This window comes from Carya illinoinensis, chromosome 5 (assembly GCF_018687715.1).
Source record: "Carya illinoinensis cultivar Pawnee chromosome 5, C.illinoinensisPawnee_v1, whole genome shotgun sequence".
NCBI lineage: Eukaryota > Viridiplantae > Streptophyta > Magnoliopsida > Fagales > Juglandaceae > Carya > Carya illinoinensis.
In genome coordinates, this window is record NC_056756.1 from 18,408,273 (window position 1) to 18,460,202 (window position 51,930).

General features: G+C 32.8%; 3 protein-coding genes across 3 annotated transcripts in view; 2 read left to right on the forward strand and 1 right to left on the reverse strand.

Moving 5' to 3' along the window:
* The window catches only part of LOC122309350, a 2,779-nt gene extending 698 nt beyond the window's left edge, over positions 1 to 2,081 (forward strand). Inside the window, exons 1-2 of the mRNA XM_043122826.1 lie at positions 1 to 24; positions 1,777 to 2,081. The exon at positions 1 to 24 is cut by the window's left edge and continues 698 nt beyond it. Coding sequence (XP_042978760.1) covers positions 1 to 24; positions 1,777 to 1,816 — 64 coding nt within the window. The 3' untranslated portion in view covers positions 1,817 to 2,081. The remainder of the gene's footprint in view (positions 25 to 1,776) is intronic.
* A 28,560-nt stretch (positions 2,082 to 30,641) lies between these two features.
* LOC122310616 (serine/threonine-protein phosphatase PP2A catalytic subunit-like) lies at positions 30,642 to 36,103 on the forward strand. The gene is made up of 6 exons (XM_043124679.1): positions 30,642 to 31,344; positions 33,425 to 33,539; positions 34,369 to 34,477; positions 34,553 to 34,630; positions 35,089 to 35,280; positions 35,665 to 36,103. Exons 1-6 carry the CDS (start codon positions 31,092 to 31,094, stop codon positions 35,836 to 35,838), a joined length of 921 nt encoding a protein of 306 aa, XP_042980613.1. The 5' UTR covers positions 30,642 to 31,091; the 3' UTR covers positions 35,839 to 36,103.
* Positions 36,104 to 37,599: 1,496 nt separating this feature from the next.
* On the reverse strand, positions 37,600 to 41,443 carry LOC122308889. The gene is made up of 5 exons (XM_043122165.1): positions 41,283 to 41,443; positions 41,019 to 41,157; positions 39,094 to 39,402; positions 38,280 to 38,410; positions 37,600 to 37,889 (listed from the first exon to the last, which is right to left on the reverse strand). Exons 1-4 carry the CDS (start codon positions 41,351 to 41,353, stop codon positions 38,294 to 38,296), a joined length of 636 nt encoding a protein of 211 aa, XP_042978099.1. The 5' UTR covers positions 41,354 to 41,443; the 3' UTR covers positions 37,600 to 37,889; positions 38,280 to 38,293.
* Positions 41,444 to 51,930: the final 10,487 nt, after the last annotated feature.

The following is a 51,930-nucleotide window of genomic DNA, read 5'->3' on the forward strand; positions in this document are numbered from 1 at the left end:
CGGACCAGATCCTATACATAACAGGTATGTTTTACTCAATACAAACATCGAGTATATGTCTCATGTATAAATATGGGTTTGTATAGTACTATTTCTCTCTGTGCCAATATATGTGTTAACTAGGTGTTCTCTGAGGTTAGCAAGTAGTAGTTTGTCTTTTTTATTTTTCATTTTTTTATTTTTTATAGAATGTATTTATGGTAAACATATGCCAAGATTATTATGAACATGTCCTTATCTTATTTTTGCAAAGAAAGAATCAGATAAGGCATCAACACGTTTTATTACATGGCTAAATAGATATGATAGTGAGAACTTTCGTCTGATCCTTTTATTACATGGCTAAATATATGAGACATTTGAGAACTTTCATCCCTATCAATATCATGTTGATTTCTTACAAATTCATATATATAGGTGATCCTCTGATCATGTGAATATTGGTCAAAGAAACATTTTTCAATTGCATGAACTGTTTCAAAATTGTCCTTGATGATTGCATTTATTTTATATTTTGTGATATACTTTTATAAGCTTTTGAACTTAAAAGTAGAGGCGTGATAGTGGAATTTCAATAGACAAGATGCAAGTACAAATTAAGAATGTATTTACAACATAATATCTTTAAATCTGTTTCTTTTTTTAAAGTGGTCATGAATTTTTAGGAACAGGAGTCTTAAAGTGCCTGCAATTATTCCCTCAATTGGGTCTTTTTCCTTCTCATGTTTTTCTTTTTCTAATACGTATAATATGGATTTTTCCACTTATGAGAGGCTTTTTTGGTAATCCATGTGAGGATTTTCATCCTTTTAACTGTTACATTGAGGTGCTGTTTTAAGATCTCAATGTAACTTACCATATGTTACAGTATACTAACCCCCACTTAACCGTACAAAGAAAAAGGGGAAAAAGCCTGTCTACTACTCACTTTATTCCATATCATAATCATGGTCATTCAAAGCTAATTAAAATTTCTCTTGATTCTCCATGTATGAGCTTTAAACCTTAAAGCTTTTCACGGATCCTTTCTTATCACTTTCTTTGTTGTCTTTATCCCTACTCGTAAGCTCTAGTACTGTTTCAAAGTTTGTCGTGATTAAACATAGCAACTGTTACCTTGCTACTAGCAAATTTGCTTTCTGAAATGGATTCAAAAGTAACTGAAGGCATGCATTGTAGTAATTCCTTTGCCTATAACTTTGAATACTTTTGCAGCATCTGAATTAAAATAGGTTGTTTGAAGCAAGGAACATCATGTAAAGTACTTTTCATATTACCAAGGATTATTTGCCCGAGAGAAAAGTTTGGTTTATACACAGTTTTACGCTCTGAAGTAATTTAATGTACGTGATCTATTAAATTGTAAAGCTCGATCAATTTATTATAAAATATATCTGACAGTAAGTAGTTTATTATATTAAGTCATGTCAGTGCATAAATTTTCTTAAGATTTGTCTATAGATAGCTAATACTTTTCTTTGCCCTAATTTAGCTAGATAGCCAAATTCGGAAGGGAAAAGAGATAAATATATAGAATCTTTTGACAGCATGAGCCCTATATGCACCTAAAATATATGTTCTCTTTCTCTCTCCACATTTGACCATTTAATTGGGACAAATAATTAGAATTATTAAACTAGCTTGTAATTAATTAATTTCACTAAAATTTTCTCTAGCTGGCCGTATCAATTACCATGCACCTAGTCAAATTGAACTTCAAAAATTATATATGGTCTACTAATTATAAGGTAATTCTGCTTGTTTTCTTTTCTCAAGGAGAACTGGAAACTCTGGACGACCCCCTGGTCGAGCATAGCCGTCGATCGATCACAGGTCAACAAGCTTCAGAAACTTAAGTTGCAAAGCGAAGATGTCACAAGCATGTTTGTACTTATTACAAAAGTGGCTCATGTAGAAATTACTCGAGAATCCGAGCATGCATGCAGTCTTATTTTATTACACATGTTTGTTATGGAAAGGTGTATGTTGGGGGAGTAAACAGACGGAAGCTTGTCGCACACATAACACTTGGGCTAGCTAGCTCTGAAAATCCAAGGAAGATTGATGAGCCTTTGCAGAAACTCCCCCTTACTTTTTTAAATCTTCTTTAATTGTTTATTTTTAGCGACAGAGACAGCAGTTTTAACATCGATCGATATTTGCATGTAAAAGACCAAATAAGCAATATTACACATGCACAGAGAGAGAGAGAGAGAGAGAGAGAGAGAGGATTTTTTTTTTTTTTTTAAAAAAAAAAAAAAGGCTAAAAAGCTGGAAGATGAAGCACGAAAGAAAAGATGTAGCAGCCACATGTATGCATGGGAGGGTACATGTACCAATCTCTATCCATCAAAGTAGTCATCTCTGGCTTTAGCTTGTTCAGAGTTTAAAACATATATTTTTATTCCCAATATCATTTTACTTTAACGAAGTGGCATGAGTTCCAAAACTAAAGTGAATCCCATGCTCCTATTAAAGGTGCTTGCACCTGTAAAAAAAAGTTGCTCTTATCTGCGTTGGTGTAGGTCTTTTTCTCTGGATATATTCTTTTGGTGGAGATGCTGAACTGTTTGGGTCATTGGTCCATTCAAACTTGTTTCAACTGCGCACTTGAGAGATTCTTCTAGTCTCGTGGCAAAAATAACAAAAAATGAGAAAAATTAAACTAAATAAAATAAAAGGAAAAAATATAATAATTAAGTAACAACCACATGATATATATATATACAATCATTCTGTCCAAGGTGGAGCTTAAAAGGAACTAGCTAGCTAGCTAGCTTTTACCTTTCTTGTTCTGTTTTCATTGGTTTGAGAAGTAGGGGCTAGGGTTTAAAGTAAATGATCAGATTCAAATTAGTGTTGCATTTATTTACCAAAAAGGGAAAAGGGAAGAAGCTGAGATTCAAACTGGTCCTTTACGTGCAAGCTGTGAGCTAGAGAGACGGCCAATATGCACGGGATTGTTAGATTGTGGATCGATTTGGTGAGAATTCTGTTACGATGTTTGTCTCAAGGGTTGGTGTTGGTCAGAGGGTTCAAAGTGATTCAATTATTACACATTTGGTTTTTATTTACAGACCTCTAAGTAGAAGTTGGCAAGAGACACAACTGTTGGATTAAACCGAATAGTTGAATGATCTCTTGACACTCCATCAACCGAAAAGTAAAAACTCTTACGGAAAACTGTTACCATGAGGAGGATGCACATGTATTGAGGTGTACACTGTTTTGTGTGGTCACTCTTGTGCATCTCCCACTTGAACACACTATTGTAAATAATAGAAATCATATATGCTAGGAACAAGAATCACAGTCATTCAATCATAGTTTAGAAAAATACCTGTGGAAGACATCTTAAAAACAAATTTTGAAATTTCACAAATATTAGTAGCCAAATCTTCATCTCCTTGCTCCTTACAAAAGTATTAGCATTCATTGGAGCAAGCCAATAAACACACATGGAAAGGATTGGGGACCTAGCCATATATATAAAAAACTTCTCGAGTCCTCCTCCCATTAAAGACTCAAATTCCATTACGGTTTAGGAAATTTTCAGAATAAAAACTTTAATCTTACAAGCCTACATACGTAATTTACCACATTAAATATAATATAATCCTATATTATTAAGGTACAAAAATCCCAAATGATCACTCAACATAATGGATTTAACCAAAATACTATTATGAGCTATATATCTAACTCGTTTTTATAAAATACAAAATATGCAATCAAATGAAGCCCATATTTTGAAATTATTCAAACATTCTTCCACTTGGGCGAACATTGATTGTAATTAAATAATAAAATAAAAATTTGTTTTGAAAATGACTCTCAAGCTAGACTACATAGGTGGCCACACACGCACACACATACACACATATACATATATATATATATAGCGCTAATGATAGCACTTTAGAAAACACGATCCGGCCCAACAAGAATATCAACATCGAATATAGAAGTCATTATACCACTTAAACGATGTAAGGCCACTCCACAGCTACAAATGCTAATATTCTCATCGACATGGATCCTCATCCTTCGACCAATGTGGTAGCATGTAGTATGAACTTAGCACCAATGTGATCAAAAGCTATGCCAATTCATATCAGTCCTTATAATGCTTCAAAATGAAGCCATATGCCTCTAAAAGAGACTCATCTTATGTCTTTTATCCCTAATATCTCGAGATCATAATGATACCATAATAAAAGGCATAAACCAAATGCATACTTAAGTAAAACATAGTTTATGAATAGAGGAGATATATATATATATTATTATTATTCAAAGAAGTTGTACCCAAAAACATACGGGTTGCCTACATACCCTATAAAGGGATCAAGCCAAAACGTAGTTCTTTTTACATAAGTAACTCCCACTAGCCAAAAAATCAAAAGTTTCCACAATACCCATATTATTAACATGTGTTTTAAAAACTTTAAGAGCGAGTCCCTTAATCAAAGCATCTGCAATCATCTCCTTTGTATTTATATATGTTTTATCTTTGTCTATCCTTCCTTAACTCTACCTCTAACCACCAAATACTTTATGTCAATGTGCTTGGACCCACCAGAACTCTTATTATTCTTTGAAAAGAACTTTGTGGCGCTATTATCACAAGAAATAGTATTTGTTCTCGAGATGGAATCAACAACTTTCAATTCAGAAATAAAATTCCTTAACCAAATAGTTTGAATCGTAGCTCCATAGCACTCTGCAAATTCAGTTTGCATAGTCGAAGATGCCACTAGAGTTTGCTTAGCACTTTTCCAAGAAACAGCACCCCCAGCCAGCATAAAAACATAACCTGAGATTAATTTCAAATCATCTTGACATCCAGTAAAATTAGAATCTAAGTAGCCTACCACCTCAAGGTAATTTGAACTCTAGAAAGTGAGCATGTAATCTTCGGTCTTCTTCAAGTATCTCATAACTTTCTTAGCTACTTTCCAATGCTCTTGCGCTGAATTTGACTAAAACCTACTAAGAACACTGACTGCATAGGCTATATCTGGTCTAGTGCAAACTTAAGCATACATCAAACTCCCCACAAGACTAGCATATAGTATGTTCTTCATAACCTTTCTAGCTCATTTCTAGGACATTAAGTTTTTTGTTGAACTTACCTCCTTTTATGATGGGTATATCACCATGTGCATAGTTTTACATTTCAAATCTTTGTAATACACGTCGTATATAAACTTTCTGAGAGAGTCCCAACAAACCACGAGCACCATCACGACATATTTTAATACCAAGCATAAAAGAAACTTTTCCAAAATCTTTCATCTCAAAATTAGCAGATAACATTTTCTTTGTCTCATGAAGTAATCCCAAGTCATTGCTAGCAAGCAAAATGTCATTAACCTGCAAAATAAGAAAAATAAAGTTTCTCCCACTGGTCTTGCAATACATGCACTGGTTAACTTTATTTTCAACAAAACCAAGAGAAGTTACAACCTCATCAAATTTCAAATACCATTGTCGAGATACTTGCTTCAGGCCATATAAGGATTTATTTAACTTACACTCTAAGTTTTCTTTTTCCTTCACAATAAAACTTTCAGGTTGTCTCATGTAAATCTCTTTATAAAGATCTGATTACGCCCAAAGAATAATGCGGTAGTTGTAACACAGCTTTGGGGTGTCGATTCCACAGGGAGACAAATTAAAAGAATAGCAAGAGGAACAAAGAAACTAAAGAAAAAATATTAAATAAGTAATAGAGAACAAAGATTAATTTTAAATGTAAATTTAAGTGAAGCAAAGTGATTAACAGAAAAAGTACTCAAATTTAACAAACAGTAGAGCGTCGGGAATCCCTTGCACAAATCTGGTATTTTAATTATTCTTAATTCATTGGATAACTCAATTAGGAACTCAATTCCCTCAATTCCCAATCGGAAGGTATAGATTTATAAATCAGACTTAAATCAAATGTAACCCTTTGAAAAAAAACATTCACCACTTTTAAAAAACGTGAATTACTACCCCTATTGATAGAATCCAATGACGACAATATACTCAGGAAGCGATATTGCAGCAAAAAACTAAATCAATATAGATAAATAATTGATCCAAACATAATCAAAGAACTAATCCATTCAATACAAAAAGCATGACTGAATCCATAAACACAATAAATTCTATGATTATTCGGAGAAGAAAACATCAACGATGAATAAAGAATGATAAAACAAAAGAGTTTTAGCAATTAAAAATCAAATACATGAATTAAGAATAAATTAGAAATACCATCTAATGTGCAAGTTCATCCCTAACCCTACTTGAGAATTTAGTTATCCATAAATATAATGGACAACAAAAATCTCCAGAGAAAACTGAAGCGAACGGTGGCCATGGAAGTGATTTTCTCCTCTCTTCAGATCTGCCTCTTGTGCCTCTTCCTCCCCTCCATTTCGTGCTAATGATATGCTTATATAGGGTAAGAAAGAAACCCTAATGTCTTCTTGATTTCCGCATAAAAAAATCGCCTAAATTTTAAGACTTATCTTGGCAGCCACGTACAGCCTTCAGGAGTTCGAATTTGGAAATCCTTATTAGAGACAAAGTTATAGCCCTTTAAGATAGCTTTCCAATGCATCAAGAATTGCATCAATCAGATATATGAGTAAAAAGATACAGTCAAAAGACTAAAGTATGTCCAGACTGTCTCCTAGCGAATTTCGGACTTGGACTTCTTGTGGTTTCATTTTGTGATTTTTTTTCTTTTTCTTTTCTTCCAAATTGCTCTCAAACCCCATGAATGTCCTCCTTTGAATTTGACTGGGCTTGACTTGCTCTTTTATAAACTCTGAAATTAGACATAAAAAAACTGCTTAGGAGTATCCCAACGTAAATAAAAATTCAATTTAAGAATACACATTAATTCCTATAATTTCTATTCACATTTTAGCATTTTAGTCTAATAATAGGGTATATAGAGTGCACTTTCACACACTCATCAAGATCTTCATTCAAAAAAGTTATCTTTACATCCATTTGATGAAGGTCCAAATCATAGTGTGCCACAAGTGCCATGATAATTTTAAAAGTGTTCTTTGATGAAACTGGTGAAAATGTTTCATTATGGTCAATGCTCTCTTGATGAGTGAACTATTTTGCAACTAATCTTGTCTTCTTTCATTCAACATTCCCTTTTGAATCCAATTTATTTTTGAAAATCCATTTGTTGCCTATGGCCTTAGCATCTGGAGAAATTTCAACAAGTTCCAAAACTCTATTATTTTCCCTAGAATTCATTTCATCTTCTATAGCACTTAACCATTTATCAGACTCAAGACTTGTCAAGGCTTGCTTAAAAGTAACAGGATCAACAATATGCCCAATATTAAAATCACTCTCTAACAAATGTGTAATCATTAAGCAATGCAAACCTTTTTTCCCTTTGAGATCTTCTGACTTGTGGCTTAGAAACTGACTCAATTATTGTTGGAAGTTCTTCTTGTTGCCTAGGTTCATTATTATCATTTTCAATTAGCTGAGAAACAACTTTTTCTTGTATAATAGGAATTGTAACAACAACTTGATTAGGTTCAACAAAAGAATTCCTTCAATACAGAACTCCAGCCACTATCACCAACATCATTCTTAAAAAATTTTGCAGTAATGGACTCAACAATTTCGGTGCCACAATTTGAACAATAAAACTTATATCCCTTTAATCTGTATGGGCACCTAATAAAATAATCAGGAGTGGATTTTGGATCTAATTTCTTTTTGAGAGGATTATAAATCCTAACCTCAGCTGGACATCCCCAAATTTTGAAATGAGCCAAACTTGGCTTATGGCCTATCCACAATTTAAAAGGAGTTTTTGAAACAACTTTACTAGGAACCCTATTCAAAATGTATATAGCAGTTTTCAAAACTTCACCCCATAGATACTCTGGCAAATTTGTTCTACTCATCATACTCCTAACCATATCCTTTAGCATTGGATTTCATTTTCATAAATACCATTTTACTCGAGTGTCCTTAGTATGGTATATTGAGGCACTATCCTACACCCTTATAAAAACTTTTCAAAATCAACCATGTTTTGACCAGACTCATTGTACTTTCCATAATACTTACAACCACTGTCAGACCTTACAACTTTAATATTTTTCTCACATTATTTCTCTACTTCCATTTTAAATATCTTAAATTTCTCAAGAGTAAGGGATTTATCATTAATCAATTAAACATATCCATAACGAGAGAAATCATCAATAAAAGTTATAAAGTATTTATTTTCACATATGATAGAAGGTAAAGGTCCACTAATGTCGGTAATTATCAAGTCTAAAAGTCCATCACTCCTAGTAGAATCATTCCTTGTGGATTTAGTCAACTTTCCTAATATATAGTCTACATATATAGGTGTTAAAATATGAAAGATCTAGTGAATGAAGTATCTCAACTTTTATCAATCTCTCCATTCTTTCTTTTGAAATGTGCCCTAACCTCTTGTGCCACAACATCGAAGATGATTCATAGATTAAAGACATTTTCTTTGCTACGTTAGTAATACAAGAAACTTCACCAAAAGAAGTCAGAGACATTCTATATAAACCATCACATAAAATACCATTTCCAACCAAACAAGAATCATAAAACAACTCAACTTTTCCATTACTAAACTTAAAAAAAAAAAAAAAATCAGAATCATCAAGTTTTGGTATACAAACTAAATCTTGTCTCATTGAATGTACAAAAAACTGTGTTCTCCAAAATAAGAGAAAAATTAGACTCTAAAGATAACTTTACTATTCCTATAAATTCAACCTTAACTTGAAATCCATTTCCAACGCACAAGTTTACTTCATTCTCACTTAACCTCCATTTGCTCATGAATCCCTGCAAGAAATTCGCAATATGAATACTTGCACCTGAGTCTATCCACCAAGAATTTAAAGGCACATCTAGTAAAGAAGACTCAAAACAAACTAAAGCCAAGGAGGTACCTGCCAAGTTCTTCTCTAACCAAGCCTTAAACTTAAAACAATCATTTTGCCAATAACCCTTCGTTTTACAAAACTTATATTGATCATTTTTTTTTTATAGTTTCTTTATAACCATCATAAGTCTAACCTCCTAACTTTTTATTGTGCTGATTGCGATGTGACTTATCACTTTTATGAAACTTAGACTTATGATTATGAGAACACTTCTTGTTATGTTATGGCTGAAAAGCCAATTGCACAGTTTCAACTATCTCATGACACATCCTATACTCCTCTTGCCACACACTTCTATTAAATCATTCAAATCAAATTTATCTCGCTGAGCATTATAGTAAACTCTTAGCTAATTAAACTGACTAGGAAGGCTATTGAGAACATGATAAATGACAAAAGACCTACAATGGGAACTTTAAAGGCTTCTAGCTTAGAGGATATATGTATCATTTTCATAATGTACTCCCTTACTCCACTTGTACCATCATATTTCATATTCATTAGTTTATCCATTAGATCTCCAATTTCAGTTTTATCAAACTCAAGAAACCTTTAAGCATGGCATCCACAAAATTTTTAGCATTGTCATTGTCGAGAATAGTTCCCATAATAGAATCAGATATTGAACATTTGATGATCTTTAAACAAAGCCTGTTAGTCCTTTTCTACTTTTGATACTCAGCCACATATTCAGCAGTGCTCTTATCATTAGGTTTTGAAGGTTGCTCCTCCAGGGCAAAATCCAAATCCAAAAAATCAAGTGTTATTTTTACGTCTAGTTTGCATCTCACATAATTATTTCCAATCAAAGTTTCAATAGTAGATAATTCACTTGGAATAGATGAGGCACTCAAAACTGTGGAAACGTGAAACAATACATTTTATTTAATTATAATCCAAACATAATGCATGTAGTTAATAGATGATAACAAATTTACCTAATTAACATGGACTATTAATTAGACAATCTATAGTTAAGCTCGAAACCATATAAGTCTCATCACGGTAAAAGCCTAGGTGCATCATTGTAAAGTCACATTTGAGCCGACTAAACAACATACTATAAGACTCTTTTAAAATATATTCTTTTAAAATATATCATGAAGCTAATCAATAAAATCATATCAATTTTCAAAATACCATCACCTTCAGGCAGAATGAAATTTCTAGACTAATACAATCTCATTACCTACTTGTCGCTATTTTCTAAAATATCACACACAATAACACCTTTGGGAAAGTTATTATGTGCAATAATTTAAAAAAGATATGATATCCTTTTAAAAATGAATAAATATTAATGAATGTGACACTTTGGCAGCTACCACCCACTAATATTTCAAAAGATTTTTCTTAGTGGAAAAATAAGGATAGTCATAATGCCCATGAAAAATCAATCACAAATCAGTAATTATTCAATAAAACTATAATCATCAACTGTCATAATCCAAGTTAGAGTTAAAATGTGATTGAGAAACAAAAATCAATAAGCATATATGATATCAGTAATATCCAAAACAAATATACAAACCAATGTTTTGAATACCGTACCGAATGTCGTACTGGTCAAGACAATGGAACGAAATATTTCAGTACCAATACCGTTTCAGGATAGTCAATATATGAATAAATTTTATATATATATATATAAATTATATTCCAAAATATATAATAGTCTATATATAAATAAATTATACATAAATACATATATATATATATATATATAAATTATAAATAGTCTGGTCTGAATTGGGGGTAAAAAATGAGCTTGTAATTTAAAAACTGAAAAAAAAGTACAGGCCAAAATACTGGTACGAAACAGGTAAAATACCTATACTGGACTAGTGGCCGATACGGTATTCACAACAATGATACAAACACAAATCCACTAATATCTAAACTAAGGAAGATATAAATATATATCTTGTAAACACAAATTTATACAGTTATCATGATATTAGCAAATAAGCAAAATAGTCATCAAAGTTCCACCTATGATCTCATGACACTTAACAAAAAAAAAAAATGAATAAATAAATAAAAGATATTCTAATAAAAAAAATTATCTGAAGACCCATTAAGTGCCAGGAACATGCGGTAATTAGAGAAACCATTTAAATTTGAAAACTTCCATTTGGGGTCAAGTGCAAGGACAAAAATATTTATAAAGCAAAAATATTCATAAGACTGAGTTTGACAAATTGGAGATTGATTGTCCAAGAGATGCAGATGTCGCTATTCCCGCAAGTAAAATTTCACTGTATAATCATGTAGTTAAAAAAAGGCCAATCAAAAAGAAATTGCTAGTCATCAATTCCCATTACAAATTTCTACTCCATGTTGTTTGACTTAACCATTTATTTTTTTTAGATTCTCATATTCATGTGACATGTAGAAATATGAAGAAATCAATAGATGCGCTTATGCTGTGAAATTTAAGTGTACGTGTGAAAAGCATACGAACCCTATTTTATGAATGATTATGATCCTAGCATGTAGGCTCTGATATCGATTATTGTAAATAATAGAAATCATGCTAGGAACAAAAATCACAATCATCCAATCATGGTTTAGAAAAATACCTATGGAAGATATCTTGAAAGCAAATCTTGAAACTCCACAAACATTAATAGCCAAATCTTCCCCTCCTTACTCCTCACAAAAGTATTAGCTTTCAATGGGACAAACCAATAGACACACATGGAGAAGAGAGAGGACGTATCCTTATATATAGAAAACCTCTTAAAGACTCAAATCCCAATAGGGTTTAGGAAATTTCCAGAATAAACCTCTTAAACTTTGAAGCCTACATAAGTAATTTACCACATTAAATAGGATATAATCCTATGTTAATAAGGTGCAAAAATCCCAAATCATCACTCAACATATTGGGTTTAACCAAAGTATCATTATGAGCTATATATCTAACCCATTTTTATAAAATACAAAATATACAATCAAATGAAACCTATATCTTAAAATTATTCTAACACACACAACAACAGTGACGAATACATGGTTAAGCAAGTTTACCTTGATACCAATATTAAATTCTCCAAAACTTAACTCTCATATGCAACTCCTACAAATTAGCGTTAGATCATGACTAGGCCTTATGTGCACACGCTTTTGTCATTATCTTATCCGATCGCACCATTTACCATATATTCTCCTATTGATTACATATTAGGGATGATTTCATTTCACAATATCTTTAGTTAATGTTATTAATTACCTATGACTGAGTAAACATCCTCATTAAAATTGCTGAATTAAGTCAAATACACAAAACATGTATTAACATTTACTGAACTTTCATTAAATAATTCCTCTAAGTCCATTCTCGAGGTTTTCCTTAATTACCTTATTAATGACTTCACAATGACTAACCTTTCATTTAGGCAATCTCTCAAAATTCCATTTATCGAGGCATCCCATGAATTTCTTAAGTTATATGTGCTAACCATATGGTTATTCTACTTAGGTATATTTCAATCCTATTCTAGCTATATGTTCTCTAAATTTTTTCAGAAATAATCTTTTGGTCATTGAATTTCCCATCATTTTACTCGAGAAAACAAAATTAACTTTGGCTTCATCTCTTTCCATACTCTTTAAAATATAGTGATAATGCATAACATTGTGTTTTTCTCTAAAACTATGTGCTCTACTTTTGATTAATGAGATGGTAGACTAATTATCACAAAGCACATTGACTGGTTCAGTGAATGTATTCAAACTTAAACTTTCAATAAAGTGTTTCATGATCCAAACCGCATTACTGACTGTAATGCTACAAGCAATATACATGACTTCCATTGCTGACTTAGTAACACATCCTTTTTTCTTACTTACAAATAAATTGTTCTACCACCAAATAGAAATATATATCCACTTGTAGATTTTCTATCATTTACATCACTTCTAAAATCAGTATTACTATAGTCAATGAATTCTTTTTTTTTCTTTTTTATATAGGGGTGGGGGGTTCGAACCTGGTATTCCCATTTGGAAACCATGCCTTATGCTCTAATCCAAAAGATCTTGGCTATAACCAATCAATTTTAGATCACTTATTCCAAAGCACAACTTCATATTTTTTGTACATTGTAAATATCGTAATATACGTTTTACAGCTTGCCAATGTTCCTTGCTCAAATTAGATTGATATTTACTTATCAAACTTACTGCATGACAAATATCAGGTATTGTACTTGTCATTGCATATATGAGGCTCCCACAACTTGAGAATAGGGAATCTTGAGCATTTTGCTTGTTTCCTCTTCATCTTTTGGATACATACATTTACTCAAAGTATTTTCTTTGCAAACAATTGCACTTAAGGATTTATAATTTTTCATACAAAATTGTTTAAGTACTTTGTCTAGATATTTTTCTTAATTTAAATATAATTTTTTTTTTAATTTCTATCTCTTGAAATTGTTATGCCAAGAGCATAGGTGGCTTCACCCATATCTTTTATTATAGATTTAGATCTCAATAATTCTTTTGTTTTATTTATCATATCTAGACAGTTACTTTCTAACAATATATCATCAACTTATAATGATAATATTGTAATTTTATTGTCACGTTTCCATATGTATACACAGTTATCTTATTGACTCATCTCATAACCAATTTTTAAATAGCTTGTTGAAACTTCAAGTACCATTATCTTGAAGATTGTTTAAGTCCATATAATGATTTCAACTTCCATTGACATTAAATTTCTATATGAGAACCCACTTGCAACCAATAGTCTTTCTGTCATTTGGAAGTTCTATTAACTCCCAAATATTATTTTTATTAATTAATTCTAATATATCTTTCGTGGCTTCCAGCCATTTATCTAAATCGATATTATTCATTACCTAGGAAAAATTGTCATGATCATTTGCTAAACTCTCAATACTAGTATTAAAAATATCATGATCTTGAAATAATATTGATGGTCGTTTGGTTCTTTTGCTTCCACTTTCTACAGCATCAATTATTAAAGATTGATTTTGATCAGACTTTTTTTTACTTTCATTACTTTGTATCTAAGTAACGTTAGTGTTTTCATTGTCCAATTTTGTAGAAATTTGTTGATTTTCAATATCATTCAATAATTTATATGATCAGCTGAAGTAATTAGATATATATTTTCTAGAAAATTGCATCTCTACTTTTTATCAATCCTCTATCAGAGTGATAAGACCAGTAATCACTCTCATTTTCCACATACCCAATAAACATGCATTATGAGGTTTTCCTTTTCAATTTATCTCAAGATAGTCTTGGGCTAAGCACTTGTGCCCACACTTTGACTTTGCTTTAATCTGGTTTATGGTCTATCCATATTTCATAAGGTATATAGGGATGCCATTTTGTTGAGGTTTTTATAGCATAATATAAATATGTTTTATGCCATTTAATTTGCATAAATTATTAAAAAATTCAAATTCACCTCTCCTATCAGTATTCAAATTTTTAATGGGTTTACCCAACAAAGCAATTACACTGCTTGTTTCTCTTCTAGTTTCACAAAAAAATTCTTTATTTCTAGAAATATGTCTTGTTACTATTGAGCCAATCCACCGAAAATCTGATGTTAGTTCCACGAGCATTACTTTTGGAACTATTATCATAACTTCCTTACTCTCTTATGTTTTTCCCTTATTATGAAATTGTGATTTGTAATGATCATTTTTTTCACATTTAAAATATTTTTCAGATGATTTACTTTACCTCATTTTCAACTAGTTATGGGTAATGTGTCTTGAGCCATCATAAGATTGGATGATCCATTCTCTCTCTTCCTCATTTTCATATTTTCTTTATCAAGTACCAAAAGTACTGGGAATGAAGTCATGGTTATGTGTCACAGTAACTTGTATTTTATTAGTAAAGGGATGATCAACATCAAATAAAATTCATTTGCAATCAATTCCGTTTGAAATATATGATCACTCACACTTTCATTCTCTTACAAAAAAGTACTATTATACTCATCCAATAATAATTGTCTATAAGTATAAGATCTTAATATATAGTTGCCTTCAACTACATCCATAATTTCCTTAGTAGTTTTATAGTTTTTGAAAAGATGAATGAATTTATCATTCTTGCAATGTCAAATCAAATATCTTGCTCAAGCATTGTGTTTTTACCATTTGTCTTTGGTGCTTACGTCACTTCCGCTTCCACTTCCACTTTGGCCTTTTTTTCTATTTTCAAATGGCTTAGGTGTTGTTAATGTGCATAAAGTTTTTTCATGAGTCATTAGAAAAGTTATTCCAGACTGAGAAATTTCTTTCATTTAATTTTTTAGTTTCCAATGGATCAATACTTTTTTCAGTGCCATAAATAATAAAACCTTAATATTAACAATAAAATGTAGAGAAAATCATAGATGTGTACTATTACCATATTGTAATGTAGTGTTCAAGCGGTAAAAAATAAATAATTACAACTTAACTAATAAAATTAATAATAATAACCCTTGCACATGATCCAAGGTGGTTGTCAAGAAATTTTTCTATGATACTTTAAATAAGGAAAATATTAGAAATGATGCCTTGATTGAATATTGTTGTGAACTTCCCTTGAACTGTCTGCTCTTTCAAGATATTTCTAACTATTATTGCAAGCAACATGTGTTATATTAAAATTTGGCACAGAACTAGGAAAGCAACGAATTCTGAGTGATCTAAATTAGGCTTGAAACAACTTACAATGGTCAAAACACCAAAACCTATTAGAAAATCGAGTTAAGTAGTTCAAACTGGAGTTAGGCACAATAAACCAATTTCTGGCACAATCAATGGCTTGGTCAACAACTCGATCAATGGCTTAGTATCTAGCTCGCTTCTTGGTTTGGCTTGCAGGTTGAAAGTCCAAGTCAAATATTGATCAAATAGATATCTTCGGATCAGAAGCTTGGTCCTTTCCCTTTTGGGCTTGGACTTGGCTCCAGTCCTTTATAATCGCATTGGCCTTAGTAAAGTAGGAATAAAGATTCTTTTGCAGGCTGTTTGGTGCCACTTGGGTTCAAAAGGAACGACGTCGTTTGATGATGTATGGATTTTATTCAAAACTTTTTTGTGTTGCTTCTTACACATAGCCTCTAATGTCCTTGGAATGACGTCGTCTTCAACCTTGCATGAAACAACATCATATGGAACTGAAGTAGAAATGATCGATGAAGGCAAAAATGATATTGTCATTTTGATCGAGATTCTTTTCGACTAGCTAAATGACAATGTTGTTTAGTACAAGAATAATTAAATTCTTGTCACCATTGGTTGAAACAACACTGTTTCAACCAATAATATTGTCTCAAGTTCTCTCCCTATTCCCATGTTCTGGACAATAATGATGGAGCTGATGATGTGTCCTCGACACTCTCAAACCCCGGTGGTGGTGAAATACTACGGTGACTAACTGGAAACTTTTCAAGAAAATCTTTGTTCACCTCCATCTTAGACATTGCTTGTTTCCATTTTAAGTGAAAATCTTTCGATAATTTTCTTCATAGTACTGGATAACACAAGACTTTTCAAGTTACCAATGTATTCGAACCCTTCCATAATAATTTGAAAATTTTTTTGTTTTAGGTTTGAAGTCCTCCTTAAATGGTTGTAATATGCAAGTGTGATTGCCAAACCAAACACTTGCTAGTGCGAGAAAACAACCCATTTATCATTGGCATTACTCTTGCTACCATTGTTTGATTGTGAATTAATTTGGTGAGAATCTTCTTACAGTGTTTGTGTAACAAATTGGTGTTGGACAAAGGGTTCAAACTGATTCAATTACTGCACATTTTATCTCTATTTATAAACCTTCAAGTAGCGAATGGCAAGAGACACAACTATTGGATTAAAGTAAATAGTTGTATCTCTTGATACTCCCTCAACCAACACCCCTCATGGAAAACTATCACCATTGGAAGGGTGTATAAGACAAAAATACACTACAGAGGTTTGAAATAATTGATTTCCTTCACACTATCATTAATATGAAAACCGAATTATATACACTGTATCTAGAGTTCTATTTTAGGAATGATATACACAATTCAGCCTAAAAGATGCAATGATTACAATAGACAGATATGAGAATATTATGCAGCTGTTACAGGAAATGTACACCATGATTTCAGCCTAGATATGCTATGTTTTGATATGAACTTGATTCATGCAATCTTCCTTTATAGGATGCATGTGTATTAGGGTGCACATTGTTTTGTGTTGTCACCCCCATGTGTCTACAAGGATGTGTTGAAAACAAATCCAATTAGAGCCCAACCTTATAAATGGCCAAACTCGAGCTACTTGCAGCTAGAGATTCATCATCCATTTCAAATTGGAATTATCTCATATTAGCGTTGGAAAGTATTGGGCAACAATAATGAGGTGTCGGACCTATTCATGGCTACCATGAGAAGTATTAGCAAAACCTCAGAGATAGAGTGATCTAATCTTCTCTTTGACAAAACTTTTACACAACTTAATTCTCTCTTTGATCTTTTTCAATGTTATATTTCAGAATTACTATTAGAGGTGTAAAAAAATAGGTGAACCGGTAAACCAAATCGGACCAGACAGAACCGGTGGGTTTGGTCAAGTACGGAGTTTGGTTCGATCCGGTATCGATTTTATTTTTATTAAAACCGGTCAAAATCGGCCTGATTCCAGTTTTTCTTTTCTTAAAATCGGACCGAACCGGTTCATATATATGTATTTTAATTTTTATATTGTATTTAATTTTTATATATAATATATAACTACATATAAAATACTTTTGTATTATATGATAAATTACTAATTAATATAACATTAAATTTTAAAATATTCTATCATTATAGTTTATTGTATTAATAGTTATACTAATATTATATAGTGCATATTAATAATTATACTAATACTATATCACTATATATTATAATATACTATAATAAATCACTATATTATATATTATAATATATCACTATATTTTATAATACAATTATAACATATATTATAATATACTATAATATATTATCACCATAGTATTATATACTATAATATACTATATATTATATATATATATATATATATTTTATAATATATAATCTAGTATATTAAAACTGAAAAATTAGACCAAACTGGACCAGAACCGATAAAACTAGAAGAACCGGTTTAGGAGGTAGTTGTAAGGAATCGATTCTTAAAAATGTAAAACTGGTTCATACTAGATCAATTCCAAATTTTATCCAAAACCGAACTAGTTACACCCCTAATTACTATTATGTAAGGGTTAGCATCCAAACTAGATTTTTTTTTTTTTTAACTGATCTGAAACCCAAAATCTAGGTGTATCCGAGAGGTTATCCTCTCAGATCTGATTACAAATACCAAGTAAATTCCTAGGTATCCATACCAGGTTTGTTTTAAAAAACTATTTCAATTACAAAATGACGTCCCTTTGTTTATGGAAAATGATGTTGGTTTGTATTCTTGATTACAATTTATTTTTCCAACCCGACACTTTACCTCTCTTTCTCCCCCCATTTTGCCCTATTTCTCTCTCTCAAGTCCACGAAACCCTAACAAATAGCATCCCTATCAATCCCTCGCCACCAGTGATAGGTCTTCGTCTGTTAATGTCATAGAAGCCCTAGCTTTTTCTTATTAGTATCAATATATGCCCCTCTCTCTCTCTCTCTCTCTCTCTCTCTGAGTTTTGAATGTGAAGTATGTTTGTAGAGGAACTTTTATGTTTATGTGTTTAAAGTTTGATTATAAGTGTTAGGTTTTGTCTGTAAATGATGGGTGTATAGGGATTTATGTGTTTCAGAGTTTAGTTCTGACTATGTGCATGCTTATGGGCACACACTTTTTGGATTGGCCTTCTAATATTTTATAATGGAACCAGATTATTAAATATTGTATCGGAAGAGGACATAGATTTGATTTTTCTTATTCTGTTCGATGACTACAAATATGACCATGTGATTCAAGTTCTCGCAAATGCATGGATGAGTGCATTATATATATCTTAACCTTGTTTGAATGGTATTTGTTTTAAGTAATTAATATGTGTTTGCATCAAGTATTTCAAATGTTGTTATTACAAATTTTGAATTCTTAATAAATTTATAGGGTATGAATGCTTGCTTTGACAATTAGCAATTCGAGTTTAGGAGCACAACTTACATGCCATATAATTGTTTAAGCATTTGTTAGCTATAATGTTTTTCTTTATGATATCATATTTGTGTTCCATAAATAAATTACTCTTTTGGACTTCTTTTATTTTTTCCAAAAAGAATGGATTTTTTTCTTTGAGGGATATCCATTATATATATCATGACCTTGTTTAGATGGTATTCATTTTGTAAAATGATTAATATGTGTTTGCATCAAGTATTTCAAATGTTGTCATTACAAATTTTGAATGTTTAATAGATTAATAGGGTATGAATGCTTGCTTTGGCAATTAGCAATTCAAGTTTAGGAGCATAACTTACATGCCATATAATTGTTTAGGCATTTGTTAGCTATGATGTTTTTCTTCGTAATATTAGCTATTTGTGTTTCCTAAATAAATTACTCTTCTAGACTTCCTTTATTTTTTTTTAAAGGAATGGATTTTCTTCTCTAAGGAATATCCATTGAATGAAATTCTATAACTAAAACAAACACTTAACCCAATTTTCTTCTCTATGAATGTCAATTTATATAGGGATTTTGTGTTTCTATGTTTAAAATTTGATTAGAAGCGCTTAGGTTTGTATGTAAATGATAGATGTATAGGGATTTTTGTGTTTCTGGGTTTAGTTGTGACTATGTGCATACCTATGGGTGCACGCTTCTTGGATTGGCCTTCTAATCTTTCATTATGGAGCCATATTATTAGAATATCGTATAGAAAGAGGACATAAATTTGATCATTGCTTACTTTGTCTGATGATTATAAATATAACTATGTGATTCAAATTCTCGTAGATGCATGGATGAATCCATTATATATATATATTATAAACTTGTTTGGATGTTCATATTTGTTTTGCAAAGTGATTTTTATGCATCTGCATCAAGTATTTCAATTGTTGCCATTACAAATTCTAAATGCTTAATAGATTAATATGGTATGAATGCTTGCTTTAGCAATTATCAATCCAAGTTTAGGATGACAACTTACATATCATATAATTGTTCAATCAGTTTTTAGGTATAATACTTTTCTTTGTGATATTAGATTTGTGTTTCATAAATAGATTACTTTTTTGGACTTCCTTTATTTTTATTTTTTCAAAAAGAATTAATTTTCTTCTCTAAGACATATCCATTAAATGAAATTTTATAACTGAAATAAACACATAACCCAATATTTAGTATATCAAAGGGATATATTGAACTGGAAACTAAACTTAATAAGTCATTGGTTCTAATAGAAAAAATATATTTGCAAGCTTTTTCATTAACATATCAAACACATGTAGTTTAAGAGTCTGTCACATCAACTAACATAAAAATGTATTTTTAGTATTTTTTATAACAATAATAGATATTATAGTAAGTGATATGTATGCACGACAACTTATAAATAGAAAAACTTGTTACAGTAAGAAACAAAACTTATATGATTAAAAAAAACAAAATATTTTATCTCCAAAAGGTATCTATTTGTTCACTCAACATTAATAAAAACAAACAATAAGCCTTATTCGAAGATTTTTAATGGCAAAACTTAAAACAATGTTCATGTAATATATGCAGACTAGTTTAGATATTTAGATGCATTACCTTAAAGAAACTTCTTGAGACAAACTATAGAAGATCCAAACATTGTAGATACTTTCACTCCTTAGTTGGTATTTTTAGTGATTGAAAAATGTGTTGAATCGTGACTTCTTTCAATTAGAGAATCATATTATAACAATAAGTAATCAGCAAAATTAATTGTACAGTATAGGTGTGTGAAACATACCATATTGAGTAACATATCTATGCCTAAGTTATAGAGAGGGAGAATGAGCAAAACAAGTATTCAATCTAATTGATTAAAGATAATAAAATTCAAATGAAGAATATAATTGTTCAAATATATTGATTTCTAGTGTTTATTAGCTTATTTGGGTTTTTTTTTTTTTTTTTTTTTTTGTGCTGAGTAATAAAACAGGATATATCAAAAACTTTTATTTGGGGTTATTGACCTCATTTCATACTATAAATGAACATGGATCTCCACTTGATATTTCCTCCTTATTTACATATATCTCATTGAAAGTTTTGATCACATCAAGAGTATCTCCCTCTATTTAAACTTTTTTATCCATTTACATTATTGGTCTGTTTTCTAGAAGAATAGTGACTATAACTATACAAACCACCATACTATTGATTTGATTTGATTTTCATAATTCTCTTTTATTATTAATTTGTTTTTTATTATATTTCTCTTTATTTTTTTATTTTTAAAATAGATGAAAAATAGTTTTGGTGGTTCGGCTCATATATCATTAGATGTGGAGGAAAACACTAATCATTTAATACCTTCCTCCGTAAATACCGCAAACCTTACACCATTCCTCCATCTAAAGGCAAAAATAGTCAAAAGGACTAGAAACTAATTTCTAATATGTGATCATTTTATAAAAGTTGAATCTATTGATCTGATTAACCCTAAAGCCCGATGCAATTATTAGTTAAGGCTACATAGATGTCATTATAAGAATGACACTTCATCAATGTCATACGACTTTCGACATTCTTGTCAAGCCTCTCCTATTAAAGAGAAAAATTTTGGGAATGGTAAATCACCATGACAATTAAGAGTTAGGATTGATAGTAAAAGATCTAGTCTTTAAGGCTTAGGAAAATATGGCACTGAAAAAATAATAGTGATACTTTCCAATTCTTTTATCCAATGTGAATTGCAATTTAGGCTTGTCAAGCATTTGACATTTGTTGAACTCCTAAGTACTTTAAAATCTAGATACACCTTCTCAACCCAAACCACCTTGCAAAAAAAATTGTATAAGTTTATACAATGAAGATAAGCAAAAGTTGAAGACTTTGTTGAGTTGTTAAAGAATTTGTTTGAACATTGATATATAGACATTGGTGCAAAACAAAAATTATGTGTGTTACATATCATTTCATTGATTGAAGTTAGGTCTTAAGTAAGAAAATCATTATATTTTTCCATATTCCTAATCATATGGGTGAGACCATTACTTGGATGTTAGAGTCCAGCAAGATAGATTGGAAAACTGATCACTCTTTTACAATCACTATTGATAATGCATCCTCTAATAATGTTTCTATTAATCATGTGAGGAAGAGTATAAGAGATAAAGAGTTTATAATTTTGGAGGGGCTAGTTTCTACACATACGATTTGCTACATATATTTTAAACTACATTGTATGTAATTGTTTAAAAGATAAACATGATACAGTAAATAATAGTAGAAATGAAATAAGATATATGAAGTCTTTACTAGCAAAGTTTGATACGTTTAAAAAATGTACAAAAAAATTGAACATTGAGTGTGGAAAATAGTGTGTTTAGATATTCCCACTAGATGGAACTCAACATACATAATGTTGAGTGTTATTGAAAAGTATGAAAAAGCTTTTGTACTTATGAATATTGAGGAGCCTTCGCTTTTGACACCTGTGTTTGAGGATTGATAAAGGGCTCGGATATTTATTAAGTTTCTAAAAGTTTTTTATGATGTCATCTTGAAAATCTCTAGTTTATTGTATGCAATCTCAAATAATATACTATTAAGCAACTTTGTACAATTGAGCACACTTTGAACAAAATGTGTTAGAGTGATGATGATGTGTTGATAAGCATGATTTATAATATGAAGCTTAAGTTTAATATATGTTGGGGGAGCACAGATAGAATGAACATGATTTTTTATAGAGTTTTTTATCCTTAATCCTCAATATAAGATTAAGTCCATGGCATATTAGTTGAAAATGTGTAAATGGACTAAATGTAGAGAAAGAATTGAAACCAAAGTGAGATTACTCTTAAATCATTTGATTGAGTAATACGACAAGTTTCGTGAGATAAGTAGTGGAAGATCATATGTGGCCCAAAGAAGCTCCTAAGTATTATTCGTGATGATCTAAACTATGAAGAATTTGATACAACTCTAGAGTAATATATTGAGGTGCAAAACAGTTTGGTATTTGGCTCAAAGGTGGATAGATATTTATTGGATGGGATTAAACAAAAAACACACAAGTTTGAGATCCTAACTTGGTGGAAAAAATATTTGAGATATTAATTTGGTAGAAAGCTAATTCCAACAAGTATTCAATCATTTCCCATATTGTCCAATATGTGCTAGTCATTCCTATTACTACGAGTATTGGATGCTTTTTAGAGTTCATTGTCACTGTCAATCGTGGAGAACCTCGTTTGCACATAGAATTGGATCAGTGATACACTCCTTGGACTATATAGCATTGGTATTGATGATGAGAGCTATAGGCTTAAAGAGAGTAACCTTATTTTACTTTTTTTTCATTATTAATTATTTAATTCTTTTTATGATTTCATAAATCTATTAAACTTATATTTTTATATCATTTCACAGATGGAGTATGGATAAGGATAAGTTGATATCATAACTAACTTAATCTTTATTGGTATTAATAGTAATTAAATTATACTTTTACGATGTTCAATTTTCTGAATCAATTTTAGTTACATTTATTGATTGAAGATTTTTTTTATCTTAATTTCAGGTACTCCAAATGACCAAGTACAGTGCTGCAGATAATTTTTTCCTTTTTGTTGAATCAATATGTTTATTCTTATGGATTGTTTAATCAAACTTTGAAATGGACTATTATTTCTATTATCAATTGTTTATGACTTTTTGAATTATGTATAATAATTAATTATATTTATTATTATTGATTATTATGTATTTAGGGTTCAGAATGGGCCCAAATGAACCCATTTAGAATTCGGAGTTCCAATCGAAAGTCAAAATTCCAACTTCTGATCGAAGTCAAACTCCGATTCCTTTCGATTCCCTTTCGGAATCGGAGTCGGAGAATGATTTGGACTCCGACAGAAGTCAGAGTCAGAAGTCAGAAGGCACTGTTCCGACTCCGTCAGAATTGGAGCACAAGCCTAGTAATTTGTAGTATGCAGTTTATTATATGTGTTGATATATATTATTATTTATTTTGTTTTATAAACATTTGAATGGGTAATAAAAAATTTTTTAAAAATGCCTATAAAAAATAATAAACATAAATGCCTATTAAAAAGTGTTAAAAATGTTTTTTTAAGTAAAAAAAACATAAAAATCCCGGTATTAAACTCGGATACTTGAATTTAAATGCTCCAAATTTGGATATCTGCCTGCTTTTCAAAACTTGAATACAGATACAGGTATTATTGAGTACCTGAATGCATATCCTGATCTACAATACTACTGTTACGTACTATAATGAGTGCTTTGGACAATAGTTGGAAATTGTCCCCCCCCCCTTTCGGCAAGGAAACAAGTTTTTCTTTTTCTTTTTTTTATTTATAAATGAAAGTTTTAGGTAGAGGTCAGATGGTTTTAATACCATCTAATACCAGTAAAAAAAAAAGGCTATACAGCAATGTACAATGAAGAAAAAACTCATATTTTTAATACCAAGGAAAAAAATTCTTCCTACTCACTATTTTCTTTAGGATTGTTTCCGTAAAAAATGCCAACTCTTGCTTACTATTGTATCATAATTGTTGTTATAATCTGATAAGATGGAGAAGATGCAAAGTGATAGAAATTAGCTAGGCATGAGATCCACATATAGAATGATTTCATATTCAAAACTCTAAGAAGAGTGGTTCTATAGCCACCTACGTTTGTTATCTAGATATTCTCCTGACTGATATGACACATGCCACGTGATTATATAAAAAAGGAAAGAAAAAAAAAACCTTGTGTGTCTGTGACAGTGCAGCGAAAAGGATGTGATCATTCAGCAAAGTTTATGATCCTCATACCGATGCAACCCAAAATCCTCCCCACACACGATTGCACGAACAGTATCCTTCGTCTCCCTCCACCCGACAGCAAAATTTCTTTACTTGCATCTCTGTGCAGAATTTCTTTGTTTTACTTGTGTCTCTTTGTAAAATTTCTTTGCTTGTGTATGCATTTCTTTTTCTTTTTTTTTTTTGTAAACCACCATAAGCAATTTTTAATGTTTGTGCATGACTATTGCCCAGTCCCTCTCGCTGTCCATCCCGTTCACTCTAATTTTATTTCTCTCCTTCTCCTTCCCTTTTTCTTTTTTGTTTAAATACTTTCTGCTGCATCTAAACTTTTTGTTGGAAATCGATGTGGAAGAGGAGGTCAAAGAGGAAATCAATCTAGAAGAGAATAGGGATGGAGGTGACCTTTAGGCTAATTTTTTGAAACGGATAATGATCTAAAGCCTTGTAACTTTTTTCTTCCTCTCCAAACCACCACTTGCTTGTAGTAAATAGGTCTTGTGAAGATGATCATAACTCGAAAGTTTTCCAGACAGTCTAGAGAGTAAAATCAACTTCTATCTAGCCACTTAATTCATTGTGGGTACTAATTTATTAGGGTTTTCTTATAGGGTTTCAAAATTTGTGAAAGGAAATGTCTAATTCTTTTTCTTTTTTAATTTATAATTTTTTAATATTAAAAAAAGTCACATGGCCACAGTCACATTAGTCGGTGTCCATCTTCAAGACGTTCCCTTGGTGGCAGTAGCTTTTTCCATATGTGTGTGTGTGTGTGTAGTGTGCCAATTAATCAAGAAGAAGTCAAGATTCGATGATAGATTTAGTTGAATAATTACTTGAGACAACGGAAGACTATAAATATATGTACAAAGACTAGACTAATATAGTATATAAATTATATATGCGGGCCACAATGTTCTCTCTGCTTGAAGATAGAGTGATGACGATGTGTTGATAAGCATGATTTCTAATATGAAGTTTAAGTTTCATAAATGTTGAAGGGGCACAGATAGGATGAATATGATTATTTATATAGTTTTTGTCCTTAACCCTTGATATAAGATTAAGTCTGTGGCATATTAGTTGAAAATGTGCAAAGGAATTAAATGCGGAGATAAAATTGAGACTAAAGTGAGATTACTCTTAAATCATTTGATTGAGTAATATGACAAGTTTTATGGGATAAGTAGTAGAAGATTATATGTGGCCCAAGAAAGTTCCTAAGTATTATTCATGACGATCTAAACTATGAAGAATTTGATGCAGCTCTAGAGCAATATTTTGAGGAGCAAAATGGTTTGGTATTTGGATCAGATGTGGATAGATATTTGTTAGATGAGATTAAACAAAAAACACACAAGTTTGAGATTCTAACTTAGTGCAAAAAGAACTCGTTTAGATATCTCATCCTTGTGAATATTGCTCATGATGTGTTAGCCGTTCTTTTTTCAATTGTTGCATCTAAATCCGCATTCAACATCAGTGGACCTACATTGGACCCATATCAAAGCTCATTGGCTCCGGAAACTGTACAAGCATTAATCTACACTCAAAATTAATTGGATCATAAATCAATTAATATTCGGGAGGCTGAAGAGTTTGTAGAAGGCATTAGCATCGAAGGTAAATATTTTTATATGTTAATTTTTATTTTTTATTACTAATTTATACATTTAACTTAATCTCTTCATTTTTTTTCTTCTTAAGATAACCATTCTCCTTCAACTTCAGCAACTTAAGTAGGAAAATTGATTCTGGTGATTTATCCCATATGACATACAACTTGTTCTCAAAGGTATATAGTTTTATACTTAAGCATTTATATTTATTAATTGCCTTAATTTCACTTTGAAGTAGCTATTTGATGATATTTTTTGGGGTTATCTATCTATCATTTGCAGTAGATCATATCTAAATGCTAAAGCTTAATAGTGTTCCTCACTTAGTGAGTAAATTTTCTTTTCCATGATAATTCTTATTAATATTTTATACTTTAGTTGTAATTTACTTCTTTGAATCTTCTTAATAGTTGTAAGTTTTAGGTAAATGGTCAACTAGTTTTAATACCAAGCAAAACCAATAAAAAAAAAAAAAAAAGCTACACAGCAATGAACAACGAAAAAAAAAAACTCACTTTCCCTTAATACCAAGTAAAAAAATTCTCCCTATTCACTATTTTCTCTAGGATTATTCTTGTAAAAAATACCGACTCTTGCTCTCTATTGTATCGTAATTGTTGTTATAATCTGAAAAGATGGAGAATATGCAAAGTGATAGAAATTAATTAGGCATGAGATCTACATATAGAATGATTCTATATTCAAAACTCTAAGAAGAGTGGTTCTACGACCACCTAAGTTTGTTACCGAGATATTCTCCCGACTATTGTGGCACATGCCACGTGATTTTATAAAAGGAAGAAGGAAAAAAAATGACTTGTGAGTCTGTGATAGTATAGCGTGAAGGATGTGATCATTCAGCATAATTTCTAAACCTCATACGGTCGCAACCCAAAATCCTCCCCACACATGATTGCACGAACGATATCCTCCATCTCCCTTCGCCCAACATTAGAGTTTCTTTACTTGTATCTCTATGTAGAATTTCTTTGTTTTACTTGTGTCTCTATACAGAAATTATTTGCTTGTGTATGCTTTTTTTTTTCTTGGGTTTTTGTAAACCAACATAAGTATTAATGTTTGTACGTGACTATTGCCTAGCCTCTCCTGTCTCCCTCCCGCTCACTCTGATTTTATTCCTCTCATTCTCCTTCTCATTTTCTTTTTTGTTTAAATACTTTTTGATGTATTTAAACGTTATGGTCCCCTACTGGAAATTGATGTGGAAGAGGAGGTCAAAGAGGAAAATCGATCTGGAAGATAATAGAGATGAAGGTGACCTCCAAGCTAATTCTTTTAAACTGACAATGATTCAAAGCCTTGCAACTTTTTTCTTCCTCTCCAAACCACCACTTGCTTGCTGAAAAGAAGCCTTGTGAAGATATCATAACTCGAAAGTTTTCCAGTCAGTGTAGAGAGTAAAAACGACTTCTACCTAACCACTTAATTCATTGAGGGTGCTAATTAATTAGAGTTTTATTATAGGGTTTCAAAATTTGGGAGAAAGAAAGTCTAAATTTTTTCTTTTTTAATTTATAATTTTTTTAATATTAAAAAAGTCACATGGCCACAGCCACATCAGACAGAGTCCATCTTCGGGATATTCCCTTGTGGTGGTAGCTTTTTCCATATATATAGTATATAAACAAAAAAATTTTAATATTAAAAAAGTCACATGGCCACATCCACATCAGGCAGAGTCCATCTTCGAGACGTTCCCTTGGTGGCAGTAGCTTTTTCCATATATATATATATATATATATTATATAAATAAAAATTTAATTTATAATTTTTTTTAATATTAAAAAAGTCGCATGACCACAACCTCATTAGATGGAGTCCATCTTCAGGATGTTCCCTTGGTGGCAATAGCTTTATATATATATATATATTATATAAATAAAAATTTAATTTATAATTTTTTTTAATATTAAAAAAGTCACATAGCTACCGCCACATCAGACGGAGTCCATCTTCAGGATGTTCCCTTGGTAGCTGTAGCTTTTTTCATAAATATAGTATATAAATATATATATATATATATATATACAGAACTGCTACATACCCTCGGGGAATAACCCCGCCACGATCCCGGGGTTGACGTAGCAATTAAAATATTAATAAAAAAAAACCGAAAAGTAACCCAACGCAAAAAGGTAAACGGGAGGGGGGAAAAATTGATTTCATTTGGATACAGAACGAGGGAAATTGCGCAGGAGCTCAAACCTGGAAGTTGCGATCTCGCCAACCAGCTTGAACTAAGTTTTTAGCTTGTTCTTCATCTGCATTTGTGGGTAAGAAAATGTTTTTAACTGGGTTTTTATGTTGTTCTTTCATTTGCATTTGTGGGTTCACTACGTTGGTTTGTAACTAAGTTTTTAGCTAGATTTTTAGCTTGGTTTTTAGCTTGTTCTTTCATCTGCATTTGTGGATTCACTACGTTGGTTTGTAACTGGGTTCACTACTAACATATAAAGTTTCAAAACGCCTCTGGAAACAAGAGTCCAATAAATAACACCAGTATGTTTATATGCCAATTTCCACCAAAAAAAAAAAATCATTTTTGTTCCGACGACTGCCGAATCAACGCTCTAACCCTTGTAAAAGGCAGAGGACTTGATGCTTGGTCTCTGTCACAATACCAAAGATGTTACCAGCTGAACTAAGCGTCCCATTCAATTTCCACATAACCAATTAAATTTCCCCCAAACATTTTAATCACATTAGGAAAATTTGATAGATAACTGCTATTGGATGAATTGAAAAAAACAAAATTGCCTACACTTAAAGGAGAAAATATATGTTTAGTACGGATTTAAAGTATATATTTTACATAAATTGGCACAAAATGGTTCTGAAAAATAGTTCAACAGCGTAATATCTACAAAAATAGATGTTCGAAAGTAAGTTGCAAATTTGAAACTTTTTTTAACAAATTTTCACTCACAGCTGGAGGCTGGAGCGCTTGCGAGACTCAATCTCCTAGCCATAGATGCGTAGGTTGAAGCGACCGTTTGGTAGGAGCACAGCCCCGGCGGCTTGGAGGTTTGGGGGAGAGGGAGAATGACGGGGATGGAGCTTCGCAAGTTTTATGGAGAAGAGAGAAGAAGACGGGCTTCGCAGATTTGAGGGATGAGAAAGGGGAATTCGAAGGGGAGAGAGAGAGAGAGAGAGAGAGAGAGAGAGAGAGAGAGAGAGAGAGAGAGAGGGGTCTAAGACTTTGAAGGAAGCACGAAGGCATGATTTCAAAACAGAGAGGGAATTACAAAAGAGAAAACGACGTTGTATTATTTTTAAGCCACGTAGTAGGATACAAGGCCGCGGTGGGATTATAACCCGGTTGTACATAGCATTTTATATATATATATATAATATTAGTATGCCAATTAATGAAGAAAAAATCAAGATTGGATGATAGATTTGGTTGAATAATTACTTGAGACAACGAAAGAGTATAAATATATGTACAAAGACTAGACTATAAATTACATACGCAGGCCACAATTTTCTCTGAAGATCAGGCGTGCCTGCAACATGGGAAGTTGCATGGATAACGGAAAATATATAATTTTTTTAATTAATTGAATTATTTTAATCTAAAATCGATATATAAAACATACTATTTAGATAATTTAAATAAAAATATTTAAATTTTAAAATTTATTATTATAATCAAATTATATCATATAAACAGATGTGTTCCAAGTTTCAAAATTCTCACCAATACAAGTGATTCATTATTAATCCAATGAAATGATGCTACGTAGTCCAGAAAAATGACATTTGAGTTTGTATTGTATTGTGTTGGACCGAATAAAATTCATAAACCGTGATCATTGACCAACGAAAACGCTGTCCGCCCCTTCTCCTAATCTGCTGATGACAACTGACGACGCTTGAACCGTCCAAAAAATGCAGCTGGTGCGACACGTGTCGCTCTCTTCTTTATGATTTTGACTCGGCGGAGCCACCGGAGACACTAAAAAAAAATCTCCGTTCCTACCAATACCATTTGACGAAATTATTTATAAAAAACTGAACATTTGCATTTGCATTTTGAGAGTTATATTTCCATTTCATTTCGCAACCTTTTTTCTTTTATTATTTTTTTGACTCTCTTGCTTCCTTCCTTCATTTCCCTCTTCTTTTTTCTCATTCACGTAAATACGATTTTGATTTAATTTCTGCATTTTTTTTGTCTCGGTCTCCCCCAACAGAGAGGAACACTGAAGAAACACAGCTCAGAGAGCGAGGAATGCTCGAGAGGTCGTACCCCGACCGATCGCCAGAAACGCTTCTTTTCTTCCTCCGCCTGCGAGTTTCGTTTCGAAACCCTAATCCTATCATTTCTCGGATCGCTTTTCGATGAATTGTGGTTTCTACTGAATTCAGAAAACTCGGAGATCGATTTGGCCGGTTTTCTTTTTGCGGCTTTCGATCCTTATAATCGGCGATCTCGGCGGTGTGGATCTGAAAGGGAACAGGTAGAGAGAGGCTTAAACGATGCCCTCGAACGCGGATCTGGACCGTCAGATCGAGCATCTGATGGAGTGCAAGCCATTGCCGGAGGCGGAGGTGAAGATGCTCTGCGATCAGGCGAGGGCGATTCTGGTAGAGGAGTGGAACGTGCAGCCGGTGAAGTGCCCGGTGACGGTGTGCGGTGATATCCACGGCCAATTCTACGATCTCATTGAGCTGTTTCGCATAGGAGGGAATGCACCCGATACCAATTACCTCTTTATGGGCGATTATGTAGGTGAGTGGCGATAGATGTTCTCTCCCCAAACCCCCGGCCCTCCTCCTCCTCCTCCTCCTCCTCTTCTCTCTTCTATTTTCTCAATTCTGCCCTGATGTGTTTGATTTCGGGGTTTTGTGGTGCTTGTTGAGCCATAAATTACTAAAGAAGAAATGTCTTACCTCTGTTTATGGTTGAATATGTATTGCTCAGATGTAGAATGCAATACGATGTCTGTTGTTATGTTTAAAGTGCGTGTTTGATCTGTGAGGATTCAGTTTCTATGTTAAATTTCGTATTTCATGCTCAATCTCAATAAATTGTAAGGAGGAAACAAAATTATAGTGGAAAATTTTGTACAAAAAATAGTTAAAAAAAAAAAAAAAATCTTTGTAGTGAGCTATGGATTTTAATCCTTACTTATTTGTTTTATTAATTGTTTTCTGTAAAGCTTGATTAAATGAAAACTTGCATGCAAGATACTACTGAAGTTTGGTAAGCGCTTAAGGCTTCCCGGTGGCCATCCGCTGGAAAAATTTTAAGTTTGAGATGTATTGTATCTGAGATTCGTGCACGTACAAATCTCGATGAGGATGCCCAAGCATATTTAACAGGTTATGATTGGGAATTACATTTTGTGGCCAATATATGGTGTGCAGAGCCTGCATGCCTTGGCTAAGAATTTTTGCGGCCAAATCTTTTAGCAAAAGAGAAAAAATAACTGAACCAGGGCTTCTACTTGCCTTATTTTGCGTATATATGCTGCGCACCACAAATTAGCAATATGGTTTAGGTCTGATATGCAATGGCATACATGTTTTATCTAGAGAACGAGGAAGTTACTTTAATTTATTTGGTCGTGGTTGCTAGAATTGAAGAGAAATATTTTGTTCTTTTTTAAAATATATACATATTGGTTCTATATCTTATATAGGTATATCGATAATTTTGTAAAGAAAATATATATTGGTGCTTATAAACATGTAGGTGATGTGTGTATATTGGTTCTTATAAAGGCGGATATTCGAGGCTTAGTCCTTTATCACTGCACTCATCCCTTCAGTTGGCTCATCATTTCCTTGGAAATGTGTGAAAAATAAGGTGCCCTTGAGGGTAACTTTGTTTGGATGGCCAACTTAGGGAAGATTGTTATGATAGATAGTTTTAGAAAGAGGCAGATTGTAATAACATATTGGTGTTCAATATGCAAGCAAAATGGGGATATCATTGATCATCTTCGACTACATTGTGATCTGGGTAGAGAACTATGGGCAGCAACGTTCAGCCTTTTATGGATTGATTGGGTCATCATCAATTGAATTTTTTGGCATGCTGGAGGAGCCCTTGTGGAAGTCATAGAAATTCAGAATTTTGGAGGATGGTCTCCCTGTGCGTGATGTGATGCATTTAGTAAGAATGCAATGTTCAAACTGTTGAAGATCTTGAGAGGACAATATCAAAGTTAAAACCAATTGTATTCAGTACCCCCTTTTGTTTGGATGACTGCACACACCTGCTCCCATTTCACTGGCTTTCTAGAATAAAAAATCTTGCTCTCTCTTTTGTGCTAGTTGGATGCATCCTTTTGAATACTTAATGTATACTAGGATTGTGCCCCTCTGCCCTTGTAGAGTATCATGCAAGATGTATTTTGTAATAGGAGGAGAACTTTCTGTCTTACTGGAAATCCAGTCCTGTTTTATTAGAAGTAACATGAGTGGTTGTGTGCATGGGAGGTGAATGTTTGTGATGTTTATGAGATGTCCAACTTCATTTCAAATAAATTATGTGTTTTCAGTTGGAGGTGTTGCAAGATATAGGGGGAAGGATGAAGAGAACAATATCAATGTTGAGATGTCAGGTTGGATTGTGCTATTCATGTGATAAGTTTTTGTGTTATCAAGGAAGAGGACGGCATCATTGTTGAGATAATTTGCTGAATTGTGCTTCACCCACTTTTTAGGCTTTCACAAAGGCTATTGCCTTCTTTATTAGTGAACGCTCTATTATGTTATGTGAGTTGCTGGTTTCCGTAGGTGGTTGAAATTTTACATTTATGAGTATACTGGCCTTTCTTATCTTCTCGGTTACATCTATGCAGATCGTGGGTACTACTCAGTAGAGACTGTCACACTTTTGGTTGCTCTGAAAGTTCGATATAGAGATAGGATCACAATTCTTCGAGGGAATCATGAGAGCCGGCAAATAACTCAAGTGTAAGAACTTTTCTTGTTGTTCTCAGTCTGTGATTGATAATTAGATAAACTAAATTGTATACTGGTCAGAGCACAAGATATGTGTATATATCTTGGTCATGGATGCCAGCAACTGTCACCGTCTACCAAATGGGAGATGAGAATCATATTTTCATCTAGTTATGCTTGAACTTGGAGATATGATTTACAGACTCCCCTTGCAACCCCCCCCCCCCCCCCCCCCCCCCTCTCCCCCAAAATAAATTAATAAATAAATAAATAAAAAGTAATTTGGGTTTGTGGGGGTGGTTGATGATCTTTCTTTCTCCCCCTAAATAGGTGTGCATTTGTTGGGTTTCTTATTTGTGACATGGTGATTCATTGGTATCAGTTAGATGCAAAATAGTTGAATGTCAAGCCAGAATCTAATACTATAAGCAATGAACCCATTTGAAGTGGCTGAAGATAGTTCTAAGTAGTGACAAGAGGAAGTTGTTGGATATCACTTGTCAAAAAAGATGGGAGTTGTTTCACCTGGTTTGCCTTTTGCAATAGAAACTTTTCTGTAAAGAGTGATGTTGTTAACCTTAATGGTGCTGCATGGATAACTGAAAAATGTAAGGGTAAAAGACATGGATTTATGTACTTTATGATGACCTGGATTAAGCAAAAATAAATGTACTTTATGATGGCATGTGGCTGGACAAATTATTTGGGATAGATGAAGAGTGAGTTTTTAAACACTGAACTTCCATTAGCTTCGGTAAGGCTTTTTTTACTCTCTCACAAGCACACACTTCAGTGGATTTTGTTGAATGCTTTCTTTTTTTACCCTTCCTTTCTTTTTCAGGTATGGCTTTTATGACGAATGCTTGAGAAAATATGGAAATGCCAATGTGTGGAAGTACTTTACTGACTTATTTGATTATCTGCCCCTCACGGCCCTTATTGAGAGTCAGGTTTGATTTGGATATATTGCTGATCACCACTTCATTAATTTCATAACAGCTTCTGACTTAACATTATTGTTGTAGGTCTTCTGTTTGCATGGAGGTCTTTCACCATCTTTGGATACGTTAGATAATATTCGAGCCTTGGACCGTATACAAGAGGTATGTGCATCATTGCATGTATTACATTTTTCATGGAAGACACCTATAAAAAAACATTTTCACGGAAGACACGTCTGATATTTTCTAGTTTTTATTTGTGTTGGATTACATTTTGCAAAAATGTTAAAGATCAGGGCATCATTATGTCAGAAGTCTGATCTCTTTGTTAACTTTTAAATCCATCCCTGCAAATATAGCGCATTATATTGATAGAATGCTATTACTGTTTTATTTTTTATGGAGACTTACCTGTTTGAATTTTTGTCAATAATGTTCCCCTGTCGTTCTTCTAGCAATGTATGTCAAAATGACTGCAATTTAATTCTCCTCATTTCCTACCCATGGTAATCATATTGTGCATGCATGGCAGTTATTGCATAATTTGTGTAATTATATTTATGACGTTCTATTTTGCATTTTTTATGCGCTTCATAACGCCCTTGTCTGTCCACGAGCAGGTTCCACACGAAGGACCAATGTGTGATCTCTTGTGGTCTGATCCAGATGACCGCTGTGGATGGGGAATTTCTCCACGTGGTGCTGGTTATACATTTGGGCAGGATATAGCTGCTCAGTTCAATCATACCAATGGGCTGACACTCATTTCAAGAGCCCACCAGCTAGTAATGGAAGGGTACAACTGGTGTCAGGTGTGTGAAGCCGATGGGATTAAAATACTGGGGGGATTACAATTTTCTTTCCCGAACTACCACTCATTTTGTGATATGACTTCCAATTATAAAAGATGCCAGTCTCTTAGTTTAAAACATAGGTTACAATGTGTCTACTGATAAAAAATAAAAATAAAAATAAAATAAAACATAAGTTTCAATGTATGCTCTTGTTACAATATGATCATTAAAATGGACGAAATGTGACATATGTTTGAATTGGGGGTTAAGTGACACCATTTAAGTGACAAATTTGGAAGTCATATTGCAGAAGGAATGGAAGTTTGGAGGGGTAAGGTATAATTTTTCTCATCTTTTATCCAGTGCACATATGTTCACTTTTTGTGTCAATTTGTTTTATAGGAAAAGAACGTGGTGACTGTATTTAGTGCTCCGAACTATTGTTACCGTTGTGGGAATATGGCTGCAATACTCGAGATAGGGGAGAATATGGACCAGAATTTTCTGCAGTTTGATCCAGCCCCTCGGCAAATTGAGCCAGACACCACACGCAAGACGCCTGATTATTTTTTGTAATTTTATATTTCTGCCTGCTGCTTGTAATCCCTGTTTTCTGCTGTGTTATTGTAGATGTGTTTTCTTTTAAAAAGAGGAGTTCTGTTGTTTAAGTTGAGGGTTATCGTCAACATGATTCTTTTTGTTTCGAGTTTGTGCTGCTACTGCTGCTTTATTGATTTTCTCAAGAAACTCATAGGAGAACTGACAGGAGCCACCGATGGCCTGTTTTCTTGTATATTTTCCGAGGAGGTAGCGGCAATAACATCGTGTATTTGTTGTGTAATTTTGCCAGATTAAGTTAGACAAGCAGATTTTTTTTTAAACGGTTGTTGTTTTCTTGAACTACAGTTCGGAGTTCCCAGCGTGCCATTAGAGAGAGAGAGAGAGAGAGAGAGAGAGAAGTTATTGAGCGTTCCCAAAGCTCATAAAATACAATTTTGCAAAAGTAGAACGAGTTGTAGGCAGACGGTTCCGCTGCATTTGTTCAAACTTCAAAACGTTAAGACTCTAAATTCGTACCGACGATAACAATATATTTGGGATCACATCCCTCTCAGCAAAATGACGGGGCGCAAGTGATTCAGTTCATAAAGGCTCCATCGTTTTATCCGGGAGCAGTCGCATCTCCATCAACTACCTCTCCTTTAATACTAATGATATGTGCTAGGGCTGAGTGGAAGGAGTATTTAAAGCCCTATCAAAGCCTCTCTTGATGATTTTAGGCAGAAAATACTGGAAGAAATGTATCGAAGGAGAATATGAGAGCTAAAAAATGGATGAAGACAAACCATGTAAAAGCTGACGTGGTGTAAGAGGAAGGTCTGGATGGAAATGATCACAACTGAGCCAGAGACCCAGAACGTTGAAATTCATCTCGTGTTCGAGAGGCAAAGATTAAATGGTACTTTATGTCTCGGTCAATGACCCTTGTAAGAGGCACCAATCTATTTTAATTTGGCTTATCTTGAAAAAAATCCTTCAATGTTAGTCGTCGAGTGGACCTATCAAAAATTTTATAAATTGTAATGAAATACCCCATATAATAAGGATAATGGTAGGTGATATATGATATTTTACATTGCTTGGAAATGAGAAGTCATAAGATTCCAATGAGGTTCCAATTCTTACTCTTTATAAGATTTCAATAGGTTCCAATTCTATTAGGCCAATCTTTTAATTTTTATTCTCTGTAAAGTCATAAGTTGTGCCACCACTACAAACTTGCCACCATCTCCACCCCAACCTTGTACAGAACGAAAGATATAAACCTTCAATTATTGAGAAGTCACCCACAGAGAGGGAGACTCCAACCATAAGATCAGGATAAAAAGATATTGGATTTGGATATATAAAGTTTGGATCTAGATCTGAGGCTAGATTTCTACCGTATTTATTATATTGGGGAGCCATGTAAGCTGAAGGTATTGAGGTTGATGATGGTAGCATAGGTGTGGTAAAGTGAGATAGGTAAGAGAGGAGAAAAATGAGGTGGCGGGTGGAGGGAGATGGATAGAGATAATGAAGAAGATAGGGGAAGTGAAGAGGAAAGTGTGTGTGTGTGTGTGTGTGTGTGTGTGTGTGTGTGTGAGAGAGAGAGAGAGAGAGAGAGAGAGAGAGAGAGAGAGAGAGAGAGAGAGAGAGGAAAAAACTCATAAAATCTTGAGGCTTTACTCAGTATTTGGACAGTAGTTTACGACTTATTGGGAAGAGACCAATTCTCAGATATCCTTGCTTCTTGCATACACATTTATGAGAATGACATAATATGATGCGCCCATAGAAACAGAATAATAATGATATTAATGATGCATTCTCTCTTGTCCAAAATCCAAATGCTAACATGTTGAAGAGAATCACCCAGATTTTAACAAGTCGTGTAGTAAATATATATACAGATAAATGCACCCTTCTTTTTATTCTATATATATATATATATTAATTTGCACCGGTTTACAGGTCTTCCATATTTATCCTTCCCAACGATACAAGAATTTCATTATCCCATGTCATCCGAAGTTCCATACATATCTTACACATATGATGAACCAGAATCTCGAACCTTCCCAGACCTATTCCTCAGGTAGAAAAGAATGTAATCAATGTAAGGAAAAATCGTTATATTAATCAGCATCGACACACGTGGAGGCCATAAACACAAGATGACATCTCTCTCAGGGTTAGCATATAAAGATTAAAAACTTTACCTTACATGGAAAATTAATGATTGTTGGAACACAAATGAATAACTTACCAGAACAAAAATGAACATGCAACACCCTTGCGTCAATATCACTCATTGTATTGCAGAGGGGAAAAAGTAAGAGAGAGATCATTTTGCCACTGACAGGCAATACAAAGAAAGAGAAACAAAGTGTGTAGAAAATAATGAAAACTTGGCTTATTCTTTCTAAAATTAATAGCCTACATTACTTAGTGACTGTTAAGAATTGGTTACGTACCAAATGTATCTGAATTAAAACCTAGAGTTGGTCTGGATCCTCCCTCCTCCAAAACTTGTCATGGCAGTAGTCCGCTTTCTTCTGAAGTATACAACTGAACTGCCAATGAGAAATAAACACAGCACAATCCCCTGTCCATAATGGTAGAGTAAATAGTCATTAACACAGACATGTAGTCAGGTTCTTCGTTTTTTATACATGCAGGGAAAACACAAATTTAATAGAGCATGCATATCATCTGCAATGTTTTTATCCATCCATTAATATATTGAAATGCACCAATTCGAAAGTTAACTGGTGCTCAGGAGAGACACAGATATCTTGTCAGAGAGAGATAAACTTTCATGCAACTTAATGTGATCACAACAATCAGAGAAAATAAAAAACATGAATCACAATACAGAAGCCCTGTGCTTGTGATAAATATAAGTTCAAAGTGAAGAAACATCATAGCAATCAAAGACTACAATAGCCAAGAAAAAAAATCAATGCCGAAAATGAAAAAAAAAAATCTTTTAGTTGATAATTTTCCAAACCATTCATGAATGTGACAGCAAATGTAATTTGTGGTGGAATATGGTAGGGCTTTTCCTACGTATCTATAAGGATATAGTGCACATTTCGGGTGAAATTAAAGGATTGCAACTAACCAGAACCAAATAGACCCGGACAGAAGATCTGATTGATTGCATGCAAATAGGACACCCTTTAACCTGTATCCATTTTGTTCTTTATTTTTGCTAAAGTAATCAAGTGTATGAACTAATCACATACTATGATCAAAGAGGGGTACCAGAAGACAACAAACACATACCTCAAACCCAAGAACTGATAACTTCTCTTCGCTAACAGGTACCATACAGCTTCTATAAGTAATATAAGCTTGCAGTCCACTCTTTACTGCTGATGGGTCAACCAGTAAACCCCTATGTCTCATTGAACTGGTAAGCTCTCCAGCATCAGGCAATACTCCATCTAATTTTGGATCGTTGTCAGAGGTTTCCAGAGTAGATCGGCTGTTATGAGGACTTTTAACATTTGTGTCCTTTGAATTATCTTCAATTTCTAAGCACTTAAAAGGAATACGATAACCAGTCTCACTGCATCGATATTTTACATCATTCTACAAAGAAGAAAAAGGAAAAGAAAGGTAAGTGCTAATGCATTCCATATAGGTCAATGGAATGACGTGCAAAACACTCAAATGGGATATGGTCTGAAAATTTCCTCTTGAATGCATCCTTTAGTTACATCTTACAAAACAAAATTGGTTCAGAAGCTATAACAGACTGGTCAGAAAAAAGATAAAGTCGACGAAAAAAAAATACTGTGCTTCATAGAAGGAATCCAGGGCACTTTAGTACACATGCCTGCCTATAGTATGTTCATTCTCCACATCCTGATGGCAATTGAATTAAGGAAGGGTATAGAGGCTTCACAAGGACTCCTTTTGGTATGGGGAGGGCAGCAGGAGGGGGGATGAAATGTAACACATGCATATTGTTAACCTTACATGACCTGAGTCCTACTAAAGTTGGTGTCATGGGTCTAGGATTGATTGTTATGAGGAATTACCGAGGGTAAAAGTTTAGCATCAAAGTTACAGAAACTGGCTCGATTTTCATAGGGCATTCCAACCTCTAAATCTAATTCTGTTTTTTTCACCATTGCACCTTACTATCACTGAAAAATTCACAATATGCGAGGAGACCCACCTTATCATTCAATTGGTTTATAGTTTGCCAAAAGATTTCACATTCAATACACCAATAGAATACATTAACACAACTCAAAGAGGTCAGCATCCCCCTGAGTAAATTCAGATGACTCTGTATTACTGAAAATTCAGGAAAATTTAAGACCACCAGGTCACATAACACCTTAATTCACCGAGAATTTTAACAGCACATCATCAAAAACAGTATCTGTAACTCGAACACATTTACAGTAGATCAAGTCACAATCATACGCATGCATATACCAATTAATTGCTACAATTGTGTTAGTGAAATACACAATAATATAATAAACACTAAAATGAAATTAATATTCAAACGAAACCAGTTTGGACTAAGACACGGAAATCTCGCTCTCTTTAAGGAGATTCAAGCCCTCTGCGGTATATAAAGTTTCAATTGAACTGGTGCAGCAAACCTCCTCTTAACTTGTCTACTCCAGGATACTACAGTCCAACTAATCGTTGTATAACTCGAACCAATTTTGCACAAGTGATTGAGCCCAAAGGTCCACCAAAAGAACACCTCTCTTTTGTCTGGAAAAATTACTCTCAAGATTATCTACTTTACAATTTTACTTTCTACAGATTTTTCTCTATTTCGTACAGAAAGAAAAAACACCACAATGGAAAGGAGACATATTACGGCAATGGGGAATTAATAAGAATAAAGGCAGCCAAAATTTTTATTTCCAAAAAAAAATACTATACGTTAGTAAAGTTAGTATCTTTTCAAAATTCAAATGCCGTTAATGTCCCTACTAGATTCTAGAAAACTACCGAAATATACCAAACGGCTTTCCATGATTTTTTCTTATCCGTTAAAACAATCTTGAAGGATTTCGTTTAAAACTTCCTCAACAAAGAAGATTCGCATAATCCTTCCTCAACAGATTTGAAGAATTCAACGTCATCTATAAAAAAATCTTACTCAAATACAATCTATTAAAAAATACCAACAAATTGTATTTCCAAATAAAATGAGAAAAAAATAAAAATAAAACCTTTTCAGAGTAGAGGCAGGGAACGCAGAGACCGGAAGGATCGCAATTATAGGTAGCGTTACTTCCACGAGGGGTTTCTCTGAAACTCAGCAGAAATCTGCGGTCAATCCCTTTCTGAGTTCCGCCACTTCCACCAATCCTGCCGGAAAATCAGATTACAAATTGCATTAAGAAATATTTTCAAAATTGCACTAGATCGGATTTATTACATATATGGTGTATAGGAGAGTGGGTGTGTGCAAAATTATATAAAAAAAAGATTACGTTGGAAACCCTAGGGTTTGAAGAGTGATAGAGAGGAAGACGAGTAGGAGAAGCGGTGAATTTGGAAACATTCTATTTTTCTTGCTGCTTCTGCTTCTTCCCTTCTTTCTGCTTCTGCTGGGCTTTACAGTTTACTCACAAATTTTCTGGATTTTTAATTCTAAAGGTTTTTTTTTTTTTTTTTTTTTTTTTTTGTCTTTTTACGTATCAACATATTATTTATCATTTTTTTTATTTAAATATATATATATATATATATATTTACATATGACATTTTGGTGTGTTAAAATAGAAGAATAAACGAATTGAGATGTGATGCAAGAAATCATAAGTAAAATTTTAACACAATTAGCATTTAATAGTTTGGCTTTTGGATGAATGACGGGGTGTTTAAAATTAGTATTGATAGAATGTTGGATTTGAAAGTGTAGGGAAATATTAGGATCTTAATGGTTAGAATCTTAAACAAATTCGTATCTAACAACTTCAGATGAATAATTGAGCCTTTTAACAGAATTATCCTCTTTCACTTTTTACTTTCTATTGTGTTGTCTAACAAAATATACAGATAACTCTTTTCCTTTTCTGCCCAATACCATGTAAATAAAAATATTTGATAATGTGCTTTAAAGCATTCTCATCTCATTTCTTATAATTTAACTAAAAATTACATTTTTAAAATTTTTTCTTAAATTTTATTCATCTTTTAAAAAACCTTCACATCCCACTCATCATCATTTATCTATCATATTAAATTATTATTTCTCTATTTTTTTTATTATTTTTTTCTCACTTCCATTTACAAACTTAATTATTAACTCTTTTATCTTATTTTCTTTTCAAATATCATATTCTATGAAATACTTATAAGATTTTGACTCCTAGATACAGTATTATTTTTCAAACCAACATCTGTATTATAAAATAATAATTTTTTTAATATGTGCATTTTCCAACGTGATGGTATTGTTTGATATGATTTTGTCTACATATACTTGAATAATATTTTATTTACATTTGTCTAACGGTAACATTTTTTCATTTTCATATAATGGTAATATTTTTATCAGTTTCTTTAATGGTAATACCTATCTAAGTATTAGCGATAAAAAAAAAAAAAAAAAATTATCATTTCTCCAACGGTTACATTTTTTGTAATTTCTGTAATGGTAACATTTTTCATACTTTTCCAATGATAACATTTTGAATTCCTACCTAGAATAGTAACATTCTTTGTCCTTTCTTTAATCGTAACTTTTTTTTTTTTGTCTTTTTTCCAACGGTAACAGTTTTTGTCCTATATGTAATGGTAACATGTTCTTCTATAAATAAGTCTTCTATTTGCATTCCCATTCTCATAAACTCAAGTCTCATTTGATCTAAAGAACCGAAATCCAGCATTCCCCCAGATCTCTCACTCCCTTCATCAAATGGCTCATTCCTTCTTTTTGCAAATTGCTCACATACATATCCTTTGAAGATGAGCTGGATATTGTTCTTAATGACAAGGTCGATGGACAATTATCGAGACATCGTGGCAATCGCCAATGTCGTAAGTTTATTTGATGTGATCATATTCAAGGGTCTGAGTGCCTATTTCACGATTATTTCACTGAAAATCCAGTATATCCTTCGAATCTATTTTGAATAAGATTTTAGATGAAACGTCTTCTATTTCTCGTACTCTAAATGAGGTAGAGGCTTACGAGTCGTATTTCATCCAGAGAAGAGAAAATGCCAAAAGACTCGATTTATTTTCTATGCAAAATATAATCACAACACTTAGAATGCTGGTGTATGAGGTTACTAGAGGTTTTATAGATGAATATATACGTATTTATGAAAGCACTGCGATAAAGAGCCTTAAAAAATTCATGAAGACAATCGTAAGTATTTTTTCATATGAATATTTGAACTCTCTAAATGCCAATAATATTGTTCAATTGCTTGCGGTTGGTAAACAATAAGGATTCTCATGAATGTTGGGAAGCATTGATTGCATGCATTAGAAGTGAAAAAATTATCTCGCTGTCTGGAAAAGTATGTATTCCGACCACATCCATGAACTAACTATTATTTTAGAAGTAGTTGATTCATATGATCTCTAGATATGGTATGCATCTTTTGATATGCCCGGTTCACATAATGACATAAATAGAGATATTCTATTTTCACGAAACTTGTTCAAGGGCGTGCTCCTCCAGTCAATTACATAATCAATGGCAACGACTACATTATAGGGTATTGGGCAAATAGTATTTATCCAAAGTAATCAACTTTAGTGAATACCATTCCATCACCACAAAGGAATAAGAAGAAAAATTTTGCCGCAGCACAAGAATCCGTAAGAAAAGATGTCGAGCACGCATGAGGGGTACTTCAACAATGATTTGCAATCATTCGTGGATATTCCCGAATGTTCAAAGTCAAAGTGCTAACAAATATAATGAAAGCATGTGTTATTTTACATAACATGATCATTGAAGACGAGCATGATGATAGTCAAGGTCCGAACATTGAATATGATCAACTTGATGATAAAGTCCCAAAACTATCCTACAATCGTATAATCGAGCTTACGGACTTCATCCAGCGTTATCATCATATTAAAGACAGTTCAGCATATCATCAACTCCAAGCAGATCTAATTGAACATCAATTAAAATTATATTTCCAACAATAAACATGCAACATAATCGAATGGTAGTTTCTTCATGTTAGTGGTGACTATATTTGAATTAATCAAATTTCTATTCCCTAGACATGTATCATCAACAAAAGATGAAATTATGAGATGTAATTTTAGGGGGGTAATCTGTAATAGTTTCTTAAATTGTAACAGTTAATTTCCTATTTTCAAAGTATCAATGCACACAATCCAATGGCTACATTGTTAACCTTCTAGCATAAATCTTTAACCGCATCCAAAAAAAATTAACCTATCTCAGTATCAATAACATCCAACATCAATAGAAATTGTAAATAGTACAGTCATCCATAAAAATTGTATGAAACAAAAACTAAAGAAATAAACTTTGAAATGAAAAAACCAAATCAATCCAAACTTCTACAACATTATATCTCGTCACAATTTCCCTCTATAGATCCTGGAAATATATCCACTGCATCCTGGCAAGGTATGCATGTCCATCATCATAATGTGCTGATCCACTTCTTTCATGGCAAACTCTAGTTTCTCCTCCTCCAACCTCAGTCTTTCGTTCTCTTGATAGATTTTATTTCCCTCTTTTTTCTTGTCATATTCCATCTTCTCAGCCTTAAGGCAAAAAAATATTTCTCCTGAGCACGTGACTCCTCCAGAAGTTTATACCCTCCAGAAGTGTATACTTCAACTTGCTTAGCACAACAATCTCATTTGCTAGCTTGCTTTGGGCCTTTCATTTTCCTTTCTCAGCTTTCCTTCCCTTTGGCCGCTCCAATTTCTATAATGTCATTGTCCAAAATATTATCCGCCTCGAGATCAAAAACTGAGTATATTGTAGATCTCGAACATCGAGTCGAGGTCAGGGACGAGGACATCATTGACCTTTGATTTGGATCCTTCTTTGTGCGATGCCAAATCCATTTAGGTTGGTTCTTCAACAAGTACCAATAATGCTCAAACTGGAAAAATGATTTCTCTAATGATTGGTACATAATCTTGACTTTGTCAAACTTGCATATAAACCACACAAAAAAAGGCAATTAAACCAATACATAATAAAAATTAATTATTGTGTAAAACAAGTAAAAGTATCGATATTCTACATTGTCTTGCTTGGTCATGCCACATAAATTCAATCCTTCAACCTGGACTAATTTAGCACAAAATTTATTTGTCGCCTTTTAAATGGACAACTACTAATACATTAAGAACTTTATGGTTTAATCATTTGTAGCTTCTTTAAATTGTAGGAAGTATTCAAAAATTTTTTTATCAAGACTTCAATTAACCCATGCGAAGACAAGTAACTTGTCTTATTCAGGGATGAAGTTTGCATATCTGATTGATTTCCTTATGCTGATTGCTTCGTTATGAAGTAAGGGTGAAGAGTCATCAATAGTTGTAGGAGAGTATCTACTTTGACCACCACAAGTTGGGTCGAGTTAAGGATCTTGACTCAGGAGGATGGTGAAGTACATATGTTCAGGGTCTTGTGAATCCACCTCTAAAGAAGTATACATACACAATAATCAGTACAAATGCTAAACACGTAACAACAAAGTTTTGGGTATTTTGTATGTGGCTCAAGAACTAAGTGATAACATGTTGTCTAACAAAATATACAGATAACTCTTTTCCTTTTCTGCCCAATACCATGTAAATAAAAATATTTGATAATGTGTTTTAAAGCATTCTCATCTCATTTCTTATAATTTAACTAAAAAATACATTTTTAAAGTTTTTTCTTAAATTTTATTCATCTTTTAAAAAACCTCCACATCCCACTCATCATCATTTATCTATCATATTAAATTATTATTTCTCTATTTTTTTTATTATTTTTTTTTCTCACTTCCATTTACAAACTTAATTATTAACTCTTTTATCTTATTTTCTTTTCAAATATCATATCCTATAAAATACTTATAAGATTTTGACTCCTAGATACAGTATTATTTTTCAAACCAACATTTGTATTAAAAAACAATAATTTTTTTAATATGTGCATTTTCCAACGTGATGGTATTGTTTGATATGATTTTGTCTACATATACTTGAATAATATTTTATTTACATTTCTCTAACGGTAACATTTTTTCATTTTCATATATTTTTATCAGTTTCTTTAATGGTAATACCTATCTAAGTATTGGTGATAAAAAAAAAAAAAAAAAAAAAATTATCATTTCTCCAACGGTAACATTTTTTGTAATTTCTGTAATGGTAACATTTTTCATACTTTTCCAATGATAACATTTTGAATTCCTACCTAGAATAGTAACATTCTTTGTCCTTTCTTTAACGGTAACCTTTTTTTTTTTTTTTGGTCTTTTTTCCAACGGTATCAATTTTTGTCCTATATGTAATGATAACATGTTCTTCTATAAATACGTCTTCTGTTTGCATTCGCATTCTCATAAACTCAAGTCTCATTTGATCTAAAAAACCGAAATCCAGCATTCCCTCAGAACCTATCTCAGTATCAATAACATCCAATATCAATAGAAATTGTAAATAGTACAGTCATCCATAAAAATTGTATGAAACAAAAACTAAAGAAATAAACTTTAAAACGAAAAAACCAAATCAATCCAAACTTCTACAACATTATATCTCGTCACAATTTCCCTCTATAGATCCTGGAAATATATCCACTGCAGTCCTGGCAAGGTATGCATGTCCATCATCATAATGTGCTGATCCACTTCCTTCGTGGCAAACTCTAGTTTCTCCTCCTCCAACCTCAGTCTTTCATTCTCTTGATAGATTTTATTTCCCTCTTTTTTCTTGTCATATTCCATATTCTCAGCCTTAAGGCAAAAAAACTATTTCTCCTGAGCACGTGACTCCTCCAGAAGTGTATACCCTCCAGAAGTGTATACTTCAGCTTGCTTAGCACAACAATCTCATTTGCTTGCTTGCTTTGGGCCTTTCGCTTTCCTTTCTCAGCTTTCCTTCCCTTTGGCCGCTCCAATTTCTATAATGTCATTGTCCAAAATATTATCCGCCTCGAGATCAAAAACTGAGTATATTGTAGATCTCGAACATCGAGTCGAGGTCAGGGACGAGGACATCATTGACCTTGTTGAACTCAAGGTTTCAAGTTTCATGTGATTATAAATCTACACATGGATTTTGATGATAACAAATGAATTCAAAGAATAAAGGAGTTTCAAGGTCAAGTTGTTCACACAATGGAATCAAGCACATCAAAGAACCAAGCATGAGCAAGAAGGAAACAAGTTCATATTAAAGTCATAGAGTAATGTTGTAAATCTCTTAAAATTCGAAATTAGGATTAATGCTCAAAATTAATATTTTATCATAAAGCATTAAAATACATTTTCTATATGTGCATGAATATTTTTGAAAATTAAATTTGAAAATTTTGAAAGATGATTGATTGTCATCTTTTACATGTGCATGCCTTGATTAAAGGGTTGAATTTTGAAAATATTAAAGATGATTGATTGTCATCTTTCACATGTGCATGTTTTATTTGAATATTTTCAAAAGTGATTGATGCTTTTTTAGACTTATACAAAAAGTAGATGATTTTGTTTGAAATATTTGAAAAGTAAAGTGTGCTCATTTTGTCATATACAAAAAGTAAAAGATTAGGTTTGAATTTTTTGAAAAGAAAAGTATGCTCATTTTGTCATATGCCAAAAGTAAAATATTAGGTTTGATTTTTTTGAAAAAGTGAATGATGTTGTCTTTGACAATTGAAAAAGAAGAACCTTTTATTTGAATTTTTTGAAAAAGTGAATGATGTTATCTTTAACATGTGAATCTTTTTAAATTTGAATATGAAGTCTCATATGCCTATAAATAGATCATTTGAGAGCTTCACATTCATAACATCCAGAGCATACAACATTCATTCAAAACTTTCATTCTCTCTTCTCTAAGCATTGAGCCTTAATCCTTATTCATTTTGAGAGATATAGTTTGTGCTGTATTGTTCTTATTTCACTCATTGAGGAGTGTTTTTCTGATAACCTACCCACTATCAGCTTTTGTATCAGAGAAAGGGTGTGTATAACCCTTGTACGTGTAGAAAGTATTCTATACGGGGAATAGTTGAATCACCACTTGTAAGGTAATTGCAAGTGTAGAGGGTGTTTTACACGGATCCTTTGTAGCGGTGTTGTTCAAAGGTATAATAGGTTTCTATCTCCACCTGAAGGAGGTTAAATAATGAATTTGGGAATCCTCAAGGGGTAGCTTGAGGCGAGGACGTAGGTAGTGGGGCCGAACCTCGTTAACATACTGAGTTTGCTTCTCTCTTACCCTTACTCTTTATATTTATTGTTATTTCATATTTTGTTTATATTTTATATTATATATTTGATTTATAATTGTTATTTTTTTTAATACAATTCAATTCACCCCCTTCTTGTGTTAGTCATCTGGGCAACAGACCTTTGATTTGGATCCTTTTTTGTGCGATGTCAAATCCATTTAGGTTGGTTCTTCAACAAGTACCAATAATGCTCGAACTGGAAAAATGATTTCTCTAACGATTGGTACATGATCTTGACTTTGTCAAACTTGCATATAAACCACACAAAAAAAGGCAATTAAACCAATACATAATAAAAATTAATTATTGTGTAAAACAAGTAAAAGTATCAATATTCTACATTGTCTTGCTTGGTCATGCCACATAGATTCAATCCTTCAACCTGGACTAATTTAGCACAAAATTTATTTGTCGCCTTTTAAATGGACGACTACTAATGTATTAAGAACTTTATGGTTTAGTCATTTGTGGCTTCTTTAAATTGTAGGAATTATTCAAAATTTTTTTTATCAAGACTTCAATTAACCCATGCGAAGACAAGTAACTTGTCTTATTCAGAGATGAAGTTTGTATATCTGATTGATTTCCTTACGCTGATTACTTCGTTATGAAATAAGGGGGGAGAGTCATCAATAGTTGTTGGAGAGTATCCACTTTGACCACCACAAGTTGGGTCGAGTTGAGGATCTTGACTCAGGAGGATGGTGAAGTACATATGTTTAGGGTCTTGTAAATCCATCTCTAAAGAAGTATACATACACAATAATCAGTACAAATGCTAAACACGTAACAACAAAGTTTGGGGTATTTTGTATGTGGCTCAAGAACTAAGTGGTAACATGTTGAAGATTTGGCACCCTCCAATATTCGCAAAACCAGTTGCCACAACTTATTAGCTGTTCTGATTACCATGCCATAGAGGAGCATACCAAATTTCTCGTGTCACCACAAGGCTTTGTCATCTTCACAGCCGAGGGAGGTAATCCAACAAAGTTTAGGCTCGACTCCCTCAAATGGTTGCAACAACCAGTACCACTACTTGTTGGTCATCTGGGTTACCTTGCCATTGAAGAAATGACCATAAATTTCTTGTATAAGCTTGATTGCTTTGTCATCAGCACAACCAAGGGGGTTTAATTTACATATTACTTCTCTATCCCAACATAATACAAAGCAATGACACATCACAAAGCAATGAAACAAAACTGACCAAATCATATATTCACACAAAACAACATGCAAATCATAATAATGCTAAATAAGAGCATTCTCATCTGGTGCCTTATATCGAATGTATAAATAAATAGGGCTCGAAAGGGTTTGTCTATTGATAGCATGCGTAAGCGAGGAGCCCAACATTGAATGGCTACAAAACCTCATCCAAACCCTGATTACCTTTTGTGGAAAGTACCACAAACTGTAATATGGCTATTTGGGTGAAGATTACCCCACCATATCGATGAGACCCCATTAACACTTGTAAATTAACCCCCACTATAACACCATCATCACAGCCTAACAGTAAATATGCAGCCCCCCTCCCCCAAAAGATACCAAACACTGCAAAGAATCCAATAACACAAAACAAATTAGAATGGAAAGAGCAATGAAAGTGCACATAGTAATCAAACTGCCCATAGCAATGACACAACACATAACATTGAAACACACAAGGTAGTGAAACTGCACATTGCAATGAGTCTACACGGACCAACCCAAAGAATTGAAACAAGTTAAAGTATCATAGCACATAGCATTGAAACAACACATGGGCAATAACACAGCACGTAGGATTGAAACTAAACATAGCATTGAAACAACCCATAGCAATGGATCTGCACAGACCAACTCAAAGTATTGACATATGAAGCATGTAAAGCTTGGATAACAGCAAAAAAGCACAAGTCAAAAAACTATCATCAAAACAGGGTGTAATCCTCTCAAAAAAGCATAGGTTGCAAGCCTCCTCATTTCCATACTTTGGCATTTCAATGCAAAAACAAATCTCAAAAATAAAGCAATTTCAATGCAAATAAAAAAAAATCTCAAAAATAGAGGAAAATGGTAATGAATATATGTTTGGATGTCATTTCCATACTTTGCCTCTATTTTTTAAGCCCGAGATTAAAGATGCATTTACCGATTGAACAAACCAACAGATCTAATTTCTCTCATCAGTGCACAATTTTAGAAATAGTGTAGAACTAGAATAGTGCAACCCAAATAAATGCCACAAATAACTCTGATGTAAACCACAAATTACAAAGATCTCAGTGCAAATAACAAAGAAACCCACAAATATCAAAGTTAATTCACAAATTGGAGATCCAAAAAAAGCTAGGGTTTTGAGTTAGCAAGAACATATCAGTGCAATGCAATATATAAAAATCCAAATACATATAACCAGCAAAAGCAATCTCGAAATACAGGCTTGTATAAAAAAAAAAAATTCAAAAAATAGTACATTCAAGAACAAATCTCAATGAAAGCATACAAATGGGTTTTAGTGTGTTTTGGATTTGTGCGAGAGAGAAAGACAAAGTCCTGCCATGGAGGATCCCAAGAATGAAATGCGATAGAGAAGATCGGTGGCCAGCCATGAGGATCCTGATTCTCACAAAGTCTAACGATGGAAGAAGTCAAAATATAATGGAATGTATGTGAGAGAATGAGTGATTCCCGCCATGGAGAAAACCGAGAGTGAGGAATATGAGGACTTACAAAAATTATCAATGGACAAGCTGCAGTCAATAGTGGCTGCGTTGCAAGGGTGGGGAGTGCTGATAGAGCACCCAACCGTCAAGCGAGAAGATGCAGGACCAACAATGGGCAAGAACCAGTATGGGGAACCACTGTAGCATCCAAAAATTTCATCCCTATTTTAGGTAACCGGATGAAGGAAGGTTTTGATTGAAAATCCTATAGTTTTTCTCAACATATAGAGATAAATGCGAGATGCGGCACCAAATGCAAATGCTCTCAAGTGTTTACAAAGTTTGGGAATGTTGGATGATGAGAGTTTTTGTATATAGTAAAAGAATACAGTTACAGCCACCGACAAAAGCCACCAATGGTGGCTACCAATTGAATTTTTTTAATTTTACTTAGTTCTTAAGAAAATATTTTTAAAAAACTTATATTTAAAAAATATAAAAAATGTGTGAAAAAATAAAATTCATTTCACCTTATCAATGAAATGTCTTATGCTAACGAATCATGGTAAAGATTGGTGGGTGTAGCACGAACCATAGTAAAAATTGTTAGTGAAATTTTTATCGAGGCATTTTAATAGAATTTTATATAAGTGGTGTAATCTTTAGAGTATATGCTTGGATGTTTCCCTTTTTTCTAGAATTTTTCTTTGTCAGCTTTGTCAAATGTGCTTTTATTTTTTTTAATTCTTATGAATTCACCAATGATTAGATAGAAATAATGCAGAATAAATGTGATATTTGTAGTTTTAAGATATGCAAATCTCGTGCATTATTTTTAAAAAAAAATTATATATATTTTTTTAAGAACAAATTTCACAAATTTTCAAAAATGAATGCTAGAACTTATTCCTTGAAGTTGTCACATGCATTGGGCTAGCAGAGGATTAAAGGGCTAGGCTACTCATGGGCCAGGGGCACAAAAGGCTTGGACCAGGTCGTAAGAGTGTTATGCATATGGGCTTG

Bases quoted from the DNA above. Each gene is read 5' to 3' on its own strand.
- LOC122310616 (XM_043124679.1), top strand. From the start codon at position 31,092: ATGCCCTCGAACGCGGATCTGGACCGTCAGATCGAGCATCTGATGGAG. The intron at 31,345-33,424 runs GTGAGTGGCGAT...ACATCTATGCAG, and splicing joins CTTTATGGGCGATTATGTAG to ATCGTGGGTACTACTCAGTA. The intron at 33,540-34,368 runs GTAAGAACTTTT...TTTCTTTTTCAG, and splicing joins AGCCGGCAAATAACTCAAGT to GTATGGCTTTTATGACGAAT.
- LOC122308889 (XM_043122165.1), bottom strand. From the start codon at position 41,353: ATGTTTCCAAATTCACCGCTTCTCCTACTCGTCTTCCTCTCTATCACT. The intron at 41,158-41,282 runs GTAATCTTTTTT...ATTTTCCGGCAG, and splicing joins CAAACCCTAGGGTTTCCAAC to GATTGGTGGAAGTGGCGGAA. The intron at 38,411-39,093 runs GTATGTGTTTGT...CATTATGGACAG, and splicing joins TATCAGTTCTTGGGTTTGAG to GGGATTGTGCTGTGTTTATT.